Here is a 54,679-nt window from a genome sequence, read left to right on the forward strand (position 1 = left end):
CATTTGGCCCCGCCTCCTGCACAAGCCATTTTGGGGTTTGGCTCTGCCTCTTGTGGAAGCCACTCAACCCCCTCTCAAAAAGATTGAGGATCTTTAGTATAACTAATACAAGCAAGGATAACATAACCGTTTATTTTGGGGGAGAGTGGATGACAGCAGTCGGTGGGATAAGGAAGGAAAGGGACACTGATATACCTGGCTCTTCCATACAAAACCACTGTAATGGTGATGGAAAGTACCATCAGATGGCAGCTGACTTATGACAACCCTGTAGAGTTTTCAAGGCAAGAGACATTCAAAGGTGATTTGCTGCTGCCTGTCTCTGCATGGTGACCCTGGTATTCCTTGGTGGTCTCTTCCAAGTTCTAACTAGGGCCAACCCTGCTTAGCTTCCAAGATCTGATGAGATCAGCTAGCCTGGGCTGTCCAGATCAAGGCAACCACTGTGACCAGAGAAATGTTTTTATCCCTTCTGCAGTAGGAGACAAGAGTTTGGCACAGTAATTCAGGGCCAGCATCTTATGAAGCTACACAAGTGAGATGCATGTCAAATCAAGATTCATTTTCAGGCAAGCTAGCAAAGACGGTTCTGGATAATGCACTTTTGTTGCTGTCTTTGCACCCTACAAACTGGCCAATCTCTGTGTTGCTTTGGGTTTTTTTTGTTGCCCTGGGTGTGCCTTACAATGCTCCAAAGTGTCAACAATGTGCCTTCTCTTTTCCTTGGAATGGCAGGAATATCCTGAACCATGATTTAAACTGAACAAGAACAGATACTTAGGCAGCAGTAGATTAATGGCAATGGAAGTCCAGCCCTCCCCCCAACTCAAAATGTAAACAATCCCCCTATATCATCATCAAGGAGGAGAAACTTTTTCACTTAGACTAACAGGATACCTAAAACAGCGGGTTGGATCCTATCAAAAAGACTGTCTGCAGGGAGGGAGATTTTCACCAACTTCCTTTCCGCTGACAAAGGGAGCTTTGATTCCAGAAAACTTGTACCCTGAAATTCTTTTTGGTCTCCAAGGTGCAACTGGACTCAATGCTGTTTTACTGCAGACTAATATGGCTACCTTATGAAACTATTTCCTCCCACAGTACACCCCCAGCTTCCCCTTTGTGCTGCTCCTAGGAGGTGCCCCCACTCCAGGACCAGTGCTTTGGGGGCTCCTTTCAGGGAGCAATGAGGAGAGTGGAGAGGGGAGAAGCCATGCTTCCGTATACTGGAAGTCCTTCAATGCAGATAGAATCCAAACCCAAGATTTTTTGTTGGTTTATTTAGATAGATCTACAGAGAAATGTGCACCCCGGGTGGGGGGGGCAGCTTTATCCAGCAAAGCCGTATTGAGGTTAATGCTTGCCTGTGACAATAATTTTATACTCCTATGACAGAGGAAAAGGGATTAGGATTATCCCAAAGGATGGCCAATAGACTGCCTCTGGTCACAGCTGAAAACCTAGGGAGAATATCCCAATTACTTTTTCACAGCTTTGTTTTCTTCTCTCTGGTTACCTGCTAGGTGCTGAACACCGTTACCCCCATGGAGGCCATTTGCAAAAGGAAAATGATCAGTTAATACCAAAAGATGGCCATACCCCTTCAGTGTTTTGCATTATGCTTTAAAAAATCAAAAATTCAGCATCCATGATACAGATTTTCTGCAGGTTTCTTACACTAGTTTAGAACTTAATGCTGTGTAGTAAAACAACCAAAGGACTAGATTGATTAGTTACTTCTTCTCCATTGTAGCTCCCCCCCCCCCCCCCAATTTAGAGTTAATTGGAAGCTTGTTTTTTCTTCCATGGGTGTGGTCACAGGGCTGTAGTGGAAAAGCCTCATGAGGCACAATTCTCCCTTTTGTGCAACACCACTGAGCTGCTGTTACCCACTTCTGATAAATTCATGTGAATAGACTACTTACGTACATAGCATAAAGTCTCAGGATGGTATCAACGTTTGTAAAACTTTCTGCACAACTTTTTGCCTTTCCAGGAGTAGATCAAATTTAGTACCATTACCCCGTGTTTGTTGGATCTATTTTTTTCAGCGATTTCCCCCCCTTCAGATCTGAGCTCACAGTTTTCTAATAAGGAATTCCTGATTTTGAATTTTGGTTCCCACCACCCTTTTGTGTTGTCTGTGTTGCATGTTCACCCCACCTCCGCGCCCCTCCCCCCCAGGTTGTATCTGAGCAATCTGATAGGCTTTTAAAAGTGTAATGTTGATTCTGTTACATGATTTTTTCCCATTATAATATAGCAGAATTATAACATTGGGACAAAATGGACAGCGCAGTTTCATGTAGCCTTCTCCATGGAATTATCCATCCATGAAGTTCCTTTCTCCTTTCTTACTTTTCGGTGTGTAAGTTTTGTCACCTCTCGCTTATATTGTTTTTTCATTCCCCCCTCCCCATCTTCCCCTACAGCTCCCCATGTTTTAGATGATAATTCAGTTTTTTTAAACATCTAAAAATAATGGAATTATATAATTGATCTGATAATCATGGAAACTCAACATGTGGTGTTTCCATTTAGTCTGCTTCATAATTATTGAATAACACTGTACGAATTGGTATATCCAGTTTGATTATCACAAATGAAATACTATTTTCATTAGGATTTTGTGGGAATATTTGCTGGCCATTTTGTTAGTTGGCAACTAAGGAGGAGCAGGGGATCTTTGAAACCATAGCTCCCCACAATACACCCAACCTTTTTCACATTGTTGTGATGTTATAACATTACTGCATATGCACAAAAAGGGGGGTCTGTCACTGACAAAGTACATGGTTCATAATTATTGAATAACAATTATGAACTGGTGTATCTAATTAAATGATCGCCAGCCATTTTCTTAGTTGGGGACTAAGGAGGAACGGAGGACCTTTGAAATGGTGGCAACCATGCTGTTTCCCCTCATACAGTCAGCCTTTTTTCAATGTTATGATGTTACTGCACATCCATCAAAAAAAGGGAGGTTCTGTCGCTCACAAAGTAAATGATGACACAGATGCACAACCCCTTTCCAAAGGAAGTGCAAAGCATGGGGTAGGTCAAATCTGAATTCAATAAAAAAAAATTCCCTGAAATAAGTGCCCATTTGTGGAAGGGGTGCCATAAAGTCAGAGCATCAGCTGGCAGGGATTCAACTCACCAGAAAACATTGTCAACTGCTGGTCAGCTTTAGAAAGTAGGGAAGTCTAGTCTCTGCTGGGGTCAGTCTGATCCTGTGAATAAATCAGTCTGAAACACAGATGACGCCAGCAGAAAAAGATGTTTGAATGGAAGGTAAGAAGTTCTTCCTAGTTGTGGACTAGCAATCCTTACCATTTAAGTCCTGTACCCTCCTTGGTATTCCTATCTTTGCATACGATTGAATAAAGGCAATTGGCCTCAGTACTATTGTTCTCGTATGCTATGTGTCTCACAAAAGACCCTGCCTAGATCATCAGATTACATATACTGCTGAAAAGGGCTTCTGGCCTTCCAAAGGTACCACCCTGCAAATGGGTAAGATCAGCAGCCAGCTGGATCATGCCAAGTGACTGAATGCTATGGCAGAAGCTGTGAGGGGCTAAAAGGGTTTAAGGGTGGTAGGACATGACAGTTGATGGGTGTCACTGATGCACATCCAAATATAGCACTGGACTTACTCTCCAACCAGTCCTAGCTCAACTGCACCCCTGCAAGGCAAGGGAGCTTTCATGCTGAGGGAAATGGTATGGTGTTCCACCATTTGGCCAGTGTACTGAGGGGGGTGGGTTGCTTCTTCTTCCTCTATATCATCTTTTCCAAATTCTGGAATAATGAGGATGTGGTGAGTTAGGTGAGTAACCTATTCAAGTGAAGGGTCAGAGTCATCATGAGGTGCAGGAGGTGCTGGATGCCAAAATGAAGAAGGGGGTGTTACACTATCTGGTGCGCTGGAAATACTTTCCTCCCAGCTGCGATGAATGGGTGAAGTCTTCAGACCTTCGGGCCCCCCTCCTTCTCGAAAGATTTTACCTACTGCACCCAGACAAACCCCGAGCATGAGCTTGGGGGGGGGGGCAGTATGTCAAGCAATGTACATCTTTCCTTTAATAATGTAATGCTAACTGAAAGTATCTGTGAAGCTCCATGAATGTTACTAACCAGGGGTCAAGCTGGGCACATCAAAGCCGGGAATATCTAGGGGGTAGTTCATGCCTCTTTTGCCTCTCTCGCTTTTACTAACAAATGCAGGAGTTCGCTCTCTGAAGATAAGCGCCTCCAGGGACAGGTTCCCAGGCCTGATCCCAGGGAAGGAAACCACAGGGGAGATAAGGAATGGCCGTGTGAAGATTCACACGTGAATAAGCATTGTTTAGAGAATGTAGCTTTGTTTAGAAAACCCTTTGATGTGCCACCTTTAAGCATGCCTTCACTGTTACTATGTATCAGTTCCAATCCTTAGCTCAATCTTGGATTATCAATAAATCATACTTTGTTTCAAATCAAGGACTGATTTCTTTGAGATCTAATTGCTTGACATTACGCCCCTTTACTCCACAACTTAACTGTTCTGAAGATCCTTCTGCAAGCCAGCCATAGATTATTTTCCATGGCCACAAGTTGGGCATTCCTAGCACACTTATTCCTCACAGCTCTGAGCTGCACATGGAATTCCTTCACTTCATTTCTACCCCTTACCTGAAAATATGGGGTGGAATGCAAAAGCTCTGTTCTGCCAACAGTGGAACATCCCTCTGATGCACTGAGGTTTCCTCTGGTAGAAGAGGTGTGTTCTATCAGTGGAAGACTGCACTGCTGGCAAAACTGTTGGACTGGCCTGTGGACTTTTATATTTGTCTTTTCTAGTCTGTTACTGGAGATACCAACTCCTGTAGAACAAGAGAAACATGCATTTACTTGGGTTAATCATGCCAGACTATACACATACATGTACACAATTGTCCCATATATTATTATTCTATTTCGTTGTCTCTCCCTTCTACCTCACCCTGTTTTATCTGTAACATTTTTAATGTAACATTTACGTGTATATATAAAATGGTATGATGCAAATGAATTTAATTTACAGCTTTATAAACACAGGTTACATAATAAAGACAATGGTTAGCAAGCTAAAAATACAAAGTCTGGGCCATGACCATCACCACCATAGATAACAAGACTATAAAATCAATATTTTAAAATCATTCTTTCCCCTCCAGCTGGCTAGGCTTTTAGCCTTTCTGCATGATTAATACATGAGTACATCATCTACATTAGTTGCTGTGTGATACTCCCTCTAGTGCATTTTTCCAAGACAGTGACAAAATAGGGGAAGAGTCTAGTGGCACCTTTAAGACCAACAAAGTTTTATTCAAGGTATGAGCTTGGGGGGGGGGACATATTTGCTACAGGGAGACAGCTATGCTGCTGCATACCCCCTTTTCTAGATGAAGGAAGAGGGAAAACATCTGTCTGCCAAAGAATGAAAGAACAGAAACCATGCATGGCCAAAACAGCAGGGGAAGGCTTGCAGCTGTTCATCTGTTCTTTTGTTTTTAAAAAATGGCTGCAGAAGCCAATCAGGAATTAAAACACAATCAGCACGTAGTATGGGCCCAGGTGTATATAATAGAGCTCATTACTAATCATGTCACAGGTAGTGCCAGCCATGGGCCTCTGACACTGAAAACACATTTCAACCTCAATAACAATTCATGTATTATCTGAAGACAGAATGCCATGTTCCCTCAAAAGCACTGGATGTGAATGCTGAGTGATATCCATTTTAAGGGGAAACGTGGAGAAAGATGTGCACATTTGGTTCTGATGTTCAAAGCAGAGTAAATTGGATTTGTTTCTTGTCCACCAACAGGAACTCTGAACCAGGATGGTGGTTTGAAATCCCATTTTGTGAGCAAAAAAACAGACTCCCAATTTGTTACAGAACCCAAATTTGGACAAATTAGGATTAAATCATAAATTAGGATTCGATCATAAAACAAATTAGGATTAGATCATAAGACTTCTGCAAAATGAGGAAGTTTTCAATCTTGGGTGCATGCTTGCAGAGACAAGAGAGGAAATGAGGAGTGCAGTCACTATAATGAGAATAAAGCTAGGCTCCTTCTCATCATGAAGAAACTCCAGATTGCTCATGAACCCTGAACACAGAGGTGAAATTCTTGGGTAATACATACATACATCAATACAGAAGTCATTTTGTAAAAAAATAGGTGGTGGACCTCATTAGCATATGCTGCCCCCCACCAGCCAAAAGTAACCCGATGCAAGCAAGGAGAGCCCCAGACAAGTGAGGCCTAGCTAGAAATCCAATCAGCCCAAGCAGGTCTTGTTCACTTGGGGCTCTCCTTGGCTGCCTCCCCACCAGTCAAAAGGCCAGCAAACCACCTGCCACCCAAAATCACATAAGAAGTGGAGAAAGGGTGGCGTGGGCTTCTCCAGGGATTAATGAGGGCTTCTGGGGGTGTGGCAAAGCTCCCGATGGCTGGCTAGATGCCTGCTCTCCTAATCCAGGGATTGGTATGCAGCTGCACCTACTATTCAATGGACAAGGTAGATAGATGGGGAGGAGGGGGGGTGTCAGAAAGGTTCAGGAACTGTGCTCCTGTGAGTTCCTGCTGAATTCAAGGCCTGCATGCATATATGTAGAGAGGTAATAATCCCTTTTCCCACAAGGGTTGGTAGGCTTTCTTCAAAAACAAAAAATAACCTGTCTCCAGATTGTCATCATTAGGAGTCCCCCAATGTGGTGCCAGTGGGCACCATGGTGCCTGCTGGCATCTTTTATAGTGCTTGTCAAGCATTTTTAGAAAGGGGGGGGGGGTTTGCCAAACAAGGCTTCTGATTGACTGTGCTGATTTTAAAGTGCTTTGGCAGCAGCTGCCATCACAGCATGAGAATCTTGACTGTGACCGAAAGGAAGCTGCAGCAATCAATTTGTACTGGCTCTGCCTCCTGCAGAAATTTTGTGGCTGTGCCCACGACATACTGTTAGAATTCCAAATGTGCCCACAGGCTCAGAAAGGCTGAGGACCCCGATCTAGTCTATACTGAAGAATGCATAGCGGCAGAAACTTTCATGAGACTAGAACTTACTTTGCCAAATGCACGTCACACATCTGATGAAGCCAGCTCTGAAACATCAAATGTTATGCCGGATTTGTTATTTTTATTTATTTTACTTTATTTATAACCCTTTCTCCCCAATGGGATCCTAAAGTCACATACATCCTCCTCCTCTCCTCCATTTTATCCTCAGAAGAACCATGTGAGGTACGTTAGAGGAGGAGTATCTGACTGGCCCAAGATCACCAAGCCAGCATCCAGAGCAAAATGAGGATTCAAACCTGCTTCACCTAGATCCTAATCCAGCACTCTAACCGTTACTCTTGCCTTTACATCCCACTGGACCCTGGGTTACTCTGGCTGCAGCCACTTAACATGGTTCCTCCTTTGGAATTTATTACTGAGTGATTAAGACTGATAAAAGCATACAGCAGGAGCTAGGCAGGGTTCATCGAGCCAGAACTGCGTAGCTCACAAGGAGCAAGCTTGACATCTAATACCTGAAGAGATTCCCTTGCCACATAGCAGAAAGCAAAACAGCTTCACTCCCCCCTACTCCTCTAATGGATCTCACCTGGATAACAGATTCCTATAATACATGTTATGTTTCTTTAAAATGGCTTTGGGAATGTTTCACATTTAAGAATAAAGCGTCCACATTCTACTTTATCCCCATCATCTCTTCCTCTGGTGACATGCTGACATCTAGTGAGAGAAAAAAGGAACACACCAATAAATACCTGAATTCTGTTTGCTGTTTATAATTCTTCTGTATTCATTTTTAAAAATATTGTTATTGACTTCTATTTGTAATAAAGTGACAGGCCACCTCATTCCCCCCACCCTGAAGATGTACAAATATTTAATGTTTAGCTGGGTAGTGGTTTTACAAGTTGCAGCTGTCTTCTGTAGTATGTTCTGAGTGCATTTTTCAAAATTTCACATGCAAAGATGATGGTTACTTTAAGTGTAATGGCCTAAAACCCTAAGCCAGGGCCTCCCAATATGGTGATTGTGGGCATCATGGTGTCCGCTGATACCTTTCTTGGTGCCTTTATTGTATTTCATTCTCTCACTGCTCTTTTGCAGTGTATTTTTTAAATTACCTCTCTTCATCCCTGCATTTGAGCTTCCTCTGTATGTTTGGCTCCTCCTTCTGTGGCAGCCATTTTGGGTTTCTGCCCATCACCCTGTGTCAGAATTCCAAAGGTGCCCACAGGCTCAAAAAGGCTGGGGACTCCTGTCCTAAACACTACTATAACATGTAATCCTTTACATTATATGTATCAAATAATCCAGCTGGGACTGTGTCACTGTCTCAAAAACTTTCAGCTTTAAGCTCTATCTTAAAAGCATAAACAACTCTCATACTTAAAGGTGCAGTCTCTGTTTAAAATATTGCCTCTTTACATTCTTCTATGGATTCCTTCACTTGCATTCTTACAACAAGCATTTAATCAAGATAGCAATATATGGAAAATACACTGACTGCCCATGTCATCCTCCATTCTTTCTTTTTTTATATACTTTAAATTTTTTATTAATTTTTCAACCAAAACCAACAATCAAATACACACTCAACAACAAATACTTACAATGATATACGTACATTATAGTCATGGCATAAATATCATTCATGTTAAGTAGAGCGCCTTTGATTGTTTTCCACTGTTACACATTTCACCCATGTTTATAGTACATTATCATTCAATAAATAACTTATAATTTGTAATATAAAAGAATCTTCAATAATATGAAAAATTAATATACTTTTTTGGAATATACTCAAAATCTTCTTCTAAATTTATATAGTTAAAGAAAGGAAACCATTTCTCAATAAAGTTATTGTTCTTCTGTTGTATGTCTAATACTCTTATTTGTATAGCTAATTTATCTAGAGCTGCTACTTCCCACACTTTGGTCAACCATTGCTGTTTGTTAGGGGACACATCTCGTTTCCAATATTGGGCAATCAAGAGCTTTGCTGCCATCAACAAAAGAGTTGCTAATTCTTTCTTCAACTGAGAAAGTTTTATATTAGGCCAGTAATTTAAAAGAAAGGATTCTGGTGTAAAGGGAATGTCTCCCTCTATGATGTTGTCTACTATGGGTTTAATTTCCCCCCAAAATTTATTGATTTCCGGGCACAGCCACCAACAATGCAGAAATGACCCTTCCTGCTTACAGTTCTTCCAGCATTCAGGAGTAGGCTTTATATGTGCTAAAAAAAGCTTTTTAGGTGTCAAATACCACCTTGAAAAAAGTTTATAGTTTTGGAGTTTTAAATTTAATGAGTATGTGGTATAAAGTGGGGATTCCCAAATGGTCTGCCATTGTTCTAAAGTAAATAATATACCACAGTCTTTCTCCCAGGCCTTCTGCTGACTTGTGGTTCCAGACCAATCCTTAACATTAAGCAAGTTATAAATAGTTGATGTTAGAGATTTAGCTTGTTTTGGGTTCTTTCTCAACAAGTTTTTGAAAATTGTTAATGGCCTATCGATTATTTCCACAATTCTGGGGTTATGTAAAATAAAGTGTAGCTGTTGATATTGGAACCATGGGATTAATATTTTATACTGAGCTTCCAATTGTGTTTTTGTCAGCATTTGTTTATTCTTGATGATGTCTTGAAATTGGTATATACCAGCATCTCTCCAGACTCTAAAGTCCCTAGTTTCACGGCCTGGTTTAAACCATGCTTGTCCTAAGAAGCTTGCCATCGGTGAGATGGATGGTATTAGAGTTTTTTTATGTTTATCCCAGATTTTCAAAGTCAGGGATAAATATGGATTATCATCAGCAATAAATCGTCTATCTTTTGGTGTGTTCCAGATAGCTTCCCATAAGTGGTCCCCTAGTACATAGGATGCCTCAATTTTTACCCAGTCTTTGTCGCAGTCTTTCACTGCGTACCACAATATATTTTTTAAATTTGCAGCTAAGTAGTAGGCCTCCAAATTTGGCAAACTTAAACCCCCCTGTTTTGTTGGCCTCGTCATTAACTTAAACTGAAATCTTGGTCTTTTATGCGACCATAAGAATTTAGAAATGAGATTTTGTCTATCTCTAAATTCTTTGGGTGAAATATCACAAGGTAAATTATAAAATAAAAATAAATATTTAGGCAAAACAAAAGTTTTAATCATATCAATTTTTTCTAACAAGGTTAAATTAAGTTTATTCCATTGTTCTAAGTGTGTCTTAATAGTGCTATCTAGTACTTTAGTTAACTGTGTGAAGGTCCTAAATACAATGGTATTTGTATACCCAGATGTCGAATAGATTTTTGGACCCTCATCCTCCATTCTTCACAGAGTACACTGAAGTTTTACAGCCAACAATAATTCCAATATGTTTTTGAAAATACAAAGGACGCAAAGCAATGCAGCCCTCCCTCTCCTCTGAAAATGGAAGACACAAAACACAAGAGCCATTGGTGAAATGAATTTATTGTGGTAACCAAGCTAATGCAAGCTGCACATTAATGAACAAAGTAAATTACCATAATCAGGGTTTTTTTCCCAATGGGGAAACAAATTCAGAGCAAAATCATAAAGTATTATAGAATTAACAATGCGACCCAGTGCAGTTACTCTAAATTCATTGATTTCAGTAGGCCTAGACTGGGGTAACTGGGCATAGGACTACACTGTTAGATAAAACAAAACCAGGACACTGGCTTACCCTTACTCTAGCCTAAGTTCACTAATTCCATAGGACTGCATAGCAATTTTCACAAAAGCACGTCCCCTATTAGAATGAAACATTTCTACTTCTGAGGCCTAAGTTTAATAAAAGAAACATCAGGAAACTGGAGGCAAAGGTAGAGGGGAAAGCTGGAGTTTAAGAAAAACAATAATTATATCCTCAAACCCTTCTCATTTTGTTGCTTTGCTTTTTGAACCAAAAAAAGAAGAAATAGCTTTCATCCCACTCTTGTCAACTTTTGCGAGAGCCTTCTGAGCAGCTGACATCTTGTTTGCCTGAAAAACAAAGGGAAAATTAGGGTATATTGTCTACAGTACTTCAATTAGCTAGTCTAATTAAGCCATTTCTACTTATGATATTTTCCTGACACACAAAATAGAGAGCTGCACCAATGCAAAGTCAAAGCAGAAAAGAAACAATGGTGCAGTGGGAAATGTTTTATATTACATTTTACTCAAAGATCCCTTTGTATTTCATGTGCTGCTTCATCATAGGATCTGTAAGGCAACCATCTCTCAATACTCTCTTGCTGTGCTGAGAACAGCAATGCACTAAACAGAAAGCTTGTGAAGCAGCATGCAAACCATGACAAAGCAGCATGCAAACCATGTAGGAGATCTTTGAGTGATACATAATAATTTTTAAAAATTTCCACTGCATGATCATTTTTTTCTTCTAATTTGATTCTTCATTTTCCACATATACCAGTTGCATAGATCTCTAAACACCTGTACCTGAATGAAAACACATACCTTACCATTACACATTTAATTTTTGCTCTTAAAGAGAATACGGGAATCTACAAACTCACTGGACTACAGCTGCATGTATGGGAAATCCATGACAAAAAGGGTCCATCATTTATTTGCAATAATACAGGCTTCCTTGGGAATCAGATTACACTGGATGGCCTAGGTTAACAATACTTTCCCTTGTATTGTGCAAGCAAGTTATTGCATTGCGACCACCTGTGTCCATAATTACATTACTCTGATATACTTGAGAGTAAACCCTAAAATAGGATTTAAACTCAGTGAGACATACTTCCAGGTAAACAGCAATGGACTGATTCCAAAGTCCATTGCAATGCTCACATGAACAGTCTCATACATAAATATGGATTGTGGTTGTGTGTGTGAAATAAACCAGCAAAATGAATGAATTGCTTTTAAAATCATACTGCAATGTAACTTGAAAATTCAGATAATAATGTATCCCTTTTAAAAAGTGAATCCTTTGAGACCACATTTTTTCATTCTTTTTTCAGTTTTCTACTTTCATCTGAATCAGTTTTTAAAAACAAAACAAAACATGTTTGCTTCTTTAATGAGAAGAAACAACATTGTTCTTTTATTTGTTCCTGCATCCTGGTTCACTAGCAATTACTATATGCTTAAAAACTAGCCTTGACCTAGATAGCCCAAGTTAGCCCAATCTCATTAGATCTCTAAAGACTAAGTAGGGAGACCAGAGTCCCTATGCAGAGGCAGGCAATGGGAAACCACCTCTGAATCTCTCTTGCTTTGAAAACCCTACAGGGGTTGACATAAGTCAACTGTGACTTGGCAGCAAACAAAAAAACACAAACCAAACCAAAATAAGTTAGGGTTGCCAGGTCTGTGTTGGGAAATACTTGGAGACTTTGAGGGTGGATCCAAGAGAGGGCGGGGTTTGAAGAAGGGGGGGGGGGCTCAGCACGGTACAGTGCCATAGAGTCCACCCTTCAAAGTAGTCATTTTCTCTGGGACAGCTGATCTCTGCCAGCTGGAGATCAGTTGTAAATGTGGGAGATCTCCAGGCCCCACCTGGAGGCTGGCAACCCTAAAATAACTAGTTGTTATAAATATAAATTCATATAAATAGGAGAAATCAAGGTAACAAGATGCTATTCTAAAAAGCAGAACATTATTTCTCTCATTAAAGTTAAAATCCCCCCATTAAAGGAGTTTTCTATAAGAACACAAAACTGGTTGCTGAAGTGTAAGGGAGAAAACCCATATACACAACCTACCTTTTTGCTTTTGAGGTCAATTGTATTAAACTTGGTATAATCTTCCTCAGCTTCCACAGGCGCATCTGACATTTTTCTTTTCTGCAATGTTAGAGTGACGATTTGTTCTATAAACCACAACTGTAGTATTTTTCCATGTGGTTCTTCAAAATAAAAAAAGGACTTTACCTTGTGCAGTCAAATAGACAGAAAGGGATGCCCACACTCATCCAAAGTAGGAGCCCAGTCGCACCTTTAAGACCAACAAAGTTTTATTCAGAATGTAAGCTTTTGTATGCATGCAGACTTCTTCACTATTACACTATTTTGCCATTGGATTTTAACTTTGTACCATTTTGCATTCTAAATCACTACCCACCAGCTATATGTAACTCTGCTCACTGTACCTCATTCCTTGTCTGGAGAAGTGTGCATGCATACGAAAGCTTACATTCCGAATAAAACTTTGTTGGTCTTAAAGGTGCTACTGGGCTCCTACTTTGTTCTATTGCTTCAGACCAACACAACTGCCCACCTGGATCACACTCATCCAAAGACACAGCGGCTCTGGACTTAACTACTGTTCCTGAGACCTGTCAAGGTGGTGTGTGCTCCTGGCTGAAGCTTCGATTCTCAGGCACATGGGAAGAATTCAGATAAGGACCACAATGTACAGAGAGAGGTGGGCTCAGCCTTCCCTACCATGCAATTTTTCTGACCTGAAACAGTCCAGGGGAGCTGCTTTTTGCCCTGTTGGGGAAACTCAGCTATAGTGATCGGCTACACCAGAGGCAGGAAACCCCTGGAATAGATGCCCACAGCAACATGCCAGACCATTTTGCTTGACCCTCATGGCCAGATCTCCACTCAAGCAACTGAAGCACTGGCAGCACTGCTGGGGCCGGCAGTGCAGGAGAGAGCAACAGGCTTATTATGTCTGCTACTGACTCCCACAACTGCAAAGCCACCGGCTGAGTCCAAGGTGAGACACTGGTAGTGCCACTGGAGTTTGGGCTGCTCCAAACAACTGTGGTCAAGCATGACCCTCATCTCCCCACCTGCATTTTGCTAGCTGAAACTCTACCCTCTTCAAATTGTAGATATTGCATCTTCCCCTACCCCGCCCCCATCCTTGGGCCAAAAGGACTGCCTACCCTTGGGCTACACACAAGGTTCCCCACAAGGGTAAATTTTAAAATTTACATCAAAGGGCCCCAAGTTGACACTTTTCCTGGCACCTGTCAAGTTTTTCTAGAAAGTGGGCAAGGCTAGGTAAGGCTTTTGTCCAACAGGACTTCTGATTGGCCACTGGAGATCTGCTTGGCTGTGCAGACTAGTTAAAAGTTGCTTCGGCAGCAGCTGCCACCACAGCACAAGGATCTTCACTACGTGACTGAATGTAATGCAAGAAAATATTTTTAAACAATATGTTCATTGTAAAAGGCATCCTGTTAAACAAGACCTTTTCCCTGAAATGTTAAAGAGTTACCATTAGAGTTAAGCATGACCCCACTCCCAGACATTCTGCAGTTAGCTCCACCTCTGGTAGCAGCCATTTTGTGGGTGCAATCACTATCCTATGTCAGAAGTCCAAAGGTGCCCATAGGTTCAAAAAAGGCTGAGGTATCCTGAGCTCTTGACACGCAGCAACTCACAATCAGAAAACATAGAAATAAAATACAATAAAACCAGGCAAGCCTCCATTGGGAGGAGTTCTGCAGTGCAGTGAAAATAGTATATTTGGAAGATCTTAATTTTCAGGTGGGAACATATGGGATAAGGCAGGGATCCTCAGTGTGGTCCCTCTGGGCAACATGGTGCCCACTGACACCCTTCCTGGTACCCACCAAGTGTTTTTAGAAAGTGGGTGGCACCAAGTGGGGCTTATGCCCATCAAGACATGACTGGCCACAGGAGAGTTTATTGGCTGTACAGATTTTTAAAAGCATTGCTTTGGCAGCAGCTACCACCTCAGCACAAGGATCTTCGCTGTGTGACTGAAGACAAACTGCAGCCGCCATTTTGTGGCTGGCTCTGCCACATGTGGCAGCTATTTTGTGGTTATATTCACCATGGTGTGCCAGAATTCCAATGGTGCCTACAGGTTAATTTAGGTTGGGGAGACCTGGGGAAAGGTGATTCTTTGTTGGTTAAAGTTCACCATATGAGTTTTCAGCTTTCATTAAAGTAGCTGGAATTTGTTCATCCAAAGGAGCTCTGTGAAAGTCTTATTACATCTGTCAGTATGTTTACAGAGGACAATGGAGTGCCATTGCTGGAAGTTATTTGCAGGGATTACAGACTTCCAGATGTTCTCCATTAAGAGTGAACTGCGTAATTTATTTAGACATTTGATTTGAAGTGTATCTTATCCCAAACACTATGGGCAGGTAACAACTTGTTACTCTTATGAACATGTACTTGAAGAACAAAGTTCACACTTGTGAGACATGTACCAAAAGGTTGCCTGAAGTGGAATGAATAAATCATTTAACCATTGAATATGCAACAAATCCAGGTGGAAGCCATGTCTGCCTACCAAACTTGCTCATGTGATAGTAAACTAAGTACTGAAAGAGAATGAACCAGAGGTTTAGTCTAGGTAACAAGGGTGTGGGGAAAAAATAACATAAAGGCCTTCTTAATTGCTTTCTCCAGTGACTTCTAAACAGATCTGTCACAGTGTACATGTTTACTCCTCTCCTGTGTAAAACTCATTAATGGCATCTGATCCCTGGCAGCTCCTTACCTTTGGCAGGGGCTCCTTTGGAGGAACAGCAACTTCTGGAAGACTACAAGGCAAAAAAAGGAGACGTTTATTAATCTTTGCCATTATATTTCTACATGTACAGGGCAGTTTGATCCTATGGACTGGTTCTGCACAGCACATCTAGCAGAGGAGCCCCTTTCATGAGCAGAAGGTGCCTTGCTATTTGGGTCATAGAAATGGTGGGCATGACAAGGATCAAAGTTATTGTGTTAGGCTGGGCCTTCACTGTGTAATGAAAAAGACAGATCCTGCTTCTCAAAATATAACTCCTGCCCCCAAATCTATATAATTAAGGGGCGGGGAAACATTACCAGTCACAGCAACTGTGTCATGAAAGTTCCTCTGCCCATCACAAAGCCCTATTATATTTTTCACTCACCGTAAATATTTAGATAGTGTAGTACTCAGGTCTTCAGCAATATATTCCGATATTAAACCATGAGCGTAGCGAATATAGTCCTCTGAATGACAGAAAAATGAAATAAGATTGTATTTTAACCACATATCTCATTTCACCAAATAATTATCCAAAGTATGCTCAGTCTGTTTCTTTCTTTTTTTTAATCAGAAGCTTCCCCACTTAGTTGTTCAGAACAGCTAGATCTGTCTGATTTTACTGGACTGACAGAAGTCATTAGCTTCCATGTTGCTCCACGTGATACCTTTTCTTAGGCCAATCAAAATGACACAATACAGCATGCAAGCTTTCGGGTTCACCAGAACTCTTCAACAGGCTAGATCTTACAAAAACACAGTAATAAAAAGGGTGGGGGGAGCAGCTGTCTCATGACAGCATTCTGTGCTTTATGCTCTTGTAGGCTTCAATTGACCTTATAATTCATGCATTGCCTTACAATTTTATCTAGCAATGTTAATACTATGACCACTAAGTGATTCCTTTGCTCTCGGTCTACATAGGATCTGTGGCTCTTGTTTGGTGTTTGAAATATACGGGACCATCACTGGCTTCTGCTGGGGGGTTTTTATGCAGAGAAACTGATGGTCAGGAGGCTGTCTGGCCTCTGAAAGGAACAGCCACTCATCCGAGCCTATGGGAGTGTTGTACCAGCATCCAGTAACCTTTCAGAGGGGAGATGGAATGAGGGAAGCTCAGCAGGAAGGCATTCAGATCTGCCTCAAACAAAGTGATAGTTTTGGGTCCACCTCAACAAAAGAGCAGACAGTTTGAAGGGTAGCTTTGCCTGGTAGCGTGGCAGAGTACTTTAGCTCTGCGTCTGAAAGTGGCCAGTTGTGAGGCCTGTCTCTGGTAACAGACTACTCCTACCTCAGTGATCTCCATGTTCTACTTGTTGCCACAAAAATTACCTTATGGCAGTGAATCCAAAGACTTTACACTTGCTGCTCTAAAAACATCTTGTAGCTCAATGGAATGTTTACAGTTTAAAACAAACATGGTTCCACAAAATCATAGGAGGCTGTGTGGGTTCCCTTAGTAGAAAAGGCCTGTCATAGACACCGTTTGTCACTTCTTGCTCCCCCAAAACTAAGATGCAACCCAACACCTGCACCATTTTAAATCTACATCCACTCAGCATTAAGCACAGAATGTTGGTATGAACAAGTCTTTAAGATCATGACCTGAGACATCTGCTTCCCCCTACTTACCTCTTTGAAAATTTTTGTACCATCCAGCCTGATGAAGAGTCCTGGTGAACTTGAAAGCTTGCACACTGTGTTGTGTGGTTATTTACATGGATTGTGTTCTTGTTTACAGATATTGCCAGCAAGACAGAGATTTCCAAAATATATTTCAGCATGCAGCCTCATCTCTAGTATTACAGACAACAAACACAGCCCTGATAGATAAAAGCTGAATCCTATGAAGCAAGAAGGGGCTGCAGTTATGAATCAAATCTCTTCTCCTTTCCCCAACATACACAAATGGCAAAAGTTGTTTCAGAAGATCAGGGAGGTCCTGAGAAACAGAGTGGGACACAGCGCAGAGTTGTACCAGGAAGGGGAGAAAACTGGCAGAAATCTTCTCCCCTAAACAACTGTTCCATTCACAGAAGAACTCCAGCAAGTGGGAAGGAGACAATTTCTACCGATTTTCCCACAAGGCTGCCCACTCTGTTCCTAAGGGTCTCCTCCCCTGAGGTTGCAGAAAAAAATTCCATGAGCTCCATTCATAATTCATAGCATCCAAACCAGTTATTTTATATAAAGAGCATTCTAAGCCTTCATTTTTGCAGTTTTTTAAAAAAAAAATAAGAGCATGCAAAAGATGGACAGTCCACACTTGTGGCCCTCTTATCAGTACACAGCACCTTTGGCCTCAGCAGACCCAATTGCAGACCCAGTACCACAAGCATCTACAATACAGGTTGGCAGAGAAGAGGAAGCTGTATTTATTTACTTTCTTATAGCTTGCCTTTCTCCCTAAAGGGGACCCAAAGTGGCTCGCCTCATTCTCCTCTCCTCTGTTTTATACTCACAACAACCCTGAGAGGTAGGTTAGGCTGAGAAAGTGTGACTGGCCCAAGGTCACTCAGCAAACTTCCACAACAGACTGGGGATTCAGACTTGAATTTTCCAGATCCTAATCTGACACTTAAACTACTAAACCACACTTTGGGTCCCCACTGGAAAGAATGGCAGTGTATAAATGAATAAAAACAAATAAATCATAGCATTCTGAAAATGATACACTAAGAAAAACAAAATTGTTTTGTTGGCCAGAGCTGCCAACTTTATTAAGCAGTTTTCTTTCTATTGTCACTTAATCCCCTTACCTTCTGTGGCACCAATGAGCTTCTTACTACTGATAAAAGTAGCAGATTGCACCTTTCCTCCTACGCTCACATCATGGTCTTTTAATACTTTCACAGTCTGGTTAACCTGACAAAAGGCAAAAAATATTACCACTATAAAATACACACATAAATGCACCATCATTTTTACTGCAAATCTGACCACCACCATCTCCAAGAGTTACTGGTTGACATTCATTTGGTCCCACTGAGACATGGGTTGCTGTCTTTTACAGTCACGCCTTTGAAATAAATAAGATCCACACAACAACAAAGAAACCTCAAATGATCCTGAAAAATCTCTATTATTTTGAAGGTGACTTGCAAGAAAGTTCCTGGCATGCTGGGATTACTACATCATTGCTACTGTAGCAGTGAATTCAGCAAGCTACTATTAAAAAAATAACAAGTAACCGAACTTTTCTCACTGCAACAAAGGTTTTACCTGATCACATCTTTGCAGTGACTGAACTATGGAAGTACTACAGCACATCTGTCATGGTAATCAAGCAGCTGGGAACAGTGCTTTAAAAAAAGCTACATGGAGAGGGGGGAATCTGGCATGACATTTGAGCCCCTATTTTAGTAAGTGGGAAAATGTTTTAAATATGGAATTAAAGGCTTGAATCCTAAGCCCTGTTTGAATTGCACCCTTTTCTTTGTTGCAAAGGTAGTAATCCAAGGCTACACACCTCTGTTCATGCAAGATCAATGAGGACAGTGCTAGAGGAACACAGTCCACAGTAGAAGGCTGCCTTCACAATGGACAAAGAGGACTGCAAGTGATAGGAAGACCCAAGCCAAGCTCCATTAAACCCTTAAGAAACCCTAATTGGTGTGTTTGGCAAGCCATCCAATGGCTGGTCCTCTATTAAGGACCTCTTCTCCAAGGTTTCTAATCAATTGCATTGAATGCACCATCACTTCAATCCTTGCCTTTTAAATTCTGTTCCTTGCCACAACATTCTGGAGCCCTCATACTGCAATTGCAATATATTATACAAAATTTGTGATCCTATGCAAAGATTCAGCATTAATCTAAATGTTGAGCTTTTAGGATTAAAAGGTACACATGCTTGCTTTGGAAAGTGAAGTCAAAAAGTGAAGGACACTATTATCCTTTTATGACATAGCTACTGCCTCAGTAACTCACTCAATCAGTGAGCTGCTATGCAACAATAAGGTTCCTTAGAAAACTGCTTGTCCTGATGGCCAGCCAGTCTCCTCTCAAGGGTCTGTAAAACAATTCCAGGGCCAGGTGTCAAAATACAGTTCCAGGTGCAGGGCAGACAATGCTTACAGCTTCAAGTTCAAAGGGCAATCAGCAAACCTGGATACAAAGGTCCAGGTCAGGGTCAAAGACAAAGAGGACAGAGCAGAGGCAGTAAGGTCACTCAGTTTGGTGTAGTGGTGAGAGCCAGTTTGGTGTAGTGGTTAAATGTGAGGACTCTTATCTGGGAGAACCGGGTTTGATTCTCCACTTGCACCTGCTGGAATGGCCTTAGTTCAGCTATAGCTCTGGCAGAGGTTGTCCTTGTAAGGGAAGCTGCTGTGAGAGTCCTCTCAGCCCCATCTTCCTCACAGGATGTCTGTTGTGTGGGAGGAAGGTAAAGGAGATTGTGAGCCGCTCTGAGATTTGAAGTGGAGGGCGGGATATAAATTCAGTATCTTCTTCTTCTTCTTCACTAACAGAAAACTTGCTTCCAAGCAGCCACTCCCTTCTCTGTTGCTTTTAAGCACCATGCTGCTCAGTAGTTTGTACTGAGTCATGCCCAGGCCAGTTGCCTCAGACCCTCTCTTTCATGTGCTTCTCCTCACTGTTGGCGCTGAGCTGGTGCTGTGCTGCCAGGCAGGCCCTGAGTCTTCTGTCTTGAAGGTCTCTCTTCATCTTCCTCCTACAGCATTCCTAAGGCTCTGGTGATGTGTGTGTGTGTAAACTGACTGGCAATTGGGGCCAGTGAACTGGTTCCTGGCTGAGGATTGATGTCTGGTCCCTCAGAGATGCCTTGCTTCTGTAGCGCCTCTGGAGCTAGCTGTGGGTTGGGGTCAGGTCTGCTGGCTTCCTCTTACTCAGAGGAGCCTTCAGCATCTCTTTGCTCTGCTAGGCTTCACTGGTTCATAACACCGCTATACTTTTCAATTTTATTCTATGTCCTTGCCTTTCAGTTCAACTTAACACAGATAACTATCAGAAGCCAACAATTCAGAGAGAAAAAGCTGCCTTGGTGGTCCTAACTAAGAAGAAAAGCAAGATATAAATGTTGTCTATAAACCAATAAAAAGCCTTTAAGGTCAAATACAAAAGAAAGGTACCTTCTTTGTTAGCCACTTCAATGTTTTCTCTTCACTGTATTTACAAAATTTCCTACCACCTGTTTCTGGGGTTAAAGGGAAAAGAAAAGGTATTTGGTTTGCACTTCCATGATATTAAAGAAAAACAAAACTACAACAAGGGATTTATTTCAACATATATTTAAGGGTACCAAGTTGAGTGGATGAATTATGCTGCATGTGACCCAAAGATTCAGAATGTCAAGTTATAATCCTGGCATTTATAAGTGCAGAAAGTATCTTACACAGCTGTCGTTTCACACATTTTAAAAAAGCCCTGTATTAAAAAAGACATTCTCCTTAAATTACTGGAAAGAATGTAAAATCAAATGGTCCTTCTATCATTTATAGAAGCAATGTCCAAAATATATGGACTGAAGTACTCTCAGAAATTACCAGACTTTTTCATAACAGTATCTACCCAGATCCAAAACAAGACAAATTACCAAGTCTGCCTGTTTGGATTAAACATGGACTTGTTAAGTTCCCTTCTCAAATCTTGTACCTTTTTCTTCCACAACATGATGAATAGACTTTGAAATATCTGTACACTGTAACAACATTGTGCAGGACGAGAACTCTGCATCTACCAGAATTTGATCCAGTGGCTGAAACTTTCCTTGCTGCAGAAACAAAACAAAACACAGTGAAAATATCAAAACAATTTAGAAGAACATTTAACAGACGCATTTTAATCCCCAGATAATTTAATTCCAAGATGTGAGAAAGATGAATAATTTACTCATTACCAAATGATGTTAATAAATTAAAGAGAAAAAAAAGAAAGCCATTTCAGACTGGTTAAATGCAAAAAGATAACAGGGTTCTTCAATTAAAATGATTTTAATTATTGCTTTACAAAAGGACAGTCTTTTAAAGTCCAGTTTATCCTGAAAGTTCACATGAGATGGAGGGCAGAGGAGAAAGAGACCACAAAGCCAAGGATTCCCTGGATTCAATCCGGTAGTGCTAAACTATGGTTCATTTTATTTATTTACTTCATTTATACTCTTTTTTTCCAGTATGGCTCACAGTATTTTCCCCTTTGCTAATTTATCTACACAAGATAGGTTAGGCTGAGACTGTTTGGGACTTGCCCAAGGAGCTTCCACGGCAGAGTGGGGATTTGAACCTGGATCTCCCAGATCCTAGTCTGACCTTTAACTACTACAGTATACTGGTTTGCCATTATGTGAACAGCAGAGCAACAGAAAGTCCTGGAGAACCACCACAATAATAGAAATCTTTCACTTCTCTCACAATATAGCAATTAGAAGGGGCTTTAGGAAATTCCCTTTCTTTGAAGAATTCAGCCTCTAGTTCAGGGATCACCACCATGGTGCCTGTCAAACCCTTTCCTGGCACTCAACAAAGTGGGCAGGGCCAGGTGAGGCTTCTGCCCAGTAAGATTTCCTATTGGTCATGAGAGATTTCCCATTCCTTTCCTGTCAGCCATGAGAGATGTGATTGGCTATGAAGATTTTTTTAAATGTTGGTATTGGAACTGCCACCACAGCACACTGTGTGACCAAAGATAAGATATGGCAGCTTTGTTTGTGGCTAGATCTATCTCCTACAGCAGCTTTTTGTGGCAGCCATTTTGTGCCTGTGCCCACTGTGAATTCCAAAGGTGCTCACAGGCTGGGGACCCCTGCTTTAGTTGCTAATTATTTTGGTTGCAGGAGGGGAAAAACATTCATTAATGCCTTATTTAGACCCCTCCAGTTACCTACCTCTTTCTCTGCCTTGGCAAGGTAAAACAGCACAAGAAATAAGGGATCCACTGGTGTTGCAAATAACAGGCGTCCATCTGAAGATCGAAGAACAGTTGTCACAACTAGAATTGTAACACATACTTTTTTCATGTAACTTAGTGATGAAGACAGCCTTAGCGCAAGTGGACCTTCAATCTGTGTCTCTGCTCTTCCAAAAGATTTGAAACACATGAAAATGCCTCTGGCAAGTAAGAAAGATCAGTTAAAATTCCAGAGTCTAATCAGAGCACCCCCCACATGTAAGTTCAAAATAACATAATAACATACCAGTACTTTTAAAAAAATGCTTTCGCTACAGTACAAAGATAATTGCTGTGTTACTATTCCTCATGTGCTTCCTCATCTTTTACTCTAGATGCATGGATAGATCTTGTATCAATAAAGGCAACTTTGACATTAGAAAATAATTCAATAGTAACAATTTTAAAAACAATCTAATGAAAGCTGAACAGGAAAACAGCTTTTGGAATTTTGTGCTGTGAAACACCCATATGGAAACCAAGGTGATGTCCAGCAAAGCTGTCATTTATTTATTTATTACTTAAATTTCTATCCCGCCCTCTCCGCAAGCGGACTCATTCACCAAGCAATGCTTGTTGCCAGTGCCCTTTGCACCTAAACAACTGCAGAATTCTTCATTCTCACCATTTCTTCATAATTCAAGCTACAAGTGGGAATGCAACTGAGCTCAGTGAATCAGTTTCCCCTCAGCCATTCTCTCTTACCTCTGCCAAAATTGGCATTACTGAGGCAGCATGAAGAAAACCTTGCCTGAGAAGACTTGGCAGTTGTGAAAGTGTACTTGCAAGGCAAGCCATGTTTGTGATAAATGATAGGACACTAAGTGTGGATTCTATAGTTGCCTGGTGTGCACATACATGCACAACCTTGCCCCCAAATACTTCATTTTGCACAAAAACACACATCTGGGTTTCATGAAAACAAAAAATCGGTGGTAAACAGCCAACTTTCCCACACAGTCTCACCCAATTCCCCTCCTTCCTATCACTCCTATCCCACATGGCTTTTGTACACATAGGATCTATGCTACCTAGAATATCCTTTTTTGGGTGATCCTGCCCCTTTTTTATACCAGTACTATGGCAACAAAGAGTCTTCCTCCATCACATTCCTGTTCCATACAAGAGTACTTTGACTCAGGAATCTGTTATCTGAAAAGCTATAAAGCAACAGTGCCTGAACATCATTCACAGCAGGAAAGGGTAATAGGCCCCTCCATTCCACTCACCCTGCTGGACCGTCTGACCAATGAACCATGAGCGATATTCTTCATGGTAAGCTTTTACTTCAAAGAGCTGACCAGCATCACTGCTGAACAAGTACAAGGCGGCTTGTCCTATTTTTTTAAAAAAATTAAAACATATAGGCTTTCATTGACTTCCTTCAGCACTGTTCTCTGCTCAAGCAACCAAGGGGAGCCCCAAGGTACTGGCAGGATGGTCAAGACTATTTTATTTATTTATTTTACACAATTTAGACCAGCAGAATCCCAGCATGTCTGGCAAATTCTAGTCCTTTTTCCTGCCTGGCCTTTGGTTTGTTGGCACACCAACAGGTAGGCCTTACAATTTCCCCCATCACACAGGTCAAAAAAGCGGAACACCTTTGTTCAATTTAAGCTGTAACAACCCTACAACATTTAGGCAAATAAAACTATACAGCAATATGCACTTGCCAGCCATGGAATCCTTTCTAAATGATTTTCAATAAACATGGTATACTATGTACAGTTCTGCTCACTGTATCTCAAAAAGGACACTGCAGAGCTGGAAAAAGTACAGAGGAGAGCAACCAAGATGATTAGGGGAATGGAGCACTTTCCCTATGAGGAAAGGCTGAAGAGGTCTTGGCTTTTCGGTTCAGAAAAGAGACAACTAAAGGGGCACATGACAGAGAGTTATAAAATTATGCATTAGGTGGAAGAGTTTACAAAGAGAAATTTTTCTTCTTCTCCCAAAATCCTCAAGGCTTTTCTTCTTCTCCCAAAATCAATTCAAGGGCATCCAAGGCAGTTGATGGACAGTAGTTCAGTGGACAAAAGGAAATACTACTTAATGCAGAGAGTAATTAAAATGTGGAATTTGCTGCCAGAGGATGTAGTGATGGCCACAGGAATAAACAGCTTTAAAAGTGGATTAGATAGATTCACGGAGGATAACTCTATCAATGGCTACTAGCCATGGTGACTGAGAGGAACCTCCACATTCAGTGGCACTAATCCTCTGAATCCCAATGCCAGGAGGCAATATCAGGGGAAAGCCTTGGCCTCTATGCCCTGTTGTTGGCCCTCTAAAGGAGCTGGCTGGCCACTGTGTGAGACAGGATGCTGGACTATATGGATCATTGGTCATCCTAATGTACCTCACAGAGTTGAACGTAAAATGGAGCAGAGCAGAACAATATAAGTAGCTCTGGGTCCCCACTGGGGTGAGAGGTGGAGTATAAATGAAGTAAATGAAATAAATAAATAAATGTAATAATATCAAACTTACCTGTACTTGGGTTCCGTAGCCTGGTAAATAATGGCCCACTGCCAGCCTTCCTTGGTGGATTAACAACAGAGACTGAAAAAAATTCAATTGTGAAGACTTATCATTAAACCCCTTAAAATATCTGACAAACTAAGCAGATCTGCTCAAAATCCTGCTCAGGCCTACTTAGTGGGACTTACTCCCAGGAAAGTATTCTTAGAACTGCTCTGTGAATCTGAATCTAGTTTACATCAGTGCCTTTAGAGATAAAGAATTGTCCCTCAGTCACAGGGTTCCCAGATCTGGGTTGGGAAATTCCTGGAGATTTTGGGGGTGAAGCCTGGGGAGAATGGGATTCGGGGAGGGGAGGGAGAAGAGAGACTTCAACAAGGTATAATGCCAGAGAGTCCACCTTCTAAAGAGGCCATTTTCTCCAGGGGAACTGATGACTGTAACCAGACAGCCAGTTGTAATTCTGGCAGATCTCCAACCACCACCTTGAGATGGGCAACTCTATGTAAGGCCACTTCCAATTCTCTCTTCCAACCCTGTAAAGCTACAAGCTACATTCTGTTTTTTTTGTTTGTTTTTTAATCTGGGTTAAAACAATTTATTATAATGTAATATATTATAATGGCATATTATCATTTGTTATTGAAAGTTAATACACATATATAACATTTTCTCCACCTCATCCACCTTTTGATGACCCCCGGCAGTGCCAACCCCTTAACAAACAACTCCCTATTACTATTTTATTTAATTTGTTATAAGGTAATAAACTCTATCTATTAAAGAATCTTTCTTCATAAAGATTCCAAAGGCTATAGTTGTAGTCCATCTTCATGATAGTCCTTCTAAATTCTTCACAAAGAAACGAAAAAGTTATAATCCAATAATCCCATTTTTAAAACTCTAATCCATATATAGTTTTTTTTTAAAGTTAACCATTATCAAAGATCACCAAATGTCCTTTTACGTTCCATTGTTTTTCTATATACTTTTGGAACTTTCTCCACTCATTTTTAAATTTCTCTAGTTTTTCTTCTTTTAAGATTCTTGTAAGTTTGTCCATTTTACTCCAATGCATAACTTTTAAAGTCCATTCCCACATTTCTGGTACTCTGTCTTGATCCCTGGATATAAGTTATATCGGAAGGATAGGGAGGGAAGGGTTGGAGGTGGGGTGGCTCTGTATGTCAGGGAGGATATACAATCCAGTAAGACTGAGGTCAGAGAATTAGATTCCCTTCTAGAAATGCTTTGGGTTGAAATAGAGGGCCCAAAAGGAAATTTAACTATGGGAGTTTGTTATCGCCCACCAAATCAAAAGAGAGAGGACGATTATAATATGATGGAAGGCTTAAAGATAGCGGCTAAACGTAAAAACTGTGTCGTAATAGGTGATTTTAACTACCCGCAGATTGATTGGGTCAATATGTGTTCTGGTCGAGAGAAAAAGATTGAGTTTCTTGATGCTCTCAATGTCTGTGCTATGGAGCAGATGGTCTCAGAACCTAGAAGGGGTGGGGCAATCCTGGATTTGGTCCTAAGTAATGCCCAAGACTTGGTGAGAGATGTAAAAGTGATTGCGCCGCTTGGGAGCAGTGACCATAATGTTATTGATTTCACCGTTTGTATAAATAGGGAGTTGCCCAAAAAGACCGCCACAACCATGTTTAACTTTAAAAGGGGTAAATTCTCTGAGATGAGGAGGCATGTGAGGAGGAAACTGAAAGGAAAGGTAAATACGGTCAAAACCCTTGGGGAAGCTTGGAGACTATTTAAAAATATAATCCTAGAAGCTCAAATAAAATACATACCACAAGTTAGGAAAGGCACAAACAAGCATAAGAAAAGGCCTGCATTGTTAACAAACAAAGTAATGGAAGCTGTAAAAGGTAAGAACGACTCCTTTAAGCGGTGGAAAACCAGTCCAAGTGAGATTAGTAAAAGGGAACACAGGCTGTGGCAAATCAAATGCAAGTCTGTGATCAGGCAGGCAAAAAGGGACTATGAAGAGAAGATTGCAAAAAACATAAAGACCAACAATAAAACTTTCTTCAAATATATTAGAAGTAGGAAACCAGCCAGGGAGGCAGTGGGGCGCTTGGATGACCATGGGGTAAAAGGATTACTGAAGGACGATAGGGAAATGGCTGAGAAGCTGAATGCATTTTTTGCCTCCGTCTTCACTGTGGAAGATGAGAACTTTTGCCCGTCCCAGAACCACTAATATTGGAAGGGGTGTTGAAAGACCTGAGTCAGATTGAGGTGACAAAAGAGGAGGTCCTACAACTGATAGACAAATTAAAAACTAATAAGTCACCGGGTCCGGATGGCATACATCTGAGAGTTCTGAAAGAACTCAAAATTGAACTTGTGGATCTTTTGACAAAAATCTGTAATCTTTCATTGAAATCTGCCTCCGTTCCTGAGGACTGGAAGGTAGCAAATGTCACCCCCATCTTTAAAAAGGGTTCCAGAGGAGATCCGGGAAATTACAGGCCAGTCAGTCTGACTTCAATACCGGGAAAGTTGGTAGAAAGTATTATCAAGGACAGAATGAGTAGGCACATTGATGAACACGGAACATTGAGGAAGACTCAGCATGGGTTCTGTAAGGGAAGATCTTGCCTCACTAACCTGTTACATTTCTTTGAGGGGGTGAACAAACATGTGGACAAAGGAGACCCGATAGATGTTGTTTACCTTGACTTCCAGAAAGCATTTGATAAAGTTCCTCATCAAAGGCTCCTTAGAAAGCTTGAGAGTCATGGAGTAAAAGGACTGGTCCTCTTGTGGATCAAAAACTGGCTGAGTAATAGGAAGCAGAGAGTGAGTATAAATGGGCAGTCTTCGAGGTGGAGGACGGTAAGCAGTGGGGTGCCGCAGGGCTCGGTACTGGGTCCCATGCTCTTTAACTTGTTCATAAATGATTTAGAGTTGGGAATGAGCAGTGAAGTGGCCAAGTTTGCGGATGACACTAAATTGTTCAGGGTAGTGAGAACCAGAGAGGACTGTGAGGAACTCCAAAGGGATCTGTTGAGGCTGGGTGAGTGGGCATCAACGTGGCAGATGCAGTTCAGTGTGGCCAAGTGCAAAGTAATGCATATTGGGGCCAAGAATCCCAGCTACAAATACAAGTTGATTTGGTGTGAACTGGCAGAGACTGACCAAGAGAGAGATCTTGGGGTCGTGGTAGATAACTCACTGAAAATGTCAAGACAGTGTGCGTTTGCAATAAAAAAGGCCAATGCCATGCTGGGAATTATTAGGAAGGGAACTGAAAACAAATCAGCCAGTATCATAATGCCCCTGTATAAATCGATGGTGCGGTCTCATTTGGAGTACTGTGTGCAGTTCTGGTCGCTGCACCTCAAAAAGGATATTATATCATTGGAGAAAGTCCAGAAAAGGGCAACTAGAATGATTAAAGGGCTGGAACACTTTCCCTATGAAGAAAGGTTGAAACGCTTGGGACTCTTTAGCCTGGAAAAACGTCGATTGCGGGGTGACATGATAGAGGTTTACAAGATAATGCATGGGATGGAGAAAGTAGAGAAAGAGGTACTTCTCTCCCTTTCTCACAATACAAGAACTCGTGGGCATTTGATGAAATTGCTGAGCAGACAGGTTAAAATGGATATAAGAAAGTACTTCTTCACCCAAAGGGTGATTAACATATGGAATTCACTGCCACAGGAGGTGGTGGCGGCCACAAGCATGGCCACCTTCAAGAGGGGTTTAGATAAAAATATGGAGCAGAGGTCCATCAGTGGCTATTAGCCACAGTGTGTGTGTGTGTGTGTGTGTGTGTGTATGTGTATATATATATATATATATCTTATATACTCGAGTATAAGCCGACCCAAATATAAGCCGAGGCTTCTAATTTTACCCCAAAAATCTGGGAAAACTTATTGACTCGAGTATAAGCCGAGGGTGGGAAGCGCAGCAGTTACTGGTAAATTACAAAATTAAAATACTGGTAGATACCAATAAAACAACATTAATTGAGGCAGTAAACTATTGTTCTGCAAGTAGAAAAGAGGGTCAACCTAAACAATATGGTATCAACAATAACTAAAAAGTACAAAACCTTAGCTCAGGTAAGGGGTCTGAGCCGGCGGATGGGGTGAGAAGCCTCGGGGCCAGCGTGGGCGAGGCTGGGGGAGGCCTAGGCCCCAATCCGTGTGTCCGGGGAAGCCGCGGGAAACCAGCAGCTGCTTTGTAGGCGGGCGGGCAGGCAGGACGGCTTCCTTTCTGCTCCTCTCGGGCTTCCCAGGGTCTACAAGACGGCGCATGGAAAGGAGTCCCCCGCCCACTTGCAAGGAAGGAAGCAGGAGGTAAAGAGGGAGGAAGGAAGAGAGCCCCCGGGAGGGAGGCAGAACTCTTGGGGCGCGGAAACAAGAAGCCGGGGAGCGGTTTCCCGGCGAGGCCGGCGTGCTGTGGCTGCTTCACCCGGAGGCCTTCGGGGAATGGAGCAAGCGTACTGGCAGGCAGGCCTCCCCAGCCAAGGAGCTGCAGAGAGGGACAGACGGATTGCCAGCCATTGTCCCCCTCAAGCTCAGTCGGCGGAGAACCACCCACGGCCCCCCGCCTGGGATCCCGCCAGCCACGCTTCTGGCCGGGCAGGCAGCTGATTAATCAATAAAATATGCAGGTATATGGGCAGGCCGGATAGTGACTCGAGTATAAGCCGAGGAGGGGGTTTTTCTGCCCAAAATTTGGGCAGAAAAACTCGGCTTATACTCGAGTATATACGGTATGTGACGGAACCGGCCCGATTCTGCCTTCAGACCCGGTCCCGTCAGCTCCCTATTGAGTCGCCAACTCCTGGAGGGAGCTATTTCTCCTCCTGCCCCTTGGGCTCGCTGCCACCACCTGCTCAGTCTCGGGGTTCCGATTGAGAGGAACAGGACTCCCAATCCCCCTCTCCGTCTATGAGGCTAGGCCTCCAGGTCCTCTGCCACCCTGTACTTGGGTTTCACAGAGACCTCAGCACTTCTTTGGGGCACCCCTGGAGGATTGGCACCTTATCCAACTGCATGCCTTCCCCCTTCCCCGGGGCCCCCTTCTTAAAAACAGCGTGGTCTACAGCGGTCTGGGGATCTAGGTGGTACAGAGATTGACTGCCAGCATTTAAACAGTAAAAATATATTTATTTAAAAAGAGAAAAAGATAGGAAAACAAAAACAAAACAAAAACAGTTGCATTTAAAAAGTTAGCAAAGCACAGCACAGCTCAGCACCCGTACAGCACACAGCATACAAAGAAAAGTTGATTATAAATGCATCCTGCTGGCCCTGATCTAAACTTGCCCTGTCTTGTGAATTACTTACTTAGTCTGCCTGCCTGGGCCCTCCCAGGCAGGAGCCTCCATTGCTCACCACATGCTCGCTCGAGCGCTGGCCTCCAACTGCCTTTCTCTTCCTGCTAACACACATGCCAAGAACAAAAGCACTTCCTGCCTCTCTAGGAGATTTTCCCCCTAGCGTTGTTGGTTTGGCTCTGGAAGGGAGGGGGGGAGTGAGGGGAAGGCTACAAAGCCTGCTGAGGGATTTACTGACCCCTGCCAAATGAAGCACCACCACTGACTAAAATGGCGTTTCTCCACACTTCCCCCTCCTTAAATTCTGAGCCGGAGGGGTTGCCTCCTACAGAGGTGACCCCGTAGCAGAATCCAATCAAACAAGGAGAAACCCATTAACCAAAATATTACACACACATTCAGGTATTTCTCCAATAATACACAAAGTCCAGCAACCTAGGTGCCCATGTCCCTTCTGGACAACAAGTCGCATTGCTGCATTCAGAAGGAATGTCCAGTCTTTAAGATGTACTCCTCCATCTCCCAGGACCACCTCTGGAGTTTGGTGCTCTCCCTCCGTTGCTGCTGTTGCTGGAATGAGTGGTCCATCAAAGGAGGAAATTCCTGGCCCCACATATGAGGTTGGAAACTGCCCAGTTCCCACACAGTTGCCTCTTCTTTATCCCTCATTGGTGGAATGTTCCCTCTGTCCACTCTGTCCTCCCAGAAAACTACCTCTGGTGCTGCAAACAATTGCTGTCCCAGCTTCTTTTTGTCTCCTTCCTTCCTACCTATGGGCAACACCATGGACCTCGCAGAGAATGGCTGTGGTATATTCACCTGCACCACTTTAACTGCCTTTCCCATTTCCTCCATAGCCACCACATAAGTAGCCTCGTCTAGGTCATCCACAATCACATGGGGTCCCTCCCATTCCATTTTCCATTCACCAGTATGAAGGGGCAGGAAAACCATCACCCTATCCCCTGTCTCCGCTTCTGAGAACTCCACTTTCTGGTCCCTTGCCACCTCACACAGTGGTTCCAGCCTAGGGTCACTTTGAACCTCAGACAGGAACATTTCTGGCTCCCCCAGACTTCCTATCATCTGTTCCTTCAAGCCACCCCTAGTCCCACTGTTTCCAGAACACCCAGCCAACGTTTGATCTGGGTTCTCCGCCCCCTCAGTTGGTTTTTCAGTGTCAGCCAACTGAGCTCCTTCCTGCCTGGAAGGCTCCACAGCATCCTACTGCCCTTGCGGAAATTGGCACCCCTCTTCCCATTGGGCACACCCTCCTGCAGGGCTTGAGACAGGCTGGTCCTCCCCCTCCCTGGTTGGTGGTGAGGTGGCTTCCCTAAAGTTGCCTTCCTCCCCCCACCTTCCCCTGAGGGTTTGGCTTGGGTTCTCAGTCCCCTCGGTTGGTTTTTCAGCACTACCCAACTGACCCCCTTCCTGCCTGGAAGGTCCCACAGCTTCCCAGGATTCCTGTCTGCCCTGCTTCAAGACGACCTGTTTTGAGAGCGTCTCGGACAATCCCACTTCCTGATCCACAGCTACTTGGTGAACCGGTTCCAACCTAAGGCCGCTCCGGACCCCCTTCTGGAACCACTCCTGTTCCCCCAAGCCTTCAGCTATGTGCTCCTCTGAGCCCACATTAGCCTTGCTGCTCTCAGAACCTCCTGTGAAATCTCCACTCTCCACCTTGGTCTCTTCAGCATGCACATCCTTTATGCTAGATAGGTTCCTTTCCTTGCTAGGAACATCGACAGCCTCCTGCTGCACTTGGGGAAAGCTACACCCCTCTTCCCCTTGGGAACACCCTACTCCAGGGCTTGAGATAGGCTGGTCCTCCCCCTCCTGGGTGACTGCCCTCTCTTCGTCCTCAGTAACCTGGGTTATTTCCCCCTCCCTGGTTGGTGGTGAGGTGGCTTCCTTAAAGTTGCCTTCCTCCTCCCACTTTCCTCTGAGGGTTTGGCTGCGGGTTACAGCATTGATAGAGTACTGGCCAACCAACAAATCCCGGCCCAATAACACTGGAACTGTTTGTTCCTTCATTACCCCACATTCAGAATAGGATTTACCTTCTTGTGGAGCCAAACCCCTGCTTTCGGGAGTGGTCTGGCCCCAGTTTAAACCTTTTAAATACAGTGGCTTTATAGGCCGCAAAAGTTATCCCGCCATCTTCCATAGGCATGCTGTGATAGATGGCTGAGAGTTCTCCAGTCAGGACGCTACAGAGGTAAGACATATAGTCTTCCTCTGCAATCCCCCACTGTTTGGCTGCCCTCTCAAAGTTGGAGAGGTATGTGGAGGGGTCTTCTCCCTCCTTGTACACTGCAAAGTCTTTGGGGGTGACTTTGATCGTTCTGCTTAGTTCAGCTTCCAGACGTAGCACCTCAAGCTCATGGCGACGTTGCTCTTCCTGCTCCCGTCTGTGGATTTCAGCTTTCTCTCTTTCCTCCCGTCTGTGGATTTCAGCTCGTCTCAGCTCCCTCTCTCTTTGTCTTTCCTCTCTCTCTCGTTCCTCCTGTCTGCGCTCTTGGTACGCCTTGGTACGTATTCTTGCCAGTTCCAACTGTAGCTGCAAGATTACTTCTGACTGGGTGGGGGCCACTTTTGCAAGTGCCCCTGCATGCTGATGATACTCCAAAAGGAGGTCTTTCATATCTACTACAGTCATGTTGTCACACTCCAGCTTGTGCTTTGCACACTCTTCCTGGAGCTGTGGCTTTGTCATCTTCAGGATTTCCCGCATCTTAGCACGCTCCATCCTAACTAGCTAAACTTTCCCTACTCCAGTTGACCCGAAAATAAAACAAAACCGCTGTTGCTTCCTCTGGGTGCTTGCACGTATCAAAAAAATACAAAAATGCCTGGCCAATCAAGTTCTCTGTTTGTTCACATCCCACCGCTGCCGCCAAGTGTGACGGAACCGGCCCGATTCTGCCTTCAGACCCGGTCCCGTCAGCTCCCTATTGAGTCGCCAACTCCTGGAGGGAGCTATTTCTCCTCCTGCCCCTTGGGCTCACTGCCACCACCTGCTCAGTCTCGGGGTTCCGATTGAGAGGAACAGGACTCCCAATCCCCCTCTCCGTCTATGAGGCTAGGCCTCCAGGTCCTCTGCCACCCTGTACTTGGGTTTCACAGAGACCTCAGCACTTCCTTGGGGCACCCCTGGAGGATTGGCACCTTATCCAACTGCATGCCTTCCCCCTTCCCCGGGGCCCCCTTCTTAAAAACAGCGTGGTCTACAGCGGTCTGGGGATCTAGGTGGTACAGAGATTGACTGCCAGCATTTAAACAGTAAAAATATATTTATTTAAAAAGAGAAAAAGATAGGAAAACAAAAACAAAACAAAAACAGTTGCATTTAAAAAGTTAGCACAGCACAGCACAGCTCAGCACCCATACAGCACACAGCATACAAAGAAAAGTTGATTATAAATGCATCCTGCTGGCCCTGATCTAAACTTGCCCTGTCTTGTGAATTACTTACTTAGTCTGCCTGCCTGGGCCCTCCCAGGCAGGAGCCTCCATTGCTCACCACATGCTCGCTCGAGCGCTGGCCTCCAACTGCCTTTCTCTTCCTGCTAACACACATGCCAAGAACAAAAGCACTTCCTGCCTCTCTAGGAGATTTTCCCCCTAGCGTTGTTGGTTTGGCTCTGGAAGGGAGGGGGGGGAGTGAGGGGAAGGCTACAAAGCCTGCTGAGGGATTTACTGACCCCTGCCAAATGAAGCACCACCACTGACTAAAATGGCGTTTCTCCACACGGTATATAATTTTTTGGCCACTGTATGACACAGAGTGTTGGACTGGATGGGCCATTGGCTTGATCCAACATGGCTTCTCTTATGTTCTTATAGTCCACATTTGCGCATATAATGTCCATGCAGCAGAAAGCATATACCAAATTATTGTTCTGTCTTGCTTTTTCCATTTGTATCTGGTTCTCCATTAGTTTACAGTCTAATAGTAATGCCTTCTCCTGCATTTTTTGAATAGTGGAATCCACTTTGTCCATTCTTGTATCTTGGTCTTTCACCTTTTCCTCCACCTCTTGAACTTTCTGAAATGCTGCTTGAGTATCTTTTCTGAGATCTTCAATGTCTTTTTTAATTTCTTCTGTGCTGGACTCAATATCTTTTTTCAGTTCTTTTTTTATTTCTATTTTTGTTTCTCTGATTATCTTTACCAATCTTGCTTCCATAGCATCCATTGCATCTTGCCATTTAGCCATTTTTTCTTCTTCAAGTGACCCAGCCCTCGTTCGGATCTGCTTTGCTGCTGGTCTATTCTCTGACAACACTGTTTGCCTATTGCTCAAATAGGCTCAAAAGTTGACCTCTCAAATTCAAATTTCAAGTACACAGTTCCGTAGATTAGACCACGCCCTTTTATATAAGCCCAAAATCGCCATTCTCTGATGCTCCTAGGTCCAGATATTGGTAAGCAGAAGGTTCCAGGTTCAATCCCCGGCATCTCCAAAAAGGGTCCAGGCAAGAAGGCATGAAAATCCTCATCTTGAGACCCTGGAGAGCCGCTGCCAGTCTGAGAAGACAATACTGACTTTGATGGACCAAGGGTCTGATTCAGTATAAGGCAGCTTCATATGTTCATATGTTCAAAGATATTAATTTTTTTTAAATAATTTTCTTCAAAATGGCCACCGAGGCTCTTCTGTCCTTTTAAAAAGTTTTTTCCTTTTTTCTCCAAAACTGTACCAAAGTTAATTCTAAGCATACAATCCAATAGATTTTACCTTTTAATGACAATATCTGCCGGCTCCACTATTTTTCAATGTCCCGTTTTCTTTTAATTAGTTTTTAAAATTTTGACCTTCTTATAATGGCTGCTGGTACTTTTCTATGATTTTAGGTCCTAGAGAAGACTGGGAGGCTTATTATTTTTCCCTTCTCCTAATGGCTCCTTCCTTTACCTTCCTTCCTTTCTTGACACGAAGTCTCTTTTTCAGTGGTTAAAAGGTCTCGTGTTATTTCAATGACATTTCCTGTGTTGTATTCATCAAGTCAGCAGTTCTTCTCAGAGGGGGTTGTCTGTTCTTGACCACAGGTATTCCAAACAATATTTGTTTTTCCTCTTTTAATCTTATTTTTCCAATATCACCAGTCCCAATTTTAACCCTTCCTTTATCTTCCTTAATTTAAGATGGTATATCTGGATCCAGACCTTTGTTTTTATTTTAATTTAGTCTTATATTAGTCCCAAAGTGATAGATATAGATCTTTTACCTTCAATTCCGATATCCTTCTGCGCACTGCTCTTTTAGATGTTAGATGTTAATCAGTCCCAAAGAAGCTTTGTATCTTGGTGGATTTAAGCCAACTTAATGGCCTCAGAGATCCTCTGTAGATGAATTAATGCAGTCCTTCTCGGGGGACTCTTCAAAGCCAAAAAGGAACCCCACTGGAGTCCCTCATCAGCCAAAGTAAATCCCCTCAGAACTTAACATGCATATCTTGGCCTTCTCCCTTCCTGGAAGAAGTAGGCAGCAGGTGTTGCAATCACCTTCTCTGCCCAGAACAGAGATTCTGATCTGCCATCGACTGAAGAGCAGCTCAATCTGCCATGACCAAAACCCGAAAGTCACATTCTGTACACCATTTGTGTAAACAAGGGATTCTCATGGGACAGCAGCAGGTGATCAGAAAGGAACACTTGTGTAGGAGGGCTGAGGCTGCAAGTACAGCATGCTCATGAAAGAGTTCTGTAGGCACAAGTGAAATCAGAGACATCTACCTGAGTCTGTTCGCAAGCATATATATGACAGACAGGAACACAAGTGTTAAACTGGCAACAGCAACAAATGGGAGAAGTTAGAACCTCCTTTGGAGGATGAATGGTTCCACTGTCAGTACCAAAAGGTCCCAAAATAATTTTCAATATTCAGATAAATTTATTGAGTGTTGCATACGGTTTATAACGTTTAGGAATAATAAGGTAAGAAAAAGATAGTCTTTCCTTTGAGCATTTTCTTATTATAACACACCTTTGCCTCTTTCTGTAGTTGGGAAAATGTTACAAAATCTAAGAAAAACTAACGGGACACAGGTGCAAGACAGAAGAGTGTGCAATAAATAATAAGCTCCCTATCTCATCCACTTCCACTCAATGACATCCCTATTTGCTTATTCATTGTTCAACTATCACAAGCCTCATTTCAGCTTTACATTTTATTGCCTCTATGTGGGTTATATTTGAAGCACAAGCTTTATATACATTTTCACAACAAATAGCACAGACTTTGAACTACACTGCTTAAAAAAAGTTTCCATTTTAGGAGCTTCCAGGGATTTACTGTCCTCACTTGACTAAGAACAGAAGACACAAAGCATTCAAGAAGTGACTTTCTGTTTCATTTCTGCTTAATTCATCAAGCACTTTCAGTTTCTACAGAACTCTGAATTACTGAAAGAATTGGTAATATCTTTATACAGCAACAGTCTGGACCACTTCAGATGTTACATTTCCGCACTCCCTTCTGAAAGAACTCAAAGTTGAACTTGTGGATCTTCTAACAAAAATCTGTAATCTTTCATTGAAATCTGCCTCTGTTCCTGAGGACTGGAAGGTAGCGAATGTCACCCCCATCTTTAAAAAGGGTTCCAGAGGGGATCCAGGAAATTACAGGCCAGTCAGTCTGACTTCAATACCGGGAAAGTTGGTAGAAACCATTATCAAGGACAGAATGAGTAGGCACATTGATGAACACGGGTTATTGAGGAAGACTCAGCATGGGTTCTGTAAGGGAAGATCTTGCCTCACTAACCTGTTACATTTCTTTGAGGTGGTAAACAAACTTGTGGACAAAGGAGACCCGATAGATGTTGTTTACCTTGACTTCCAGAAAGCTTTTGATAAAGTTCCTCATCAAAGACTCCTTAGAAAGCTTGAGAGTCATGGAGTAAAAGGACAGGTCCTCTTGTGGATCAAAAACTGGCTGAGTAATAGGAAGCAGAGAGTAAGTATAAATGGGCAGTCTTCGCAGTGGAGGACGGTAAGCAGTGGGGTGCCGCAGGGCTCGGTACTGGGTCCCATGCTCTTTAACTTGTTCATAAATGATTTAGAGTTGGGAGTGAGCAGTGAAGTGGCCAAATTTGCGGATGACACTAAATTGTTCAGGGTGGTGAGAACCAGAGAGGATTGTCTCTCTCTCGGCTTGACTTCGCGAACGAAGATTTAAGAAGGCTGCAGTAGTCCACGTCTGCTGCAGGCTCGCTGGTGGCTGACAAGACCAATGCGGGACAGGCAGGTCCGGCCACAGTGGCTGCAGGGAAAAGTCAGATTTGGGGTTGGTGCTGTAGCAGTGCGATTCTTCCTCAAGAGAGGATTGTGAGGAACTCCAAAGGGATCTGTTGAGGCTGGGTGAGTGGGCGTCAACGTGGCAGATGCGGTTCAATGTGGCCAAGTGCAAAGTAATGCACATTGGGGCCAAGAATCCCAGCTACAAATACAAGTTGATGGGGTGTGAACTGGCAGAGACTGACCAAGAGAGAGATCTTGGGGTCGTGGTAGATAATTCACTGAAAATGTCAAGACAGTGTGCGTTTGCAATAAAAAAGGCCAATGCCATGCTGGGAATTATTAGGAAGGGAACTGAAAACAAATCAGCCAGTATCATAATGCCCCTGTATAAATCGATGGTGCGGTCTCATTTGGAGTACTGTGTGCAGTTCTGGTCGCTGCACCTCAAAAAGGATATTATAGCATTGGAGAAAGTCCAGAAAAGGGCAACTAGAATGATTAAAGGGCTGGAACACCTTCCCTATGAAGAAAGGTTGAAACGCTTAGGGCTCTTTAGCTTGGAGAAACGTCGACTGAGGGGTGACATGATAGAGGTTTACAAGATAATGCATGGGATGGAGAAAGTAGAGAAAGAAGTACTTTTCTCCCTTTCTCACAATACGAGAACTCGTGGGCATTCGATAAAATTGCTGAGCAGACAGGTTAAAACGGATAAAAGGAAGTACTTCTTCACCCAAAGGGTGATTAACATGTGGAATTCACTGCCACAGGAGGTGGTGGCGGCCACAAGCATGGCCACCTTCAAGAGGGGGTTAGATAAAAATATGGAGCAGAGGTCCATCAGTGGCTATTAGCCACAGTGTGTATGTGTGTGTATATATATATATATATATATATATTTATATATATATATATATATATATATATTTGGCCGCTGTGTGACACAGAATGTTGGACTGGATGGGCCATTGGCCTGATCTAACATGGCTTCTCTTATGTTCTTAATTCTTAAAATTTAAGAATACCATTTCAGATGCAGAATTACTGTGCATCTTCATAAATTCTGCAGATTATTTACCAACACCATTAAGTGCTGCTGCTTTCAGATGCAATGGCAGTTATGAACTTGGTTCATTACCTCCAGGGCTTCTTTTGAGCAGGAACGCAGTTCCAGCTGGCTCAGTGGTCAGGGGGTGTGGCCTAATATGCAAATAAGTTCCTGCTGGGCTTTTTCTACAAAAAATACCTGATTACCTCAAATGTTAAACTGACATCATTCATTTTCTTCAAGTTAGCCCGCTCAGGAGAACAGAAACAGTAGGCCTTTGTACTTTAATATCTGTGGTTAATATATGGGGAAGGCAATGGCAAACCGCCTTGTAAAAAGACTGCCAAGGAAATGTCGCAATGTGATGTCATCCTATGGGTCGGTAACGACTTGGTGCTTCCACAGGAGACTACCTTTATCTTTATCTGTGGTTCATCTTTGATTGTAGCTTGCTTCTTGCATTTTGTGCAGGTATACTCTTTAAGCACACCAATAACAAGGAACACTGTCTGTGGAGCACAAAGCCAGACTGTGTAAAAAAGACTAATCCTCTAGAAGCAATACAACATTTATAAACTAGAATAAACATTAATACAACATATATAAAGTTAAACAATGCATACACATAGGACTATTACATAATGCAGCACCACTTCACCATCCTACAGGTAGAGAGAAACAGTCTCAAAAAATAAATCCCAGGCACTCCAAAACATATTTTAATTCAAAGTCCCTCGATTATTTAGTGCTTGCTGACTTCTCTGGACCTGGAAAACACGAAGCTGAGTAGAAGTATTGCAATATTTGAAACAGTGAAGGCTTTATCTTGTTCCATTTTGAAATGAATGTAAACATTTTTAAGGAGGCTATATAGGAGGGTGAACCAGGGCTCTTGGCAAGAGACAAAACAGTCATCGAGCTCAAAGTTCCTGCACCCCAACTTCGGGAGACGAGTCTCCAGGTCCAGAGAAGTCAGCAAGCACCTAATAACAGAGAGACATTGTTTTGGAGTGCTTGGGACTTATTTTTTGTGACTATTTTTCTCTACATGTAGGATGGTGAAATTTTGTTGCATTATGTAATATTCCCATGTGTATGCATTAAGTATTTAACTTTATATATGTTGTATTTGTTAATGTTTATTCTACTTTGTAAATGTTGTACTGCTTCCAGAGGATTAGTCTTTTTGTTAGTCTGGTTTTCTAGCTGGCTTTGTTCATTCTTTAACCACCCTGTCCCATTCATTCATTAGAATAACAGAATCATAGAGTTGGAAGAATCTCCAGGTAGTCCAACCCCCTGCACAATGCAGGAAACTCATAAATACCTCTCCCCACAACCCCCCCGCGACACCTGCTCCATACCCAGAAGATGGCAAAAAGACACACACACACACACAACCCTCCAAGATCCCTGGCAAAACTGGCCTGGAGAAAAATTGCTTCCTGACCCCAAAGTGGCAAACAGCATTTCCCTGGGCGTGTTAGAAAGGGCCACAAGAACTAAGCGCTTATGCAACCCTTCTGCCCTCCTCATGATCTGCCTAAGTTCACACAATCAGTATTGCTGTCAGATGACCATCTAGCCCCAAAGAAGGAGAGCCCAACACCTCCCAAAGAAGCCTGTTTCACTGAGGACCTGCTCTGTCAGAAAGTTCTTTCTAATGCTGAGTAGGAAACTCTTTTGATTATTTCTATCAGTTCATTCTGTTTTGACCTTCTGGGCAACAGTATACAACTCCTCACCATCCTCTATGACAGCTCTTCAAGTACTTGAAGATAGTTATTATATCACCTCTCAGTCATCTCCTTTCCAGGCTAAACAAACCCAGGTCCTTCAACCTTTTCTTGTAGGATGGTCTCCAGACCCTCACCATCTTCATTGCCCTCCTCTGGACACATTCCAGCTTGTTTATATCCTTCTGAACCTGTGAGGCCCAAAACTAAACACAATACCCTAGGTGAAATCTCACTAGAACATAGTAAAGTGATACCATCACTATGTGTGATCTGGACACTAGACTTCTATTGATACAGCCCAAAATTGTATTTGCCTTTTTAGCTACTGCATCACACTGCTGACTCATGCTCAGTGTATTGTCCACTAAGACCCTTAGATTCTTTTTGCACATACTACTACCAGACAAGTCTCCCCCATCCTATAATTATGCCTTTTATTTTTGCTATCTCAGTGCAGAACTTTACATTTAACCCCACTGAAATTAATTTATTTTATTTTAGCCCAGATTTCTAGGCTGTCAGAATCATCCTATATCCTCACTTTGTCTTCTACCATATTTGCTAACCCCCCCCCGCCCAATTTAATTTTGTCTGCAAATTTATTAAGCATGCCCTCTATTCCCTCTAATAAGCATTCCCACTAGTATGGAGATTACATCTATCAGCAGCTACTAAAGGGAACCTCCACATTCAGAGGAAGAAAACCTCTGAATCCCAGAGCCAGGAGGCAATATCAGAGGAAGGTCTCAGCCTCTGTGTCCTGCTGTTTTCTGTTCACAGGAATTGGTTGGCCATAGTATGAGACAGTGTGCTGGACTAGACTGACCACTGGTCTGATCCAGCAAGGCTGTTTTTTTCTTACATCTTCATCCACATCGTATGATATCTGACCCTTTTTTGTGAGCTTTAAGATTAAAACAGCAACACAAACATGCAAGGAGTGACACACGTGTACAGGATTGAAAGAAGAAATGAAACACAGTGGTATTTGGGTTGGAGTTTAGAAAGCCTGATCTTGTCAGATCTCAGCACGGTTAGTCTTGGCCAGTATTTGGTACCGGAGACCTCCAAGACCTCTACCGTTGGGACACAGAACCAGGTAATGGAACACCACCTTTGAGCATACCTTGCCTTGAAAACCCCGAAAGGTTTGACCACATAAGTAAAATGTGGTTTGTCAGAAATAAGAGAGAGAGATCGCACATTGTATTTATTTGTAATGGTTTAAGATTCACGTTCACTCCTCCTTTTTCTGAACTCTTTTATTTACTGATGTATTTTATTTTTCTTTCTCCCCACCTCCCTTCTTCTCTTTCCTGTTAATGGTTAGAGAATGGAAAGGATTTTTGACAAGTGTTTTCTAGTGTCTCATACACACACAAAAAGACACCACACAACAATGTAATGCTAGCCCTACACGCCCCCCCTCCAATGCAGAGAAGTCCACCTCTTGAGAAATTCGGAGGGAGTTAAGAAACGAAGTGCGGGGAAAGTGGAGCGAGGGCTCTTTTCCTTTTACCTGGAGCAACCATCACCCGCTGACCGCCGTCGCTCTTGCCTGCCGGGCCCGCGGCCCGCTGCCTCTTGCTCTGCATGGCGCGCTATTCCCGCCACCGCCTCTTCCACTAACTAAAACCGAAACGTCCCGCGCAGCCCTACAGCAAAAGGCGGGCCTCCAGCAGGCCTGTCTCGCGGCTTCTGGGCGGACTTCCAAGCCCAGCGCTCCAGGGCATGCTCAGGCTCAGAGCGGGCTAAATTGCAATCCTGAAAAACGCGGACAACACCAGAAGCCCCGCGCCAGGTTATTGGAACCGAAACAGCACAGAGGGATGGGTGCGTGTGTGGGAGAGGAAAGTTATTTATGGCGGCGAAAAAAACTGCAACGAAACAAAACTTGGGCATGCTCAGTCTCTCCCGCTGAAGCCACTGCCCTTTCTTTTCTCAGACTGACAAGTCGAAACAGAACAAAGTTTAAGTCCAGCGGCACCTTTAACATCAACAAAATTTAATTCTGGGTATAAGTTTTCCTGTGCATGCATCCTTCTTCAGATACATTGAAACAGACCTCCTCAAGCCTTACATATCGGTGGCCGGGTGGTTAGTTGCCAGGAAGGGCTAATTAGAGTTGATGCATAAGTCACTGAGCCATAATATTGCTAATATTGGATTAATGCAGTTGGTAAGACCAAAGAAATCTTATTTAAAGTATAACCTTTCGCGTATTTGTACTCCCTTTCTAAAAAACCGATACCTTGTTGTTATGCTCTATTGAAACAAAATAACAAAATGTCACCCCATCTTTAAAAAGGGTTCCAGAGGAGATCCGGGAAATTAAAGGCCAGTCAGTCTGATTTCAATACCGGGAAAGTTGGTAGAAACCATTATCAAGGACAGAATGAGTAGGCACATTGATGAACGCGAGTTATTGAGGAAGACTCAGCATGGGTTCTGTAAGGGAAGATCTTGCCTCACTAACCTGTTGCAGTTCTTTGAGGGGGTGAACAAACATGTGGACAAAGGAGACCCAATAGATGTTGTTTACCTTGACTTCCAGAAAGCTTTTGATAAAGTTCCTCATCAAAGGCTCCTTAGTTAGCTCGAGAGTCATGGAGTAAAAGGACAGGTCCTCTTGTGGATCAAAAACTGGCTAATTAACAGGAAGCAGAGAGTGAGTATAAATGGGTAGTCTTCGCTGTGGAGGACGGTAAGCAGTGGGGTGCCACAGGACTCAGTACTGGGTCCCATTCTCTTTAACTTGTTCATAAATGATTTAGAGTTGGGAGTGAGCAGTGAAGTGGCCAAGTTTGTAGATGACACTAAATTGTTCAGGGTGGTGAGAACCAGAGAGGATTGTGAGGAACTTCAAAGGGATCTGTTGAGGCTGGGTGAGTGGGCGTCAACGTGGCAGATGCGGTTCAATGTGGCCAAGTGCAAAGTAATGCACATTGGGGCCAAGAATCCCAGCTACAAATACAAGTTGATGGGGTGTGAACTGGCAGAGACTGACCAAGAGAGAGATCTTGGGGTCGTGGTAGATAACTCACTGAAAATGTCAAGACAATGTGCGGTTGCAATAAAAAAGGCCAATGCCATGCTGGAAATTATTAGGAAGGGAATTGAAAACAAATCAGCCAGTATCATAATGCCCCTGTATAAATCGATGGTGTGGTCTCATTTGGAATACTGTTTACAGTTCTGGTCACCGCACCTCAAAAAGGATATTATAGCATTGAAAAAAGTGCAGAAAAGGGCAACTAGAATGATTAAAGGGTTGAAACACTTTCCCTATGAAGAAAGGTTGAAACGCTTTGGGCTCTTTAGCTTGGAGAAACGTCGACTGCGGGGTGACATGATGGATGTTTACAAGATTATGCATGGGATGGAGAAAGTACAGAACGACTTTCTCACAATACAAGAACTCGTGGGCATTCGATGAAATTGCTGAGCAGTCGGGTTAAAACAGATAAAAGCAAGTACTTCTTCACCCAAAGGGTGATTAACATGTCAAATTCACTATATATATATATAATTTTTTTTGGCCACTGTGTGACACGGAGTCTTGGACTGGATGGGCCATTGGCCTGATCCAACATGGCTTCTCTTATGTTCTTAATTCCAGAGAACCAGCAGCAGCCTGTCAAAAGCCGATATTTCTCAATAATCAGTCTTTTGTTTTAAATCAAAGCTGTTTTATTGTTAGAAACTCAGAAGCTGTACCAAGGACACAAGCCTTGGGAGTAATGACATACACACAGTTACACAGTTGCTATATAGGATATCATCAAAGGTTACCATACAGATGCATACTTGAGTCACGGGTTCAAAGGTTGCTATACAACTATTTTATTACTAAGGGATTTAAGCTATTGGAAACATCAACCATTCTCACACTAGTCTGGGAGAAGATAAGAGTTGTCTGTGTGAACCTGTGGGAGAGGCAACTTGAAAGTGGTACCAGCCAGACTGTAGCATAAACATCCTTGGGCCAGATGGATTTATTACTTGCCCAATGGTTGTAAATAAGGGTGGAGCAGTAAAGAGCTGGTGGCCTAAGGAACCATCATGTTACAGAAATAAGTGCGCTTGACTGCTGAGCCCTAGACCAGTGATCTGACTCACTACATGGCAGCATGCTTGACTGTGTTTGCCTGTCCTTAGAACACACGAAAGCTTTTGTTGTTCTTAAAGGTGCCGCTTGACTCCTACGTTGTTCTACTGCTTCAGACCAACACGGCTGCCCACTTGGGTCTAGCATTATTGAAAGAGGAGGCAATAATGTGCTACTTGGGAGGGAGGTCACGATCACTTAAAAAGAGGCCCAGAGAAGAGGGCAATCTTTCCCGCCCCCTTTGTGTTTCCGCCACGTTAGTCACTCGGGAATCCGCTCAGAACCCGAAGAGAGGTCTCTGTGGAACGCTCTTTTCCCTTTATCTCTATAGGCACAGCGAGAGTGGGAGGGACCGGAAGTTGGTAAAAAAATTTCCCCCGGAGGGCGACGTAAACCAGCGCGGGCGCACTAGAAGTACCCCAAGAGCCGCTGTTTGTCGGTTGTTGCGGCCTTCACGGCGGCGTTGTTGTTTTGTCGGTCATCGGAACGAGGATTCTACCTGGGCCGTTGCCATGGCGATGCAAGCGGCGAAACGCGCCAACGTAAGTGCCGGGCTGCCTCCCCGCTTCCCCGGGCCGGGACAGCCCTCTGGCAGCAGGGGCTCCTCTCCCTCTTTCCGCGCTGGCTCAGGCCCCACGAATGCAGCCGTATTATGGAGGGGGGGGGGGGCGAGGCAGGAGATTCGCCTGATTTTGGGGGGTGATGGTTGGCACCGGAAACTCGTTACGTGGGAATGCGGCTCCAGACAGCCACACGGAAATGAACTGCGACCTGTGTGTGTGCATTGAAATAAGTGTCAGGGAAAGCTTCGCTTGCGTTTGCCATATCCCGTCTGGCCACTGGCAGGGGGGGTGGGGGTGGGATTGCCAGATCCAGGCTGGGAAACTCCTGGATATTTGGGGATGGAGCCTGGGGAGGAGTGGGACGTCAGTGGGGTCCAATGCCATAGACTCCAGCCCTCCAAAGCATCCATTTTCTCCAGAACTGATCTCTGAGATGAGCTGGTTGGGCAGGGGGGAGGAGTCACAGACTCTCAGCCCAACCTACCTCGCAGATTCGTTGCTGCTTTGGGTGCCTGTTGGAGAGAAAGGTAGAGTATAAATGAAGCAGATTTGTTACCAAGAGCTATGATGTTCAGAGTATGCCATAAATGCAAATCCTGCTGTATGAGGATGTTTTTAAAGCAATGCAATCGATTGTTGCTGTTTTTTTAATCCTACTGGCTCTCTAAGAAACTCAGGGCAACAGCTTATATGATTTATTTTCTCTACGTTTTTCCTCACAGCATCCCTATGAGGCCAAGAGTGACTGGCACAGAGTCACCCATTGAGCTTCTCTCCTTGCCTAGGCTGATCCTAGCCTGATACGAACCACCATGCAACCATGTATTTCTCTTTAATAAGATGCATGATCAAAGTATAGGAACCAGCAGCTGACCCGCTTCCTTAACTTTGGTCTGCCCCACTCATAAATCAACCAGTTTATGATTATTATTTAAAGGGTTAAGGGGACATGGTGGGGGTAAAGTGTCTCCCTAGTTGCTTTCCTTTAGAATCCTCTCCTAGTTGTAGTTATCTGTTATCAGCACTGGATCAGAAAAAAAACCCTGCAGAAATGCATTGTGGGGATGCAGATGGTAGAAAGATAGAGGATGTGACACAGTGCATACCACCTGTGTGGCCCATTACATTTTATGTGCTTCTTTGCATGTAGTTCAGATTTCACAGGCTGGTTGTGTGGAAATAGGCATTTATGTACATCAGTGGCCTACATGTGCCTAACTGTCTACATGATAGCAATTTTAATGAAATGGCAGGGCCCAATTTTATAACTTATAGCAAAGCAAAAGTTACAAGTGGCTCAAATGATCCTGTTTCTTTTAAACAGCTGAATTAAGGCCTTAGAGAGTAATGGTGTATTACTATAGGGTAAGAAAATGCTGAGACTAACAATATGAGTCACATAGAAATAGATAAAACTGAATATTTGTCTTCTGAAAATCTGTACTTCTGCTGTTAATTTTTTTATATTTGACCAAATTTAGATTCGTCTTCCCCCTGAAGTCAACAGAATTTTGTATATCAGAAATTTGCCGTATAAAATCACTGCTGAAGAAATGTATGATATTTTTGGAAAATATGGACCCATTCGACAAATCAGAGTGTAAGTCTATGGAGTATTCCAAACCTGAGGTTAACAACAGAATTTCAATCCAGACAGCGTTCTGGTTGACTAGCAGGACATTATTTCAGCTTTCTGTGTCGAATCGCACAAGGAACAAGCTAAAACCAAGTTTGTAATCAGGGAAGGTGCAGAATAGCAGAAAATCAATATATATCATAAGCCATGCAAAACTAGAATTTAAGTGGAATATTTCACAGTACAAATTTCAGAATGAAAAGACTGAGGTTGCAGAGAGAGAAAAAAATCTTAGGTTTTTTTTTTAAAGAGCCACTAGATCTATTCTATAACATAGAAAAATACTATAAAGGAACTATGTTTTAAAATTACTCTGGAAGTATTTCTTAAAAAACAAGAGAATTTAGAGAATTTCTGGAATAAAGATGGTAAATTTGGGAGGGGGGAGAGTTAAAGCCTTGGACATTTAAAATGATGTTAAAGGGCTGCATACCACCATGGTAAATCATTAAGAATTGAGACAAAGGCATCATGCATATGATAGAGTCACAACAGAAAAACAGTTTGTCCTGTTGTTGTTTTAACCAAATTTACAGGTAGACTGTACCCTTTTCAGTTGTTAGCAATCCTGCTTTCTAGGAGTACCATGCTAGGTTGTGAGGTTCAGGCTGTCCTTTGATGTATGCTTATGCCTTGAGGAGGCAGTTTGGTGCAGCGGTTAAGTGCATGGACTGTAATTTGGGGGAACTGGGTTTGATTCCCCACTCCTCCACTTTCAGCTGCTGGGTGACTGTGGGTCAGGCACAGTTCTTGAAAGAGCTGCTCTCAAGCAGTTCTCAAAAGATCTCTCTCAGCCCCACCTACCTCATAGTAGGGTGTCTTTTGTGGGGAGAGGAAGGGAAAGAAGATTGTAAGCTGCTCTGAGACTCCGAGTGAAGGGTGGGATACAAATCCCGTCTCCTCCTCTTATGCAAATGGGTGAAACGACAGTGTTAGTTGTACTTGATCTGTAAAGGCACATGGAGCCCCGCAGCTGTTCCTATTTTTGCCTTGCCTTTTGTGCCTCTTGAGCCTTGTAACTGATATTGGCAACATGCTGGGAAAATGGAGTTGGTTGTTTGATGCAGTTGGTCACTTCATTGTTAGACTTTATTTGATGCTTCTTTCTTGCTAGAGTTAGCAAGGTTCTTGGTGTGTTCAGAAATTTATTTTATTTATACTTTCAATTTCTAGTCCACCGTTCCCTCCACAGCTTGGCTCAGGGCAGGTTGCATCATGATAAATAGTTAAAAATTTAACTTTACAATATCAAAATAATCAATATTGGCACATAATAAAACCAATGCAGTACAGGTGGTAACAGTCAAAAGGACAGGTGAGAGGGAACAGAAGCCACATAGGCAGAGGTCACTGATTGTAAGGTTTTGCCCAAGTTCAATCACGAGGCTCTTTAGGTTGGTTCAAAAAAAGCTTTAATGATGAGGCTTGAAGCAGACATTAATGGCATGCATTCGCAAGACCAGGTCTTGCCAGACAGAAGTGAGTTGGCAGACCCCCTAGCAATTATAGGTTGTAAAATAATGGCTCCCCTTTTCCCGCACCCACCAAAAGCCTTTTGAAGTAATATGAAGTCTTTTCTCAGGCCTCAGTGTTACTTCCCATCAAAGTCACATTCCACATACTCTTCCGTTTTCAATTGGTTCCTATCAGCGTTACCATGGAGACTAGATTAGAGCTATCTCTCCTGCTCCTCTTCCACCTGTGGGCCTGGAACATTCCACTATACACAATACTAAATATCAAAATAAATCAATGGAGGTTGGTATTCATGGGTACAATCACAGTATGGAATTAGTACATTGTGTAGATGTAAATATAACGATAATATATCATTAACGAGCAGGGATAATACCAACATTACAAGCAGCACTGCCATTTTAAGCCATAACAGTTCCTGACACTGATCATTGCTACCCCCAACGGTATATGCTTGGTTTTATATCTCTGTCTTGCAGGCCCTGCAGAATTATTTCATGTCCTGCAGGGCCCAAGGTCTCACAAGACAGAGAGTTCCACCAGGTTGGGGCCAGGGCCAAAAATAATAATAATAATAATAATAATAATAATAATAATAATAATAAATTTTATTTCTACCCCGCCCTCCCCGCAAAGCGGCTCAGGGCGGCTAACAGTAAATAATATATTAACATAAATAGTAAAACATTAGATTAACAATTAAAATTACACATAAAAACCCGTTAATTCAATTAAAATACTTAATTTACATTACATTATATATATATCTGGCAGTAATAGCTGTTCTGGCGCTGATTCTGCCAATTTAAATGGTGTTAAAGATGGCGGTTCTTCGTTCATTGCAACTCAGCAGTCCGTATCATTATAGGCGCGTCTAAAAAGGGCAGTCTTGCAGGCCCTGCGGAACTGGTCGAGGTTCCGCAGGGCCCGCACCTCCTCCGGGAGCTGGTTCCACAGTGCAGGTGCCGCAACTGAAAAGGCTCGCACCCTGGTGCTTTGGAGCCTGGCCTCTCTCGGCCCAGGGATGGTCATTTTGTTTTTACTTGCTGACCTCAGTGCCCTCTGGGGTTCATACGGGGAGAGACGGTCCCTTAGGTAGGCAGGTCCTCGGCCATATAGGGCTTTAAAGGTAATAACCAACACTTTGTACTGGACTCGGTAGATAACTGGCAGCCAGTGCAGTCCGCGCAGCCCCGGCTGTATGTGCTCCCATTTCGGGAGCCCCAGTAACAGCCTGGCCGCCGCATTCTGCACTAGCTGCAGCTTCCGAGTCCGGCACAGAGGTAGCCCCAAGTAGAGGGCATTACAGTAGTCCAATCTTGAGGTGACCGTTGCATGGATCACTGTTGCGAGGTCGCAGCGTTCCAGGAAGGGGGCCAACTGCCTTGCCCGCTTCAGATGAAAGAATGCTGACTTGGCAGTGGCTGCTATCTGGGCCTCCATTGATAATGAAGGCTCCAGTAAAACACCCAAACTCTTTACCTGGCGCACTGGTTCCAATGGTGCGCCGTCGAAGGTTGGGAGAGCTATTTCCCCTCCCTGGACGCCGCGACCCACGCAAAGGACCTCTGTCTTCGCTGGGTTCAACTTCAACCCACTCAATCTAAGCCACGCCGCTACAGCCTGCAAGGCCCGATCCAGGTTCCCTGGGGCGGAGCCAGGCCGGCCGTCCATTAGTAGATAGAGCTGGGTGTCATCTGCATATTGATGGCAACCCAGCCCAAACCTCCGGACAATCTGGGCAAGGGGGCGCATATAAATGTTAAACAGCATTGGGGAGAGAACTGCTCCCTGAGGCACCCCACAATCAAGTGTGTGCCTCTGGGATCGCTCGCCCCCAATGGCCACCCTTTGTCCCCGATCGGAGAGGAAGGAGGAAAGCCACTGTAAGGCCAGCCCCCTAACCCCTATGTCGGCAAGGCGGCGCTTTAGTAACTGATGGTCGACTGTATCAAATGCCGCCGACAGGTCTAATAACATCAGTACCGCAGAGCCGCCCCGATCCAGATGCCGCTGGAGGTCATCCACCAAGGCGACCAGCACTGTCTCCGTCCCATGGCCCGGTCGGAACCCAGACTGGCACGGGTCAAGGACGGAAGCGTCATCTAGGAACCTCTGTAGCTGCAATGCCACTGCCCTCTCAATAATTTTGCCTAGGAATGGTAGATTAGACACCGGACGGTAATTCGCCAATTCGGCCGGGTCTGCTGTACATTTTTTTAAGAGAGGGCGATTGAGGAAAGGCCCTGTCCCTGATTGAGGATAGCTGGAAGGTTTTTGGACTGGGGATCACCAGCTGGTTGTCATTGGCTGAACATGATGCTCTTTGAGGGACATCCTGGGAGACTTCCTGCAGATAGAGGATTCATAGAGGATGCACAGTAACTCCTGGTATGTGTGGCTTATTTATGTACATTTAATCTAAGCAACTTCCATGAAATTCATTGATGCTTACTGGCAAGTACCCATGCATTGGATTGTGGCCCTACCATTGTTGTTATATAGCCTGCTTGAAACTCAAGGTGGATTACAAAATATAAAAATAAATTCAAACAAGACTTTCAATAAACAACACAGCAGGACTAGGGTTATAGAACTGGGGAACATCCCCTTACCCCACATCCTATCTAGGGCAATAAAAATTATCTGAGGCATTACATACAAAGAAATCAAAATATCAGTGCTTTAAAGAAGGTTTTTTTTAAATAGTGATGCATTTCCTTATGTTATTTCTGAATGCTAATGGAATTTGTACTTTTATCCGCAGTAAATATTAAAACTGTGCTTACCCTACAGAGGAAATACTCCTGAAACTAGAGGAACAGCTTATGTTGTCTATGAAGATATCTTTGATGCCAAAAATGCTTGTGACCATCTGTCAGGGTTCAACGTGTGCAACAGATACCTTGTGGTCTTGTATTATAACGCAAATAGGGCAAGTATATAACTTTTCCTTAAAAGAGAGAGGGAGTTGCGGGATGTATGTGGTCAAATGGACACATGGTTGCTGTGACCCCAGGAATACATTTTCTCATGGTCAGAAAAAAGTGTTGGAGGGAGGGGATTGCAGGAAAGATTGACATTCCCAATGAAAGGCGCAGTATCTAGCCCTTAGCATTTCCTGCTTAAACCCAAATTCATTTGAGATATGCTGAAATGCTGGAAACCTTATTGCATTCACTAGAGCCAAATCAGAACAGATCTGGATACAGCTGACTTTGACCTAGAATCAAACTAAAACTGTGAACATGCTGATCCCCCTGCTCACAAGTCTTGGTGATTAGCTGTTTTGAGCAGTGACGGGACATGTGGTCCACTCCAAAGGATGTGGTAGTGTTATGTCAAAGTAAAGCTACTATGCAGCAAGTCTCCCTGGAGGTTCAGAACAGGCATTGAGGGTGTGTGTGTACAGATCACCCTTTCAGTGTGAGGCTTCTCCAGAGCCTTAGAGATGTGCAGTATCCCTCTGCATTTTTTAAAAAAGAGATCCACATTGGTATCAGTGACGAAGATTTCCTTGTTGGTGGGTTAACAAGAGTTGGAAAACAAGGAGTAAACTTTCCCTTCCATCAGAAAACAATAGTAGGGAATGTAGAATGTGGGAAGGATCATGCTTGCATACTCATGCATGGGTAGTTTTAGTAGTTTTTGGCCATCTGACTTGCAGTTCACAAACACTGCCCTGGATTTTATGGAAGTGATGACTTGCCACATACAGTCGAGAGGGTGGCTGTTCAGAAGTTGATATTAGTTTGTAAACCCTGCCCTCCCTCATAGACACATCCAAATCCTCTCGTTGAATTTTGAATCATGTATTAGTTTATTTATAATTATTCTATTCTCCCAACAACTGGGGCCTAAAGCAGTGCTGCAATGGGAAGTTCTTGTATGCAGTTTCCAGGCCCCTAGCTTTCATTCAGCATTTGCTTTGGTGAGAAATCATATAAAGTCAGTCAATCACCAAAGCTCTGCTTTTAGAGCACGCCGTACCTGTTCGTCCCAATTTTTTGGTATTCCACATCCAAAATCTCATCCCTCCTACACCTGTTGTCTTCTCAAAGCCTGTTAAGGGTGTTCATTCTGGCCAGGCTAAGTGCTCACTCCTTGGCAGTTATGAAGGGTAGATTCATACATTTATCTTATTTAGAACGAATCTGTCTCTGTCCATTTGGTAAGATTGACACCCTCCTTTGTAAATAAATTATATATATCAAAAGGTAAGATTGACATGATAGCATGTCCTTTGTTGGAATTTATATATATACACATTTATTTTCTGATGACCTAGGTACCTTTTCACTTGCCAACAGGGATCCAAAAAGAACTCTAGCAGTTGCAAAAAACTTATTCCTTTTGTCCATTGGGTGATGTGATTAACAACTATTTGCTGCTCAAAATTGGTGTATCATAGAGCTTTTATTGGATAAAAGGAAAGGAAGATATAATATTGTTTAAAGTCAACCTCTTAGTGTGGCATTGATTCCTTTCCAAAGGACCCAGTTTTGAGGAGTTAACTACATGTGTTTCTCGAGATGTACTTAAGTACAATGGATCTTAATTTTCAGGCATTAAATATGGCATTAAGTGGTTAAATATGATAAAAAGACTGTTTTAATAATATTTTAATAATGTTTTAATAATATTGGTTTGAATTGACATAATTAATTTATTCACAGCATATTTCTGCTTTATTTTAGGCATTCCAAAAAATGGACACAAAGAAAAAGGAAGAACAGCTGAAACTCCTCAAGGAGAAATATGGAATAAACACAGACCCACCAAAATGAGACCCTTGGCCTTTGTGAAAAACCTTGTTCTATGGACAGTTATTTGTTTTAATCTGTTATTTTCTGGACTAAAATTTCCTCACAAATACATGTGTCTGCTTTCAAGCACTGAAGTCTTTAGTGCTTAATTTTTGACCATATAGAATACTTTATAATCCTAAATTTAGTGGATCGCAGCTATGTTAACTCCAGTGTCTTTTTCTAGTTGATGTTCCCAAATGCAGACTAACCAAGGTGTTTGGTATGCTGGTGATAAAATTTCCTGCAAACCAGAAGCTTATACAAGGAAACATCAAAAAATGAGTTAAATATTGTAAATCTGTTAAAAGTATATGTATATTTTTCCAAGTTTGTGTTTGTGTCTTAATTGTTATCTGTATACCTTTCTTGAGCAGAATGCTCAGTTTTACCCTAAGTGGTATAAACAGGGTGATTTTAAATGAGATGTGGAGGTCAGAAGAGACTCCTGATCTCCATTCATCCACTTTTGGTGTTGAAGTTCAGCTTAATCATACTGTCCTGTGCAGTTGAGGTTGCCATCTTTCAACTGGCCTCATGCTGTTCTAGTTTTTCAATAGTGTCTTGCTGAGAGGAGCTGGGTGCTTGCACTGACTCACTCAATTCCTGTGGCATAAGAAAGTCTGGTATATTGGAGCGTACACACAAGCCAGAACTGCCTGGCTCTTCCATTGCAAGCCTGAAAGATAAGAGGACCTCTGGGATGCTGCTGGCATTATAGCCATTCCTGATTAAGACATACTGGGTTACTCTGCTTGCTTTTCTCATATGAGACCCAGGTCCCTTTGGTGTTAAGGATTTATTTGATGCTTCTGTATACCACCTTCATTTTTATTTGTTAAAAAGTCATTTCTGTAATTGTAACTGAGAACTGGGTTTGTGTGTGTATTCGGGGTGGGCGGGTAGTGGTAGCCTACATGAAGTTCATGGAAGGGTAGAGGAAAAAGGTACACCTAAAATGTAGGATGTACCTTTTTCCTCTACCCTTCCATGAACTTCATAGAAGGTAGTGATTACAGTGTGAAAGATCAAAAAGAAGATACAGAGCTATTCTCAACCAACTCTAATGGTGTGTGTGTATATATACTAGGACTAGAATGAATTTTGCCCCTCTTAACATTTTCAGGGTAAAATGGTGACGGGGGAGCCTGCTGCCAGAACCATAGTCATGCACTCTTTTGTGATTTATTTGGGAACTTTAATTTTGAATGCTGTTTCAGTGTGTCTCCCCCTCCCCTTTATCCTGAGTGATACTAGTCAATCAGGACTCAGAGAGTGTATGTGATAACATCAAAATCTACTTTATAAATGTTGCTGTGGAGATGTGAGGCAAACTGAGCAGCAGTACCCTTATTCTATATGTGGGTACTCTGTGTGTACATGTGGAGACATCCCTCTTGGGAAGGTAACCAGGCTATTACTTACCAAGTTAAATCTCTGTCATCTGTGCCAAATTAAAACATCTTAATTGAATTCCCCAGGGGAAAAGGCTGATAGCAGAGTCTAAGTGTTGCCCTTGTTCCCACCACCACAGTCCTTGAGGTTTCAAAATCTGACTTTTCCCAGAAATCTACCCTTTGCAAAGTTCTCACATTTTTTAAAAAAAGGCAATTTCTACCTCCTGCAATAGCAGATTTTGGTTCCTGTAGTCAAGTGATATAAAATAAGTGAACATGTGCTCCCACTGGGGGAGCCCCATTAACAACCGCGCCGCAGCTTCTGTACTAGCTGCAGTTTGCGAGTCAGAGTCAAAGGTAGCCCCATGTAGAGGGCATTACAGTAGTCTATCCTCGAGGTGACCATAGCATGGATCAC

The 54,679-nt window shown here is 42.9% G+C and overlaps 2 protein-coding genes across 5 annotated transcripts; one reads left to right on the forward strand and one right to left on the reverse strand.

Moving 5' to 3' along the window:
* Positions 1–7,643: 7,643 nt before the first annotated feature.
* On the reverse strand, positions 7,644–42,224 carry RNASEH2B (ribonuclease H2 subunit B). 2 transcript variants are annotated; one of them, XM_060233343.1, is made up of 11 exons: positions 41,796–42,224; positions 24,930–25,001; positions 23,666–23,773; positions 22,375–22,451; positions 21,147–21,264; positions 20,624–20,688; positions 18,293–18,398; positions 15,919–16,000; positions 15,519–15,561; positions 12,791–12,871; positions 10,503–11,054 (listed from the first exon to the last, which is right to left on the reverse strand). In XM_060233343.1, the coding sequence occupies exons 1-11, from the start codon at positions 41,869–41,871 to the stop codon at positions 10,950–10,952; spliced, it is 933 nt and encodes a 310-aa protein (XP_060089326.1). In that variant the 5' UTR covers positions 41,872–42,224; the 3' UTR covers positions 10,503–10,949. The 2 variants fall into 2 exon arrangements, with proteins under 2 accessions (XP_060089329.1, XP_060089326.1); XM_060233346.1 differs by lacking the exons at positions 10,503–11,054; positions 12,791–12,871 and adding an exon at positions 7,644–7,773 and having other exon boundaries at positions 41,796–41,908.
* On the forward strand, positions 41,960–53,194 carry SF3B6 (splicing factor 3b subunit 6). Of its 3 annotated transcripts, none has more exons than XM_060233368.1 (5): positions 41,960–42,077; positions 44,716–44,926; positions 46,429–46,547; positions 50,856–50,994; positions 52,757–53,194. In XM_060233368.1, exons 2-5 carry the CDS (start codon positions 44,897–44,899, stop codon positions 52,844–52,846), a joined length of 378 nt encoding a protein of 125 aa, XP_060089351.1. In that variant the 5' UTR covers positions 41,960–42,077; positions 44,716–44,896; the 3' UTR covers positions 52,847–53,194. The 3 variants fall into 3 exon arrangements, with proteins under 3 accessions (XP_060089351.1, XP_060089345.1, XP_060089336.1); XM_060233362.1 differs by having other exon boundaries at positions 41,968–42,109; XM_060233353.1 differs by lacking the exon at positions 41,960–42,077 and having other exon boundaries at positions 44,381–44,926.
* The last annotated feature ends 1,485 nt before the right edge of the window (positions 53,195–54,679 follow it).

Source organism: Heteronotia binoei, chromosome 1, assembly GCF_032191835.1.
Source record: "Heteronotia binoei isolate CCM8104 ecotype False Entrance Well chromosome 1, APGP_CSIRO_Hbin_v1, whole genome shotgun sequence".
In the NCBI taxonomy this organism is placed as follows: domain Eukaryota; kingdom Metazoa; phylum Chordata; class Lepidosauria; order Squamata; family Gekkonidae; genus Heteronotia; species Heteronotia binoei.

Coding starts and splice junctions, on each gene's coding strand:
- RNASEH2B (XM_060233343.1), bottom strand. CDS start 41,871: ATGCAGAGCAAGAGGCAGCGGGCCGCGGGCCCGGCAGGCAAGAGCGAC. Junction 25,002..41,795: donor GCGGGTGATGGTTGCTCCAG/GTAAAAGGAAAA, acceptor AATTTTTTTCAG/TCTCTGTTGTTAATCCACCA. Junction 23,774..24,929: donor GCTACGGAACCCAAGTACAG/GTAAGTTTGATA, acceptor TTAAAAAAATAG/GACAAGCCGCCTTGTACTTG.
- SF3B6 (XM_060233353.1), top strand. CDS start 44,552: ATGTGCTACTTGGGAGGGAGGTCACGATCACTTAAAAAGAGGCCCAGA. Junction 46,548..50,855: donor CCCATTCGACAAATCAGAGT/GTAAGTCTATGG, acceptor CTTACCCTACAG/AGGAAATACTCCTGAAACTA. Junction 50,995..52,756: donor TGTATTATAACGCAAATAGG/GCAAGTATATAA, acceptor GCTTTATTTTAG/GCATTCCAAAAAATGGACAC.